Source organism: Schistocerca serialis, chromosome 7 (genome assembly GCF_023864345.2).
Source record: "Schistocerca serialis cubense isolate TAMUIC-IGC-003099 chromosome 7, iqSchSeri2.2, whole genome shotgun sequence".
Lineage (NCBI taxonomy): Eukaryota > Metazoa > Arthropoda > Insecta > Orthoptera > Acrididae > Schistocerca > Schistocerca serialis.
Window position 1 is genome coordinate 9,914,908 of NC_064644.1, and position 72,089 is coordinate 9,986,996.

The following is a 72,089-nucleotide window of genomic DNA, read 5'->3' on the forward strand; positions in this document are numbered from 1 at the left end:
TTGGTCCGAGGAACACAGTGGCGAGCCCCAATTGATGTGCTGCCCCCCCTCCCCCCCCCCCCAGCTCGCCAGATCTGAATCCGATATGACTGAACGCAGCGTCGTAGCTTATCGCCTTCCTGCCCGGAACTTACAGGAATTAGGTAAGTTGTGTGTACAGATGAGGTGCCATCTCGCTCCAGCAGCCTGCCAAGGACTCATTACTTCCATGTCGTGACGCGTCGCCGCTGTCACCCGTGCCAAAGTTCGACATACCGGCTATTGGGTAAACGGTCCTCATGTTCTGGCTGGTGAGCGTGCATTGATGTTCTGACTTGCCTCAGACGGATATTCTGTTACGTGGGGCAAGATGCCAGTCCGGTTTCCAGAGAGAATTTGTCTTTGGAGAGGGGATTGGAGGGGTGAAGAGCAGAGGCAGTTGCTGTCCCCTGCCCCTCACGGCTACGCCTTTGCATACTGCAACAGAACCTAGCTCAAAGTGCTACCTGCTTACCGTACTTCAGCAGCATAACAAATGTCGAATAACTTTACCTCAAGTTAAGAACACACTCGTATACATTGAGACAAGGCTTCAATGAATTTCCTTAATGTGTTACTAGACTCTTCTGTCGCTGCTTGGTTGAACTTTATGAAATGAGTTTCAAAATGATTTTCGTAACTTTGGTTGCGTATATTTCAGAAATGGGAATGCGTAGTGAGCCGCGCTCTCTCCCAACTATGCGTTTTCGTGAACCTCGCTGTCTGTCTGTGTTTGGTTTCCCGCTCTTGTCACGGTTACGTCGTGGTTCTTCTTCCTTCTACGTGTGGCACCAGTGACGTGTATCGATATTTGCGCCGTGTACCATCTTTGGTTTCGGGCATATAGTTTCCGGTTAGGGGGTCTGGAGTGAGTCGGTCGGTTGTTGCGGATGAGGGAAGTTACCTCCGCGCGGTGCGGTCGGCTGGGGCCGCTGGCAGCCTCTGCTCAGTGTCGGAGCGTGTGTGGAGCTGTCCGATCGCTACGAGCTTCGTGGTTCACCGACCCAGGACGTCAAAGTTGAGTAGTGGTTTCAACTACCCAAGCCACGTCTATTCATGTTGTGTGGTTCGTTTCGGTGGTTCGCTGTTGTGGAGGTTTCCTGGTGAGCAACACCGAGTGTTTCTACTGCTGAGATTTAGCCATCATGCGGTGCAATTAACTATTTTGGTCGACTATGATTTGAGTGCACCAGTAGAATTTTCTGTCTTGTGGCCGTTAGTGTTCTGCTTACCTGCCATGGCCACTAACACAATTTCAGGCAGCGTCCTTTCCTAACCTGATGTCGCTTTCCAACATGGTGTGTAATTTTGACAGCTAATACATACTCAAACCTTTCTGGTTTAAGTTCTCATGTAGGGTTCTGACAGATCAAGTATAGTTGGGCTCACCGCCTGTCTCGCCTAAGTGAACGAGGAGAGACCGACCTTCCTGGAGGCTATCTGAGTGCCACCGGTGTTTAATTATTTGTTGTCAGCTACATCAAATTCAAGGCTTATGGTTATTTTTTCATTTACTTAAAAATTTTGCAGAATCAATTTTTGAGTTTATCTTTCAAGCTTATACATTGCGGCCTTCCGCCTTCAAAAGTCTGTGGTAATATAAACTAAAATTTTGAAATTTAATTGTGGCCCTCAGCCATTGGTATTGCACTTTGCATATGTTGCTTTTTTTAATTACTTTATTGCTATCTTAATTGGATTTTTATCTCGTTGATATTTAAGATTTCTTGTTGTTAAACATTCTGGCGTTCTGCCTTCAAAGGTATATGGTAATATTTTCCAAAATTTTGAAATTTAATTGTGGCCTTCAGCCATTTGTATTGCACTTTGTGTATGTTGATTTTTTAAAATTATTTTATTGCTATCTTAATTGGATTTTTTATCTTGTTGATTTGTTAAGATTTCTTGTTTGGAGGCCTTCAGCAGTGAAATAGTTGCATTCGGTAAAGGTCCTGTGCCGCTGTTGTTGTAAAGGTTGTTGTTGTTGTTGTTGTTGTTGTTGTGGTCTTCAGTCCTGAGACTGGATTGATGCAGCTCTCCATGGCACTCTATCCTGTGCAAGCTTCTTCATCTCCCAGTACCTACTGCAACCTACATCCGTCTGAATCTGCTTAGTGTATTCATGTCTTGGTCTCCCTCTACGATTTTTACCCTCCACGCTGCCCTCCAATACTAAATCGGTGATGCCTTGATGCCTCAGAACATGTCCTACCCACCGATCCCTTCTTCTAGTCAAGTTGTGCCACAAACTTCTCTTCTCCCCAATCCAATTCAATACCTCCTCATTAGTTATATGGTCTCCCCATCTAATCTTCAGCATTCTCCTGTAGCATCACATTTCGAAAGCTTCTATTCTCTTCTTGTACAACTAGTTATCGTCCATTTTTCACTTCCATACATGGCTACACCCCATACAAATACTTTCAGAAACGACTTCCTGACACTTAAATCTATACTCGATGTTAACAAATTTCTCTTCTTCAGAAACGCTTTCCTTGCCATTGCCAGCCTACATTTGATATCCTCTCTACTTCGACCATCATCAGTTATTTTGCTCCCCAGATAGCAAAACTCATTTACTACTTTAAGTGTCTCGTTTCCTAACCTAATTCTCTCAGCATCACCCGGCTTAATTCGACTACATTCCATTATCCTCGTTTTGCTTTTGTTGATGTTCATCTTATATCCTCCCTTCAAGACACTGTCCATTCCGTTTAACTGCTCTTCCAGCTCCTTTGCTGTCTCTGACAAAATTACAATCTCATCACTGAACCTCAAAGTTTTAATTTCTTCTCCACGGATTTTAATACCTACTCCGAATTTTTCTTTTGTTTCCTTCACTGCTTGCTCAATATACAGATTGAATAACATCGGGGATAGGCTACAAACCTGCCTCACACCCTTCCTAACCACTGCTTCCCCTCCATGTCCCTCGACCGATAACTGCCATCTGGTTTCTGTACAAATTGTAAATAGCCTTTCGCTCCCTGTATTTTACCGCTGTAAAGGTTATTAAATTACAATAAATGACAATTAGAAGGAGAAACTGACCTCAACCTTTGGCCGTTCTGCCCTTCGGGTTTAGCGGGCGTATCACGTACAAGGCTGCAATTTGCGGAATAATTGGCGAAAATGGCCGCCTCTCCTCTCCCCCTCCGTCACCAGTCCCCCAGCAGATGGCGCAGGGTATGGACCGTCATCTCTGACCATCAGCCAGTGGCACTCGAGAGACTATGTAAGTTTCATCAAGAAGACGAGTTCTGGGCGTCCGAGCATGAGTGATGCAGATGCGCAAAAGGAATGTTACAGGCATTTATCTGGATGCCTACTACATCAATCAGTCACGCGTCTTGACAGTTGAAGCTGGTGCCGCACAAGAGACTGAAACTTGATGCCTACAAAGGGCAGTTGCTGCAAGCGCTACAACCTGATGTCAGGTCAATATGCAAAACATTCGCAATTGAGATTCTGAATCGCGTCGACGATGACCCAGATATTTTCAGAAGATGATGTTCACAGACGAAGTGTGTCCGAGAAGGTAAACCGACACAGCTTGAGGATCTTAGGCTCTGAGAAACGCCATTGCAGCATGCAAATTGTGAGTGACAGCCCAAAATTAAACGTGCGATGTATTCTGATTCATGGCCGTGTAGTGGAACCGTTTTTCTTCGCAGAGGCTTGAATAACGACTATTAATCTGGACATGTTTGAACAGTTTTCGTTTCCTCAGGTCGGGGAACTTCAATGTGACTTCATGTAACAGCAAGTTGGTGTCCCTGGTCACTGAGCCTTCATCGTTAGGAAAGCTTTGTATGGCAATTCTATTGTAACACCCCACCCGCCACTTATCTGGTTTTGGTGTGTGTTCACCCCAGGTAATTGACTAACAGATCAACAGAGAGTGCAAAACATCCGCAATGTCGGATAATGCAAAGAAAGTAATAAGGCCCTGTGACTCCTGATTGAACTGCGGTGGCAGTGTTGACATTAATTGATTCAGAATTGATCCCTTTTAATTAAAAGAGGTGCACACTGATGTTATATTCAGCTACTGAACACCAGATGCAAATGTTCAACATAAAATTAATTAAGAAAGTGACTTGGGATTTCAACTACTTGATTGAAAACAGATGCAGTCGAGTAGCACAGATTTATTTTAACTCACGACCTTCAATCATCACATTACATGACTCTCCTATCAGGCAGTGCTAATAAATTGCGTTTGCGTGGAGTAAAGCGCGATAAATCAAAAGTAATTCCTATCAACTGACCCAGGTGTAATGCGAAGTGTGAGAAGAATTCTACAATACACGGCCCAGGAAACCCTCGTAGAAACTTTGCTCACATGATCCAACAAATTAATCAGTGACCGGAGCGGGCGCAATATCACCGAATTCAGCGTGGCGGAGCGGCGTCGTTATGCGCGCGTCTATTCACTTCTAGCTGTCTTGCTCAGTACATAGCTGAAAGAAAACTTTCTCTCTCCAAGCTCAATCGTTCCATTTGCTAAGTCCTAAACTGCAGAGATGCTCACTCTCTCTCAGGCAAGCTGAGTAAAGAACGCCACGTCTGCACTCTAGGCAAGCTGGGAATGGAAGATCCCTATGGAGACTTCTGCCAGTCCGCTCTTCGCCTTGGTTTCCCCTCCAGCAAAATCACTTACGCCAATTGCAGCGCAAGTCGCGTTAATTATGCGTCACTTCCCAGCGCCGACCAATGGGAAGTGAACAAATTCCCACAAAATTTCCCTTTCTCCCAACTTCTGCTATTTAGCTCCTCCCAGGCCACCCATCAACACAAACACCAATTTTTTCAGAATTCTGATTCCCAGGAGAGTACTTCAAATTCCTTCGTCCTGTGTTCCCATCGGAGGCCGGCGTATTTCATTCTGTCGCTCTTCACCTGATTTACTTCAGACTCTGTGGACCGTGAATTCAGCGTGAAGTTGCTATGGTCACAAACACGTATATTTTGACCTTTGTTGACCGCCCCACCGTAGCTTTGCGCGGCTTTCTCCCCTGTTTCACTGAAAGCGGGAGGATGGACATTTATCAACAGGTGTACAAGTTCTCCATCTGCTTCCCGGTACACCAGCATGGGGTCAACCACCCCTTCTCACTGTCACTCATCTTAAGCCAGCTGGAGGCCGCAACCTGTTACCGCTTTCTGAAGAGTTTGAGTCGCCCTAAGCTGCCTATTGTCGCTTCCCTTCACTGTTCCCCAGCCGCGTGCCGTGGTCAACTTGAATACTTCCCTGGGATAAAGTAGCCTTCAGTAAATCGACGCGTTTCCACAAAGATTTCATGTCGTGTGAATTACTTTAAAACCATCACCTGACATTAATTACTCCAATACGTCCATACTATACCCTCTACAAGACACATTGTGCCGTGTCAGTCATTTTTGTTCAGCCCTACTGTTCGCTCAACGTGAGTTAGCTGATCTTTAATGACTTCATGTCAGGGGCATAGTTCTTGCCATCTTACACTATGTCACTGAATTGGCCGAGGGGGACTCATTTACTGGCACCCTAGGTTCCCAGACATAGACTCCTTAGATTTCCTTCTATGGAGCATTGTGAAGGACGCAGTCTACTAGCCCTGGTGCAAAGCCTGTAGCCTGTAGCAACTGTACACGTCAGCCAGGACAGGGTAGGTCTCACACAGTGTCTGTTCTTTCCATTCAATTTCCTGTATTCATATTTTTTTTATTATACTGCTTTTGCCTATGCGCTCCATTCGGTTGTTAGTAACTGCCAATTCTACCTTCTACTCCGTTTACATATCACTTTACATGTGTAAGATCTCTTCGTCCGGCCATTCTGATTTAGTTTTCCCAGAATTTACCTAAATCGCTTCAGCCAAATTTCAGGATGTTTCCCTTGAAAAAGCACGGCCAAATTCTTTCCCCATCCTTGACACAATCCGATGAGACCGAAGAACTCGCTATTTGGTCTGCTACCCCAAATCAATCAATCAGTCTTGTCAAGTACTGATTTATTTTATTGGATTTGTTAATTTAAATTAAAATGTTATACAGGTACTGTTTTTTCCAGTTTAGTATTGATGTTTTTACTGGTTTGCTCCGTTTATACTTATTCATTTCCGGCCGGAGTGGCTGTATGGTTCTAGGCGCTACAGTCTGGAGCCGAGCGACCGCTACGGTCACAGGTTCGAATCCTGCCTCGGGCATGGATGTGTGTGATGTCCTAAGGTTAGTTAGGTTTAATTAGTTCTAAGTTCTAGGTGACTGATGACCCCAGAAGTTAAGTCGCATAGTGCTCAGTGCCATTTGAACTTATTCATTGTTCAGCTTTTTACCTTTTTGATTACATCATCAACGCACAGTCAAATATACACTGAAGCGCCAAAGAAACTGGTATAGGCATGCACATCCAAGTACAAAGATAAGTAAACAGGCAGAATATGGCGCTGCTGTCGGCAACGCCTATAGGAGACAGGTGTTTGGACCAGTTGTTAGATCGATTACTGCTGCTACAATGACAGGCTATCAAGATTTAAGTGAGTTTGAACGTGGTGTTATAGTCGGCGCAGGAGGTATGGGACACAGCATCTCCGAGGTAGCGATGAAGTGGCGATTTTTCCGTACAACCATTTCACGAGTATACCGTGAATATCAGAAATCCAGTAAAAGATCAAATCTCCCACAAAACTGCGGCCGGGAAATGATGCTACAAGAACGGGACCAACGACTTCTGAAGAGAATCGTTCAACGTGACAGAAGTGCAACCCTTCCACAAATTGCTGCAAATTTCAGTGCTGGACCATCAACAAGTGTCAGCGTGCGAACCATTCAACAAAACATCGTCGATATGGGCTTTCTGACCCGCGGTGGCCGTGCGGCTCTAGGCGCTGCAGTCCTGAACCGCGGGACTGCTACGGTCGCAGGTTCGAATCCTGCCTCGGGCATGGATGTGTGTGATGTCCTTAGGTTAGTTAGGTTTAAGTATTTCTAAGTTCTAGGGGACTGATGACCTAAGATGTTAAGTCCCATAGTGCTCAGAGCCATTTGAACCATTTGAACGAACCTGAAGGCCCACTCGTGTACGCTTGATGACTGCACGACACAAAACTTTACGCCTCGCCTGGGCTCGTCAACACTGACATTGGACTTTCTGTTTTCTACTTTTTGCGAGATGGTCTCAAAGATGTGTTTGATTTTTGGACTTTCTTCCAGGACTGTCACGATCAATCGCAGTACAATTCCAGTTAGCATCAGACTATCAGTCTTCTGGTAATGGCGGTTACTTAAGCAGTGTATTCAAGGATCACTGCCCCCCCCCTCCCCGCCCTTCCTGTAGCTGGATAGTACCAGACAAGAAGAGTTGATTCTGGTAGACACTGATTTGGATCCCGAAATGGATAGATGAACCACACTGTACCTGGAAAGACGTACTAGGATCCCAGCTCTGGGAAGTTGAGACTGGACAGTGTTGATTTTCTGATGCATTCGAATGCATGTCGTTATTATGTTGTATATGGAAAGTTCAAAAAGAAACGAGCTGGGGGCATAATTTCAGAAACCGGTACCTGTATGTTAGAAGTACTGACCCTGGCTGTTGAGTCACTTGTCCCACTGTGACAAGGCGGTGAATGGCTGCCTCATAAAATTTGTGGGGCTGCGATATTAACCAGTTCAGCACGTGCAGCTCGGCGTCGTCGTCCGAAGTGAGTCGTTTGTGCCTTTTTTTAAGGGGACCAAAAATGGCGATATCACAGGAAGGGGGGCCGAGAATCTCCCATTTTAATTTCTGCAGGAGTGCCGCGACTGTGTTGGCCGTATGAGGCTTTGCATTGTCGTGGAGCAGAATCACCCCATGGATGAGATTGCCTGCTCGTTTTGATTTGATCGCTTGGCGAAGGGTCGTCAGGGTTTGCGAGTAACGCTGGGCATTCTTTATTGTCCCGTGCTGCAGGAAGTGAATCAGAAGGGGGCCATCTTGGTCAAAGAATAACGTCAGCATAACCTTTCCTGCACTCGTGTGGACGGCCTTGAATTGTTTTGGTGGTGGTGACCCTGGATGCTCCCACTGGAGACTTTGTCGTTATGATTCTGGTTCAAAGTGATGACAACATGACTCATCCCCAGCCACCACTCGTGCCAGGAACGCATTCCCTCCCCGAGCATAGCGCTGCATATGGGCAAGACAGTGGGCCACTCGGCGTGTTTCCTGGTGTGGTTGAAGACTGTGGGGCACCCATTGGGCACACACTTTGCGCATGTGCAGTCGTTCCTTTATGATGGTGTGAACACTTCCGACGCTCAGTCCGACCATTTCGGCTATGGCTTTCACTGTCATTCGGTGGTCGTGAGTAATGAGTGCATCCACCAGCTGGACGATGCCATCGGTAATGCAGTGTGGTACTCCAGACGGTGCATCATTGGCTAACGACACCTGTCCTCCCCTGAAACGCTTGTGCCCCGCCTTCACCCTTGCGAGGGACGTGCAGTATTCGCCGTACACTTGTGACATTCGTCGATGAATGTCCGATCCTCCTACTCCTTCCGCTGTCAGAAAACGAACAACACCTCTTTACTCATGTCACTGTTTGCAATGCGACTGGCAGCGTTGGATGATCTGTTAGATCTGTATAGTCACGTGACGGGTACGTGTGGCCTCTAGCGACGAGCTGTGAACTTCCATGCTCTGGTCGGAACCCCACCTCGTGACACACGCAACGGTATTAACCTCCTGCCACCGGTTTGCGCATTCCAGACTCCGGTTCGTTTTTTTTGAACGCCCCTTATATTACCGGGACGGTATCCTGAGTTTGGTTGTGTAAGTAGGCTGTTTATGTTTTCTTATTGGCAACGTTACGCAGCGCTCTGTATGAAAATCACTGGCTGTGCTGTGTGCAGTCTGTGGCCAGTTTGCATTGTTGTCTGCCATTGTAGTGTTGGGCAGTTGGATGTTAACAGCGCGTAGCGCTGTGCAGTTGGAGGTGAGCCGCCAGCAGTGGTGGATGTGGGGAGAGAGATGACGGAGTTTTGAAATTTGTAAGACTGGATGTCATGAACTGCTATATATATTATGACTATTAAGGTAAATACGTTGTTTGTTCTCTATCAAAATCTTTCATTTGCTAACTATGCCTATCAGCATTTAGTGCCTTCCGTAGTTTGAATCTTTTATTTAGCTGGCAGTAGTGGCGCTCGCTATATTGCAGTAGTTGGAGTAACCAAGATTTTTGTGAGGTAAGTGATTTGTGAAAGGTATAGGTTAATGTTAGTCAGGGCCATTCTTTTGTAGGGATTATTGAAAGTCAGATTGCATTGCGCTAAAAAAATATTGTGTGTCGGTTTAAGCACAGTCATGTACAATTTTTCAAAAGGGGACGTTTCATATGTCGACCCTTAGCCGAGGATGCCTCACTGGAATCTTCTGATTTTTTCTTGTAGTTTGTGTAATTAGCGTAGCTATTGTTTATTGCTAGCGCGTAATTGTAGAGAGAATCTCCTTTGTAGTTGCAGTCTTTCATTGTTGTACAGTAAAACAGTTGTGGCATGCATGTAGATTTGCACCAAGTATTTCGCATTTGCGGTTGCGATTAACTAGAAATTATTTTCAGTGCTATGTTAATGTGTTTTCTTATTTTTACTCTTCAAATTGTGCTTTTCTGTGTTATCATGTGAAATATTGTGACAATTATGGCGTGTGAAAAACGTAATACTAGGCTCCAAAGTAAACTGAGAAATGACAGTGAAGACGAAAGCAGTGTGTTATCGCCACCGTGTAATGAATTAACTAATTGTCAACATAGTAATTTGCTAATTGTGCATAGGGAAATGGAGCGGGCGGTAAAGAAAGGTGTAGGCAGTGAAACAATTAGTGAACAGGGAAGCATTATCGATCGATCGCTCGCCAACAGCTCGCCTCAGGAATCCGAAATGACAGGACACAATTTTGCAAATACTGTAGATTCAGGTTTTGCGTCCTCATCGTTTTCTCAAATAAGTCAAGACACATTTTCTGCTTGTCAAAATGTGAATGTTGCTGGTGCAAATACACTGCCGAAAAGCGTAGAGGAAGAGATTCCAGACACTAATGCATTGTTATTACAGCTAATGCAACAAATGGAACAAAATCAGAGACAAACACAGCAAAAGCTTCATAAGTTAGACACAATGGAACAACACCAGAGACAAACACAGCAACAGTTAGACACAATGGAACAAAATCAGAGACAAACACAGCAAAAGCTTCAAAAGTTAGACACCACACTTGAACAAACACGTGAAGATTTAACTACTGAGGTACATAACATTGAATCGAAATGTCAAAAAGTCTGTAATGAAGTAAAAACACAAATTTGTGAGCATTTTCAACCTATTTTTTCGCGGCATGAAAATGCATTACAGAATCACGAAGCAGCCATAAAAGAACTGCAAACCATTGTTCATGAAAATCACGACACCTTACAAGCTAAAATTGACTCAGTTGCATCTACCGATTCGGTTACGCAACTTGCAAAAACTCAGGAAAACTTAAAGGACACAATAGATACTCTGAAACTTGGTTCAGAAAAACACACTGAGGAAATAAGTACACTATCGGAGAAAGTAGCGGAACTTTCGGATCAGTTCACTAACTTATCTACAAAGGTAGATGATGATCTGAATGACACAAGACTTGTAGCCATCACTGACACAGGAGAGTATGAACAAATTAATAAATTCAAACAAAATCAGAATCAAATTAATACGCAACACAAAAGAGAAATCCAGGAAGTACAAGATCAGCTGACACAAGTAATACAAAAATTTCATATTTCAGAGGACACTCGCACTCCAACACGGGAAGAGGGACTTAGAAATACGGAACAACCACAAAATAATAACACAGGACACTTCGGAAATTATGAAAGAAATTGGCAAGGCACACCCAATTTTGAGATGGAACCGCCGAAACGACGTAACAATGACTGACATGTGACTCGCCGACACGATGATTTTGACTATAAGCTGTTCATTACTACACGTAAATTCAAAACATTTAAGAATTCTGGCAACGACATTCATCCACAAGCGTGGCTCCATCAATTCTCTCATTGTTTTCCTCCCAACTGGTCGTTAGAACACAGATTAGAATTTATGTGTGGTTACTTAGAGAATGAACCAGCTGTAAGAATGTGATCGGTCATTCACGATTGTCACAGTGAAGGAGAATTTTATCATTCCTTCCTCTCAGCATATTGGTCTCAAGCTACACAAGACCGAGTAAAACATAGCATCATAATGATGAAACATTTCGAACAGTCTGAATTTTCCAGTCTTGTGAAATATTTTGAAGACATGTTGCACATGAATCAATATCTTTCAAACCCATACAGCCCTTCAGGGCTCATCCACATTTGCTTAATGAAATTGCCTGAACATTTAAGAAATATTATTTTAGCAGGACGTTGCAAAGACGACATTGAAGCGTTTCAGGGACTCTTACAAGATTTAGAAATTGACACAGACAGTCGCGGGATGCGAAAACAGGAAAACAATCACTACAGGTCACATCCGTCACAATTCCGTGACGACAGAAACAAAAACTGGACACGACAAGTTTATTCTTACAACGCAAATCGTGAACAAAACAGACACCACCCATATGACAACCACTGGCAGAGTAATAGTTACAGAGAAGGATCACACTTCTGTAGTAATGAATATGACAGAGACAATCATAGAAACAGACAATATGGCAACCAGAACTATTATTATCACGGGAGACAGAATAACTTCAGACGCAACGGTCCACCGTGCAGTGATAATTCAGGGAGAAATTCTCCATCACTTAACCGACAAGAAAGGGACTACAGGAACTACCGACATGACGGCAGACGATATAATCATAACGACAGACCTGAATTTCATCAGAACTGGCGGGATTCAAACAAAGCAGGACACTCTCGACAAGGTGAATTTGTAGAAGTTAGGTCTCCTAATCCTAATAACGACGAGCGCCAACAAAGAAACAGACAATGACTCGCACAGCAGGCAGCCGCGTGCGCCAGCTGGCTCAGAGAAAAATTACATAGACGCTAACCCTGAGAAAAATTCCAGTATTCTTTACCAACGTATACCACACGATAATTACGTCGAAGTTGAAACACTGCGTACTAGGAAGAGTAAAGGTTTACAACATATTTCACATGTAAAACCGTTTATTGAGAGATAATCTGTTTTTTTTTTTAATTTAGTCTTTGCCATATAACTTTTCACGTTACATTACTAGTATGCTTGTCAGACTTAGAATCTGTTAACACGCAACAATGTTTGAAGTTAAATATCCAATCAAGAACCAAGAGAACTTATTGAAACAGAAATTACGAATGCATTGTTATAGTGAACAGACGTCACAGTGTTATTGTGTGTGTACATTCTTGCTTGTTAGTTGCACGATTACGTAACGACTATAAGGCTTACATACTTAGAACATGTACTGGTACTGCTAATGAGATTTTAATGCAACATTTTGGTTTACTTGAAAATACGTTCTGGATTTAAAGTACTTTCTGTGAGATACCAGACGACACAGTGGTTAGTTTATGTGACAACTACATGGTTTTATCACGATGCTACTAATGAGTGACAATTTACAATGTTGCTTTTGCGGTGTTTCTGTTTTATATCTGCACAGTTTTTCTTAATTATTCTGGAAAGTAAAACATGTTTTAGTAGTAACTTTTGTGGTATAGCAACAATGAAACAGCCTTATTCGTGGCACAACAATACGTTACTGTACAGTACTTTCTTCATCACGCCAATAAGCATAATAACTACGATATCTATACGCAAAGCATTTCACTTTTAATTATCATGAGGTAAGTACATTGACTTCAGCAGAACTTTGCTTACAGAGGACGATAACTACGACACTTCAACAGAATTATCTTACGGCAAGACGCACATTTAGCGCTACAGGACACGCATTTCAGTGATTAATTTTATACTTAAAACATTTATTTTTAAAGATTTTTGAATTACAAAGAAAGTTTTCCGTGATACATTTCATTCCATTGCTGTAATCTGTAACACCTGAGGGTATAATTACATTAATCCTCAGGGGGCTATACGCTTACTTTGTGTACCATGTGTGTGGCAAGCACAAGGAGCCCTAGCTAATATGGTATTTGCTTATACAACTTTACACATCGGTACCATATTTCTCCAACACAGAATTACGCAGCTACCTGATTATTTAACAGAGAAACAAACATTTTTTACTACATCAGTGAGACATGTTTATGCAATTACACAGTTGGGTAACTTCACACTTACGAAATTGTATTTTCTCTGTACTTTGTGAACTGATCATATTTTTTCGGACCCATTGCGATATTATGAGAGCTTTGCATGATATATTTGGTATGGGATCACGATTTTTGAAGTACGTTTGAGGTAGATGACACTTTTGACATGAGCAGAGAATTTTTTTTAGGTTTTGAAATTATTGGAGGAAGCTACGACGATTTTGAGAGTTGACTGAAGTGTTATGATGTTATTATTACGATGACTATGTGTATTATGCTGTTGCAGTATGTTTATGATCAATAAGCTGATGCTATATGAGTTATTTGAGTATGCTACGTATCTGTTATGATGAAATATTGAAGAAGTGTCGACGAATAAGGTAAGGAATAATGAGTAGTGGTTAAGGACTCTGGTTTGTGGAAAAGGTTGTTGGAAACCATGAATCGTACTTTAAGAGTTATGATATGTATGTAAATGCATGAGTGTATTACAACGCCGACGAAAATTTTTGGACACTGTTATATCAATAGGATTTTGTTTCTACACATTTGTAACACAAATTCTCAACCTGTGAATTTTTTAATATGAGACTGCCACTGTAGCGGAAACTGCTGTCGTAAATATTTCAGTAAGAAAGGTAAGTGACGTTGACGTAATGCGTTTTGGGCGCCCAGCTGAGAGGTAGTCGTCTGACAAAAGAAAGCCATTAGGTGCAAAAAAAAGAGGCCATTATCCTCGCTATTGACATTTCTTTGTCGAAAGTGTGGCAAATACGACACGCTCAAACTTGAAAACATATTATAACACTGTGGCGCTCTTAATTTATTATATTTACTGAAATGACTGAAATGACGAGAAATATTTTATGTCTATACACCTGATTATGACTACTGTCTTTCTAGTTGAGAGATTTTTTTACTACCTTATGAAATGCCATATGGCTAATGAATGATGTTTCATGCCTTCCTTTGTACATATTTGCTCATTTTCTTTAATATCTAGTTTCTAGCTGCACTGCAGCATTGGTTATTATAAAATTTAATAGGTGTACTAATATCACTATTTTCTGTCTACAGACCCAGTAAAGAATACGTTTCTCATATACTTTCTTAGAAAAGAGAGCACAAATAGACATTTCCCTTCACAGGAATTGCATAAATAATTTTTTTAATGACTTGGTAACTTTCTTGCAGAGTAAGTTTTTGTGATGCATCACTCTAGTGTTAAGATGTGACATAGGTATTAGACATGGCCATTTTTATTGTAATATTTTTTCTGCTTGAGCTGTCATGTTTAGATATAAGTTATTGCATTTGCTGCTGCTGTTTGCCAGGCATAGTGCTACTAAACTTCATTTTACATTACTCTGTTAAGCCAGTTTTACTACGAATTTATTTTCCTTGTTTGCTGCACGTGGCCTTATATTAGTTGTAATATTGCATTTGCTTTGCTAATTTATGCTGCTTGCTTTGCCATTTGTTTTTTTGGTCATTGCTGTTTGTGTTAATTGTTTTGTGCTGCTGCATTGCCTCGTCCCTTAGTTTAGCATCTGAGCTCAGTAGATTTAAGTTAACTTAAGATGGGGTAGGCCATATAAGAGAACAAGTTGTGATGAATGGAAAGAAATGAATTGAGAAGCTATAAGGAAATTGTTTGGCCAAAAAAGTATTTTGAAAGAGGATATGAACCAAAAAAATAGGGTTTAGGGACAACAGGTTTAGGTAGGATTTTCTTGGATATAAATGATGAGGTAAGATAATGGTAAATAAATAATGAAGTAAGAAATGTGTAAACATATAAATACAGAAAGCGTGTTTGGATAGAATTTTTTTGGTGGAAACAGATGTTGAAATAAGAGGAAAGATATATGGAATGAAGTTTTGGGGTGGACTGCAGTACCAAATGTCACACTGAAAACAAACACTGTCCTGTATTATTGTGTTACTACACTATGTGAATTTGTACTTTTCCTGTCTTAATGTGTTTAGCTAATAAGAGTTATGTTGTAGAATTTTTCTGATAATATGTTATTTACTTTGTAAAGATGTTTAAACATTATTTGTTCTGTTTTGTTTTAATGCTCATGTGTGGAGTTGATGTTTCGAAAGTTATTCTGATCTTTTATGTATGTACTCATGTCATAATTCCTGTAACACTGATGTATATGTTATTTCGATTCTTCTGTAAAGCCTGCATTACCACAAATGTTATCTGTATTGTTATGTTCTATAATGATGTATTTTGTATCTTTGTTATTGTATTCTCATGTTATAATATTGTAATTGACACCAGTTCATCAAATTAAGTAACTTGTAAGCATTCATTTCACTGCACACATTTCTGTTGGTCATAGTATATGCACAATATGTGAAAAAAAGAGGACTGTTAGTGTTTGGACGTATGTTGATAATTCAGCAAGGGACTGGTTAACAGCATTGCTGGTTCTAAGGACAATTCAAAAACTTTGTGAGTGCACAAGTGGTGGTTTATGGACTTGCTATATTCTCCGCAAGACTCTTCGATGGTGATTATGTACCAGCACAGTCGCAACAGATGGCTGTTGGCCGTCTCTACAAGGACTATAATGGGTCTGCATCTTAGATGGCCCACCAGTACCATTATCTCTACAAGGTCTACAGTGGGTCAACACCTTTGATGACTCACCAATACCATTATTTCTACAAGGACTACAGTGGCTCTGCATCTTTGATGGCCCACTAGTACCATTATTTCTACAAGGACTGCAGTGGGTCTGCACCTCTGGTGGCCCACCAATACCATACTCTCTACCAGAACTACAGTGGGTCTGCTCTGTGATGACCTACCTACCAATATTCTTCAAAACTTCTACTGACTCTGCTGTGGGTTTGCTCTGTTGTGGCCCATTACCTGTCTACATGTCAAGAGTCAGCACTGTCTTTCCATTTGAAGGACAACACTACTTCTTCAAGACTGCACGGAAATCCATTACTTCTGTGTGCATTTTATTTTACTGCTCAGACTTTGAGAAAAACACTGCAATTTTACTGTGATAAATGATCAGGACTGTCCTTATGGACTGTGAGAAAATTTTAGCTTTTGACCAACATTGTATCAATAAGTGTGTGCATTTGATATCTTTGTTATTGTAATTATGAAAAATTATATCAAATCATTACTGGCCACTGCCCAAAACAATTTGTAAAATTTTTTGTGGGGAGCTGTTCATGTTTTCTTATTGGCAACGTTACATAGCGCTCTGTATGAAAATCACTGGCTGTGCTGTGTGCATTCTGTGGCCATTTTGCATTGTTGTCTGCCATTGTAGTGTTCGGCAGTTGGATGTTAACAGCGCGTAGCGCTGCGCAGTTGGAGGTGAGCCGCCAGCAGCGGTGGATGTGGGGAGAGAGATGGCGGAGTTTTGAAATTTGTAAGACTGGATGTCATGAACTGCTATATATGTTATGACTTTTGAACACTAGTAAGGTAAATACATTGTTTGTTCTCTATCAAAATCTTTCATTTGCTAACTATGCCTATCAGTAGTTAGTGCCTTCCGTAGTTTGAATCTTTTATTTAGCTAGCAGTAGTGGCGCTCGCTATATTGCAGTAGTTGGAGTAACCAAGATTTTTGTGAGGTAAGTGATTTGTGAAAGGTATAGGTTAATGTTAGTCAGGGCCATTCTTTTGTAGGGATTATTGAAAGGCAGATTGCGTTGCGCTAAAAAAATATTGTGTGTCAGTTTAAGCACAGTCATGTACAATTTTTCAAAAGGGGACGTGTGGTGTCACCGCCAGACACCACACTTGCTAGGTGGTAGCCTTTAAATCGGCCGCGGTCCGGTAGTATACGTCGGACCCACGTGTCACCACTATCAGTGATTGCAGACCGAGCGCCGCCACACGGGAGGTCTAGAGAGACGTCCTAGCACTCGCCCCAGTTGTACAGCCGACTTTGCTAGCGATGGTTCACTGACAAATTACGCTTTCATTTGCCGAGACGATAGTTACCATAGCCTTCAGATACGTCATTTGCTACGACCTAGCAAGGCGCCATTATCATTTGCTATTTATCTTGTGATGCATGTACCGTCAGACCGATGTTCACCAATTATGAATTAAAGTTAAGTATTCCAGTAGTTACTTACGTTCTTTGCTACTATAAATTCCCTTAACTGTTCCTGACCTCACGCCAGCCTGCGTGAGCTTAAACGCATGCCTTTTGGCTACCCATCACTGTGGATTGGCTGTCTTGCCAGTCCACAACAGGAAGTTTCAGATCTTTTCTCTTTATATCGTTCACTAACAAAATATACCCCCCCCCCCCCCCCCCATGAACCATGGACCTTGCCGTTGGTGGGGAGGCTTGCGTGCCTCAGTGATACAGATGGCTGTACCGTAGGTGCAACCACAACGGAGGGGTATCTGTTGAGAGGCCAGACAAACATAAGGTTCCTGAAGAGGGGCAGCAGCCTTTTCAGTAGTAGCAGGGGCCACAGTCTGGATGACTGACTGATCTGGCCTTGTAACACTAACTCTTGGGTAAAATATTCCGGAGGTAAAATAGTCCCCCATTCAGATATCCAGGAGGGGACTACTCAAGAGGACGTCGTTATCAGGAGAAAGAAAACTGGCGTTCTACGGATCGGAGCGTGGAATGTCAGATCCCTTAATCGGGCAGGTAGGTTAGAAAATTTAAAAAGGGAAATGGAAAGTTTAAAGTTAGATATAGTGGGAATTAGTGAAGTTCGTTTGCAGGATGAACAAGACTTTTGGTCAGGTGATTACAGGGTTATAAATACAAAATCAAATAGAGGTAATGCAGGAGTAGGTTTAATAATGAATAAAAAAATATGAGTGCGCGTTACCTACTACAAACAGCATATTGAACGCATTATTGTGGCCAAGATAGACACAAAGCCCATGCCTACTACAGTAGTACAAGTTTATATGCCAACTAGCTCTGCAGATGATGAAGTAATTGATGAAATGTATGACGAGATAAAAGAAATTATTCAGGTAGTGAAGGGAGACGAAAATTTAATAGTCATGGGTGACTGGAATTCGTCAGTAGGAAAAGGGAGAAAAGGAAACATAGTAGGTGAACATGGATTGGGGGGAAGAAATGAAAGAGGAAGCCGCCTTGTAGAATTTTGCACAGAGCATAACTTAATCATAGCTAACACTTGGTTCAAGAATCATAAAAGAAGGTTGTATACCTGGAAGAATCCTGGAGATACTAAAAGGTATCAGATAGATTATATAATGGTAAGACAGAGATTTAGGAACCAGGTTTTACATTGTAAGACATTTCCAGGGGCAGATATGGATTCTGACCACAATCTCTTGGTTACGAACTGCAGATTGAAACTGCAAAAAGGTGCGAATTTAAGGAGATGGGACCTAGATAAACTGGAAGAACCAGAGGTAGTAGAGAGTTTCAGGGAGAGCATAAGGGAACAATTGACAGGAATGGGGGAAAGAAATACAGTAGAAGAAGAATGGGTAGCTCTGAGGGATGAAGTAGTGAAGGCAGCAGAGGATGAAGTAGGTAAAAAGACGAGGGCTAATAGAAATCCTTGGGTAACAGAAGAAATATTGAATTTAATTGATGAAAGGAGAAAATATAAAAATGCAGTAAATGAAGCAGGCAAAAAGGAATACAAACGTCTCAAAAATGAGATCGACAGGAAGTGCAAAATGGCTAAGCAGGGATGGCTAGAGGACAAATGTAAGGATGTAGAGGCTTGTCTCACTAGGGGTAAGATAGATACTGCCTACAGGAAAATTAAAGAGACCTTTGGAGAGAAGAGAACCACTTGTATGAATATCAAGAGCTCAGATGGAAACCCAGTTCTAAGCAAAGAAGGGAGGCAGAAAGGTGGAAGGAGTATATAGAGGGTTTATACAAGGGCGATGTACTTGAGGACAATATTATGGAAATGGAAGAGGATGTAGCTGAAGATGAAATGGCAGATACGATACTGCGTGAAGAGTTTGACAGAGCACTGAAAGACCTGAGTCGAAACAAGGCCCCGGGAGTAGACAACATTCCATTAGAACTACTGATGGCCTTGGGAGAGCCAGTCCTGACAAAACTCTACCATCTGGTGAGCAAGATGTATGAGACAGGTGAAATACCCTCAGACTTCAAGAAGAATATAATAATTCCAATCCCAAAGAAAGCAGGTGTTCACAGATGTGAAAATTACCGAACTATCTGTTTAATAAGTCACAGCTGCAAAATACTAACGCGAATTCTTTACAGACGAATGGAAAAACTGGTAGAAGCCGACCTCGGGGAAGATCAGTTTGGATTCCGTAGAAATGTTGGAACACGTGAGGCAATACTAACCTTACGACTTATCTTAGAAGAAAGATAAAGAAAAGGCAAACCTACGTTACTAGCAGTTGTAGACTTAGAGAAAGCTTTTGACAATGTTGACTGGAATACTCTCTTTCACATTCTGAAGGTGGCAGGGGTAAAATACAAGGAGCGAAAGGCTATTTACAATTTGTACAGAAACCAAATGGCAGTTATAAGAGTCGAGGGGCGTGAAAGGGAAGCAGTGGTTGGGAAGAGAGTGAGACAGGTTTGTAGCTTATCCCCGATGTTATTCAATTTGTATATTGAGCAAGCAGTAAAGGAAACAAAAGAAAAACTCGGAGTAGGTATTAAAATTCATGGAGAAGAAGTAAAAACTTTGAGGTTCGCCGATGACATTGTAATTCTGTCAGAGACAGCAAAGGACTTGGAAGAGCTGTTGAACGGAATGGACAGTGTCTTGAAAGGAGGATATAAGATGAACATCAACAAAAGCAAAACGAGGATAATGGAATGTAGTCAAATTAAATCGGGTGATGCTGGGGGAATCAGATTAGGAAACGAGACACTTAAAGTAGTAAAGGAGTTTTGCTATTTAGGGAGTAAAATAACCGATGATGGTCGAAGTAGAGAGGATATAAAATGTAGACTGGCAATGGCAAAGAAATCGTTTCTGAAGAAGAGAAATTTGTTAACATCGAGTATAGATTTAAGTGTCAGGAAGTCGTTTCTGAAAGTATTTGTATGGGGTGTAGCCATGTATGGAAGTGAAACATGGACAAGAAGAGAATAGAAGCTTTCGAAATGTGGTGCTACGGAAGAATGCTGAAGATAAGGTGGGTAGATCACGTAACTAATGAGGAGGTATTGAATAGGATTGGGGAGAAGAGAAGTTTGTGGCACAACTTGACTAGAAGAAGGGATCAGTTGGTAGGACATGTTTTGAGGCATCAAGGGATCACATATTTAGCATTGGAGGGCAGCGTGGAGGGTAAAAATCATAGAGGGAGACCAAGAGATGAATACACTAAGCAGATTCAGAAGTATGTAGGTTGCAGTAGATACTGGGAGATGAAGAAGCTTGCACAGGATAGAGTAGCATGGAGAGCTGCATCAAACCAGTCTCAGGACTGAAGACCACAACAACAACAAAATACAACGCTGTGCAGTAGGTGGGGTTCGTTGATTGGAGAGTGTAATGCATGGACCCACTTTTGGAAGTATGTGAGTTGCAGATTTATTACGAGGAGGAATGATGAGTCAGAACAATCGCTAGATTGCATTCGGACGTAAAAAAGGTTTTGAAATGAAGAACAAGGTATTATTTGGTGAGGTAAAAAGTTTATTTTTATTTTTGTAGTCTTCTATTTCTGGTCCACTTCATCCTCGTCACAGTACTGATTGATCTAATTTATTGTACAGTGGAAGTTGTTAGGTTAAGTGAATTTTTATATTAGAGTCTACTTTTTTATATATAAGTTCCTTCCTAACTGAAATTTCAGAACTTAAAGTTTGAGACATGTGTTTCATTGGCATTCTGTGTCAAGATTATGAACCCAGTTTCGCTGGATCAACTGTAGTTAGTTTTTAGCAATATTTTTAGGTGTTGCGGAGTCTTGTAGGGGATATTCGTAGTACATTAGGGGATATTCGTTTCCTTTGACCAATGCAGATTGTGTCCGTTTTTTTATTTTACCAGGGCCTATGTCAGTGCAGAAAGTTTCGTGTGTTTCAGGTTACATTCTTACACAGGTCGACATTAAAGTTTGGTTTGGTTTTTTTATACGCTTATGGTTTTTTCTTTTTTTCAAACAGTCCGCACTGACCAAGTCTGCTGAGCGTAAATTATTGGTTTGCTTATTTATTTGCATATGATTGAGATCCGTTTTCGCACTCACAGTATTCTTTTCAATTTCATGTAAGTGATGTGGCTTTGAGCACTGTAGCACATTTAGGTCGTCAGTTCACATTTCCAGGATAGTATTTACGACAACACACACGCATGTAAAAGGCACTCACAACTGTCACCCAGATTTCATTTTGTATTGTAATTTTATTACGTACACTGTTGTAGGGACCATGTGAGTCCACTAACTTGAAAGGCTGGAGCAAATTAAAAAATTAAAAAAAATATATTTGGGTTGCAAGTCCACCTTATCATTATCATGAATTATTATATTTGTGATGGACAAGAAAGTAAAAAAGAAAAAGAAAAAATGGTAACTCGAAAAAAAGAAGCAGTAGCGTTAGACGAATGGTAAGAGGATAATCACTGGATCACTGGTTCGAATTTCCCTATTGCTCTTTTTTTCGTTACATTCGAAAATGTGTATAATTTAAACATAAAATCTATAAAACATATGTTCACTAACAAAATGAGCAGTGAAGACAACTGCTCATGAGAAGCAGCAAATGCGGATTCGAGTCCCGGACAGGCATAAATTTTCAACTTAAGAAAAGGAAAAGTATCTGTCTGCGGAGCAGAGAACTGGTTTTCGTCGATTCCCGAATGCACTCCGCAGGATTTTTTATTTATTTTTGTTTTGAAATGGTAGGAATAGGATTAGTATACAGTCAAATAGGGGGATTAGCGTAGAAAACAAATTTAATCCTGGTCGCCTTATAACGGCTCTGTCACACGCTCTGATACACGTCCTCAATTTCCCTCGAACAACTAGACGGATAACACTTGTCGTACAAACATTCGAAGCACGTATATTTAAGGTGCCAAGAACATCTAATGAATGCAGTCTTAGAGCAACTATAGTGTTCCTTCCGAAGCTTCGGAGGACGACAGACTAGGTTAACATTTAAAAATATTTCTTTTTCGATAGCTTATCTTCATGCATAAGGCTCATGGTAACATTACTTGAAAATTCGGTGCCGAAAGTTGATCATTAGTATACTGTGAATCGTTACTGCTTCTGGGCGACTGTACAATTCCCTCTGGATTGCCAGAAGCAGATTCCAATTTGAAAGTTTCGACATAAAGTTTTTAACTTGGCTATAAAAGTGACCACCACGTGGGTGGTAGACAGGTGCTCACTTTGGTGGTATTACTTCTACCGTGCAAGTCAGTTGATGCTCCCCATCTACAGACACTCTTCATCCAATCTGGGAACACAATATCAGAAAAAATTTATTATGAACAATGTATGATTTGAAAATGTTCTCAATGTATATTTTTAAAATGAATTTGTAAAATTTCACGTTTCGGAACAAATGACCAACATTTTTAACGAGTTGTTTAAAAAAAAATGGTTCAAATGGTTCTGAGCACTATGGTACTTAACATCTGAGGTCATCAGTCCCCTAGAACTAAAACCTAACTAAGCTAAAGACATCACACACAGCCATGCCCGAGGCAGGATTCGAACCTGCGACCGTAGCGGTCGCGCGGTCCCAAACTGAAGCGCCTAGAACCGCTCGGCCACCACGGCTGGCGAGTCGTTTAAATGATTGACTTTTTCTATAAACCGAGGATCAAATTAATCGATATTTTCTCAAAAGAACAAGAAAATTTTAGGTAACAATTTTCAAGGCTCTGTGATGGAATATTGCACTTTATATGAATGCGTTGTTTTATGTGTACTGGCAACTGCGACAAGGGTTAGTTTTTCTGCCGTAAGCGATAATGCATGTTGAAAGCTTGCGTTCGCAGCAGCCCTACTCGGAACTATTTTGATACAAGGGAAATTGAAATTTTAATTCATTACTAATCCAAGTAGTTTTAAAAATTTATTTGCATTATTTCTTATTGATTTACTTACCTTATTAATCATCCGATTACTACCATTTTGGATGCGCAAAATATGCAAATGGAAAAAAAACTGCAGAATGAAACTCAGAATCGAATCTAGGTTCTTTGTTTCCGAGCCGGATGCCTTTGTTGCTACCCCAACGTCGCTTTCTTTTAACAGCGTAGGCCCTATACCTTATGGATACGCAAGAGGCAGTCGGAAAAGTTTCTTTCTAAGATTTCTAGGAAAAAATGTGTCCACGTGCCCCATGTAGTGCGACGAAAAACTTTCAGTTTTCAGTTATGTATCGGTCATGTTAATTTTGAGTCTATTGCGTGTCATGAACTGTAGTGGTGGTCTTCTCAAAAACGAGCTGTTGTTGCCCCAAAATACCTTGCAACAGTTCGTTTTAGGTTGTACACATGCGACCTGCCAAATATGAGCAGCATCGGTTGGCTGTCTCAGACTTTCCCCTTGCGCGTACATTTGATAGCAGGAGGCCTGAGTTTGATTATGGAGCACCAGCTTGTTGGAGGTGGTGTTTAATGGAACAGACGAACTTTGTGAGCTGACGGTGCATAAACTGCCACTGTTCTGAAGAACCGCGAACTACTCTGAGGTGTCTCTCGACGTACAGGAGATGAACGAAAATACTGTCTTAAACGGGGTGAACATAAATGAAACAGACAATTTGCAACGACGGATTCCTGACTGGAAATATAGGAAAACAGGTTCTGTGGTCGTGTGTCCGGAAATGCATCGTCGCCACGGTAGATGGCTCTGACGAATGACAGTTTCTCTCACGACATGCGTGTGTTCGTAGCATATTACGGGCTGTGTGAGTGAGACAGCGTACTGTTAACAGCAGAATGGTCAGGCACTCATGTCAGGAACAAGCCGAGATGGTGTTTGTGTGTGGCCAAAAAAAATGTTTCAAAAGGCTCTTAGCACTATAGGACTTAACGTCTGAGTTCATCAGTCCCCTAGAACTTAGAATTACTTAAACCTAACTAACCTAAGGACATCACACACATCCATGCCCGAGGCAGGATTCGAACCTGGACCGTAGCAGTCGCGCAGTTCCAGACTGAAGCGCCTAGAACCGCTCGGACACACCGGCCGGCATATGTGTGGCCAAGCAGATGGAAATGGCCGAGAGGCAGCGCGGCTACACCGAATCAAGTACCCTCAGGGACACCAACCACATCACAGAATCTTTGAAGCCCTTTTTGGGCGTTTATGTGACCATGGTTCCTTTCAGACATACAAACGTTCAGGGAGGCGGCGGACTGTGCTTACGCCACATTTGGAGCTTGTACTAGGGTTCGTCTCAGTATCCTGTAGAACCCGGTCCTCCATATTTGGTGTACGCACTGTCCCCCGCCTCCCTGCACGTTCGTCTGTCTAAAAGGAGTCATGAGCACACAAACGCCCAAAAAGGGCTAGAAATGTTGTATGATGTGGCTGGTGTGTGTGAGGGTACTCGATTTGGTGTAGTCGTGCTGCCTGTCGACCGTTTGCATCTGCTTGGCCGTACAGAAACACCACCTCGGCTTGTTCCCTAACACACGGGGAATACGTGGGACGTTGTTAGAGGAAGGAACTGTCATTCGTCAGGGCGATCTACCGTCGCAGTGCTGCATTTCCGGACACGTGTTCGTAGGAGCTTTTTCCCTCCGTTTCCAATCAGGAATCCGTTCCTGTTGTTTGCCGGTTTTATTAATGCTCACCCAGTATCTGTGATGATCAAATGAGGAAGTTGCAGAAAACCAGTGGGAAAAAGGTGCATTGCTTGTTGCCGTTGTGTGTTTCGTCACTCAAGTGGCCAAAGGTTCGAGTCTTCCTGTAACCGATAGGATTGCTACTGGGCGTTTATCGTTTGAACTGGAGTTGTGATTTTTCACCCATTCACGGCCAGTTGCAACGAGAACATGTGATTACTATTTTCGGCCATTGTGAGTTATATTCACATACGTTTAGCCTGCGACAATGTATCAGTTAACTTCGTCGCTTTGTGTTGCTGCCTCAACATTAAAATAATACAGTGGTCAAAATAAATGTTCCATATTGCCGAAGCTTCAATACTGAACGCTCTGATCCATAAATACGTTATTCAACATTGGTTTGTTTGTAATGTAATTTTATCGGTGAAAGTACATGTTTCTACCGTGAGGCGGTAGTATGTGCAGTCTATGGCAACCGTGACACCTGCAAACATTACAGTAGCTGTGTTGTGTGTCGTCACGAGAGTTTTAGTGCCTCGGGATGGTTCGCTCAACAGCAGCGCGTCCGCAGCTCGTGGTCTCGCGGTCGCGTTCTCGTTTCCCGAGCGCAGAGTGGCGGGTTCGATCCCCAGCGGGGTAAGGAATTTTCACCTGCCTCAAGATGATTGGGTGTTTGTGTTGTCCTCATCATTTCATCATCATTCATGACAGTGGCGAGATTGGACTGAGCAGAGATTGGGAATTTGTACGGGCGCTGATAATCACGCAGCTGGGCGCCCCACTAACCAAATCATCATCACCATCAACAACATGATCAACAACAACACAACAGTAACGCGTCAACAGAGGCTCTATGTAGTCATTCGAATGGTGCAGGGAACGAGATAGTGAGCGTCGCTTTCAGTCAAAGTGATGTCTCTAGGACCTGCAACAAGTTGCTAGTGACAGGATCAGTTGAGGATCGTTACAGAAGTGCCTGCAGAAGGTAAACAACAGGTATGCAGGACCGATATCTGTATACAACAGCAAGCACAAACCGTTAACACAGTGGTACATGTGCGTGGCGGCAGTTCCGAACAGCTACGGGAGGGCAGATGTCAACAGAACCGACACGAAACAGGCTCTATGAGCAGGGATTACGCCACAGAAGACCTCTCAAAGCTCTTCTTCTGAACCTGGATTGGGGAGGGGCTCATGTCGCATGCACACGAAACGAAGCTTTTTGGAGTTAGCAACAGTGGCAAACAACGTTCGTTTCGGATGGAACACGGGTGAGTTTCCACCCTGACAATACTACATTTGTGTGTGGAGGGAAAGAGGACAACAGTTACAGCTTAACTGTATCGCAGCCCGCCACCGTTATCGAGGCGGGTCAGTCATGTTTTGGGGTTGAATCATAAGTGGCAGCAGGTCGCCTCTTGTGCCACTACATGGGAGGATGACAAGTGTGAAGTGTCGGGACTACATACTTGCTCGTATGAAAGCTCCATTTGGTGAAAATATTGGAGTGGGGTTCACGCTGACGGACGACAACGCAATGCCTCAATCGTCACAATCTTGTGGACACTTACCTAGTGGATCGTAGAATTAGCGGATGGAATAGACCCCATAGTCTTCAGGTCTCAATTACATTGAGAGTGCGTGGTCCACGCTAAAACGTGTGGTCCGCTGTCGTCCTGTTCCGACAGAGACCTTACAGAACATCATAGAGGCCACTGTGGAGAACTGCGACAATGTCCCACAGGCTTATCTGCACAATATGGTAAGGCGAGCACCTAGCCACGTTGAGAAGTAGCTCCAATCATGAGGAGAATCAATTGGTTCACAAACAGTGTGTTATGCCAGATGGCAGTGACAAGAAACTGTAGTGTTTGCTGTGGTCTCTTTTGCAAGGTTTTGTTTTTGCTTCTCGTTCGTGTTTATCAAGTGGAAATGTGTTTATCATCTTTATTTTTGTTTTCTTAGCACTGTACCTGACAGAACAAAGGCAATTTTGTTTCTTATTGTATCCAGTATTGGGGATGAAGCAAAATGCAATGCATTTTAACTCAAGAAAGAATAAGCTCTCTCGGTTGCAAAATGGATTTTTCTTTAATTTGTGAAGCGTTTCACTCTCACAGGAGCGTCATCAGACATCGGGTAAAAACACTCGGGGACCAGTGGGAAGCGTACACAAAGACCTGCAATCAACAAAAACGGCACAGCATACAATATTTTTAACTAACTTTCACACAGCTCCCACTATTAAGCAATCAACAGCGGCACTTTGAGGTTTTTTGTACTAGTAGAAGAAACTGTCGTAAAATGTTAACTCCGTCCACACGTCTCAGTGGGCCTATCCGCACTGACCGACCGCCGCCTCATCCTCTGCCAATGGCGTTATTGGATGCATTGTGGAAGGGCGTAGGATCAGCAGGCCACTCTCTCGGCCGTTGTCGGTTTTCGTGACCAGCAGCCACCACTGCTTTATCACACAGATCCTCAGCTGGCATCGGGAGAGTCACTGCACCCCTTTCCAGTCCTCTCACCAAGGATAAATCTCTGGCAGTACCGGCAATCGAACCCAATTCGTCTGCATTGCAGTCTTAACTCTGTCCACTCAACTACGGAGGCAGATGAGCCGTCGTACTGGAGATTAACTCTAAATGTGGCGCCAGAAGCCTAATCAGGCAGGATCTTACATTTCTGCAATTTTAAATTACAGTTTAGTTAGCTTCAGGTGATCAGTTTCAGGAATGTATCACTCCTTCACAGTCGACGAGCCATAGCGAATTATAGTGATAACATTTCTCCACCGACCTCTTGGACAGTAGTCACACAGTTGGCTTTATTACTGTGAATAATACCGGGTGTTTATATTAAAGTGACGGAGTTCCGAATGCTGCAGTGTCAGCTATATACAGGGTGGTCCATTGATCGTGACCGGGCCAAATGTCTCACGAAATAAGCGTCAAACGAAAATACTACAAAGAACGAAACTCGCCTAGCTTGAACGGGGAAACCAGATGGCGCTATGGTTGGCTCGCTAGATGGCGATGCCATAGGTCAAAGATATAAACTGCGTTTTTTTAAAATAGGAACCCCCACTTTTTATTTCATATTCGTGTAGTACGTAGAGAAATATGAATGTTTTAGTTGGACCACTTTTTTTTCTTTTGTGATAGATGGCGCTGTAATAGTCACAAACATATGGCTCACAATTTTAGACGAACAGTTGGTAACAGGTAGGTTTTTTAAATTACAATACAGAACATAGGTACGTTTGAACATTTTATTTCGGTTGTTCCAATGTGATACATGTAATTTTGTGAATTTATCATTTCTGAGAACGCATGCTGTTACAGCGTGATTATCTGTAAAAACCACATTAATGCAATAAATGCTCAAAATGATGTCCGTCAGCCTCAATGCATTTGGCAATACGTGTAACGACATTCCTCTCAACAGCGAGTAGTTCGCCTTCCGTAATGTTCGCACATGCATTGACAATCCGCTGACGCATGTTGTCAGGCGTTGTCGGTGGATCACGATAGCAAATATCCTTCAACTTTCACGTTGTTGTTGTTGTTGTGGTCTTCAGTCCTGAGACTGGATTGATGCAGCTCTCCACGCCACTCTATCCTGTACAAGCTTCTTCATCTCCCAGTACGTACTGCAACCTACATCCTTCTGAATCTGTTTAGTGTACTCATCTCTTGGTCTCCCTCTACGATTTTTACCCTCCACGCTGCCCTCCAATACTAAATTGGTGATCCCTTGATGCCTCAGAACATGTCCTACCAACCGATCCCTTCTTCTAGTCAAGTTCTGCCACAAACTCCTCTTCTCCCCAATCCTATTCAGTACCTCCTCATTAGTTATGTGATCTACCCATCTAATCTTCAGCATTCTTCTGTAGCACCACATTTCGAAAGCTTCTATTGTCTTCTCGTCCAAACTAGTTATCGTCCATGTTCAAATGGTTCAAATGGCTCTGAGCACTATGGGACTCAACTGCTGAGGTCATTAGTCCCCTAGAACTTAGAACTAGTTAAACCTAACTAACCTAAGGACATCACAAACATCCATGCCCGAGGCAGGATTCGAACCTGCGACCGTAGCGGTCCTGCGGTTCCAGACTGCAGCGCCTTTAACCGCACGGCCACTTCGGCCGGCCTATCGTCCATGTTTCACTTCCATACATGGCTACACTCCATACAAATACTTTCAGAAACGACTTGCTGACACTAAAACCTTTACTCGATGTTAACAAATTTCTCTTCTTCAGAAACGCTTTCCTTGCCATTGCCAGTCTACATTTTATATCCTCTCTGCTTCGACCATCATCAGTTATTTTGCTCCCCAAATAGCAAAACTCCTTTACTACTTTAAGTGTCTCATTTCCTAATCTAATACCCTCAGCATCAGCCGACTCAACTCGACTGCATTCCATTATGCTCGTTTTGCTTTTGTTAAAGTTCATCTTATATCCTCCTTTCAAGAAACTGTCCACTCCGTTCAACTGCTCTTCCAAGTCCTTTGCTGTCTCTGACAGGATTACAACGTCATCGGCGAACCTCAAAGTTTTTATTTCTTCTCCATTGATTTTAATACCTACTCCGAATTTTTCTTTTGTTTCCTTTACTTCTTGCTCAATATACAGATTGAATAACATCGGGGAGAGGCTACAATCCTGTCTCTCTCCCTTCCCAACCACTGCTTCCCTTTCATGTCCCTCGACTCTCATAACTGCCATCTGGTTTCTGTACAAATTGTAAATAGCCTTTCGCTCCCTGTATTTTACCCCTGCCACCTTTAGAATTTGAAAGAGTGTGTTCCAGTCAACATTGTCAAAAGCTTTCTCTAAGTCTAGCTTCTAAAATAAATCGTAGGGTCAGTATTGCCTCACGTGTTCCCATATTTCTACGGAATCCAAACTGATTTTCCCCCAGGTCGGCTTCTACCAGTTTTTCCATTCGTCTGTAAAGAATTCGCGTTAGTATTTTGCAGCCGTGACTTATTAAACTGATAGTTCGGTAATTTTCACATGTGTCAACACCTGCTTTCATTGGTATTGGAATTCTTATATTCTTATTGAAGTCTGAGGGTATTTCGCCTGTCTCATACATTTTGCTCACCAGATGGTAGAGTTTTGTCAGGACTGGCTCTCCCGGGGCTGTTAGTAGTTCTAATGGAATGTTGTCTACTCCCGGGGCCTTGTTTCGACTTAGGTCTTTCAGTGCTATATCAAACTCTTCACGCGGTATCACATCTCCCATTTCGTCTTCATCTACATCCTCTTCCATTTCTATAACATTGCCCTCAAGTACATCGCCCTTGTATAGACCCTCTACATACTCCTTCCACCTTTCTGCTTTCCCTTCTTTGTTTAGAACTGGGTTTCCATCTGAGCTCTTGATATTCATACAAGTGGTTCTCTTTTCTCCAAAGGTCTCTTTAATTTTCCTGAAGGCAGTATCTATCTTACCCCTAGTGAGATAATCCTCTACATCCTTACATTTATCCTCTAGCCATCCCTGCTTAGCCATTTTGCGCTTCCTGTCGATCTCATTTTTGAGACGTTTGTATTCCTTTTTGCCTGCTTCATTTACTGCATTTTTATATTTTCTCCTTTCGTCAATTAAATTCAATATTTCTTCTGTCACCCAAGGATTTCTACTAGCCCTCGTCTTTTTACCTACTTGATCCTCTGCTGCCTTCACTACTTCATCCCTCAGGGCTACCCATTCTCCTTCTACTGTATTTCTTTCCTCCATTCTTGTCAATTGTTTCCTTATGCTCTCCCTGAAACTCTGTACAACCTGTGGTGCTTTCAGTTTATCCAGGTCCCATCTCCTTAAATTCCCACCTTTTTGCACTTTCTTCAGTTTTAATCTACAGGTCATAACCAATAGATTGTGGTCAGAGTCCACATCTGCCCCTGGAAATGTCTTACAATTTAAAACCTGGTTCCTAAATCTCTGTCTTACCATTATATAATCTATCTGATACCCTTTAGTATCTCCAGGCTTCTTCCATGTATACAATCTTCTTTTACGATTCTTGAACCAAGTGTTAGCTATGATTAAGTCGTGCTCTGTGCAAAATTCCACCAGGCGGCTTCCTCTTTCATTTCTTACCCCCAATCCATGTTCACCTACTACGTTTACTTCTCTCCATTTTCCTACTACCGAATTCCAGTCACCCATGACTATTAAATTTTCGTCTTCCTTCACTATCTGAATAATTTCTTTTATTTTATCATACATTTCTTCAATTTCTTCGTCATCTGAAGAGTTAGTTGGCATATAGACTTGTATTACTGTCGTAGGCGTGGGCTTCGTATCTATCTTGGCCACAACAATGCGTTCGCTGTGTTATTTGTAGTAGCTTATCCGCACTGCTATTTTTTTTTATTCATTATTAAAGCTACTCCTGCATTACCCCTATTTGATTTTGTATTTATAGCCCTGTATTCACCTGATCAAAAGTCTTGTTCCTCCTGCCACCGAACTTCACTAATTCCTACTATATCCAACTTTAACCTATCCATTTCCCTGTTTAAATTTTCTAACCTACCTGCCCGATTAAGGGATCTGACATTCCATGCTCCGATCCGTAGAATGGCAGTTTTCTTTCTCCTGATAACGACGTCCTCTTGAGTAGTCCCCGCCCGGAGATCCGAATGGGGGACTGTTTTACCTCCGGAATATTTTACCCAAGAGGACGCCATCATCATTTATCCATACAGTAAAGCTGCATGCCCTCGGGAAAAATTACGGCCGTAGTTTCCCCTTGCTTTCAGCCGTTCGCAGTACCAGCACAGCAAGGCCGTTTTGGTTAGTGTTACAAGGCCAGATCAGTCAATCATCCAGATTGTTGTCCTTGCAACTACTGAAAAGGCTGCTGCCCCTCTTCAGGAACCATACGTTTGTCTGACCTCTCAACAGATACCCCTCCGTTGTGGTTGCACCTACGGTACGGCTATCTGTATCGCTGAGGCACGCAAGCCTCCCCACCAACGGCAAGGTCCATGGTTCATTGGGGGGGGGGGGGGGGGGCACCTACTGCACGGCTATCTGTATCGCTGAGGCAACTTTCCCCACAGAAATAAATTCGTGGATGTCAGATCGCCGGCCAATGTGGCCGTGCGGTTCTGGGGCTGCAGTCTGGAACCGCGAGACCGCTACGTTCGCAGGTTTGAATCCTGCCTCGGGCATGGATGTGTGTGATGTCCTTAGGTTTAAGTAGTTCTAAGTTCTAGGGGACTAATGACCTCAGAAGTTGAGTCCCATAGTGCTCAGAGCCATTTGATGTCAGATCCGGTGAACGTGCGGGCCATGGTAACATGCTTCGACGACCAATCCACCTGTCATGAAATATGCTGCTCAATACCACTTCAACCGCACACGAGCTATGTGCCGGCATCCAACATGTTGGAAGTACATCGCCATTCTGTCATGCAGTGAAACATCTCGTAGTAACATCGGTAGAACATTACGTAGGAGATCAGCATACATTGCACCATTTAGATTGCCATCGATAAAATGGGGGCCAATTATCCTTCCTCCCATAATGCCGCACCATACATTAACCCGTCAAGGTCGCTGATGTTCCACTTGTCGCAGACATCGTGGATTTTCCGTTGCCCAATAGTGCATATTATGCCGGTTTGCGTTACCGCTGTTGGTGAATGACGCTTCGTCGCTAAAGAGAACGCGTCCCGTAATTTCTCTTGTGCCCAGTGGCAGAATTGTACACGACGTTCAAAGTCGTCGCCATGCAATTCCTGGTGCATAGAAATATAGTACGCGTGCAGTCGATGCTAATGCAGCATTCTCAACACCGACGTTTTTGAGATTCCCGATTCTCGCGCAATTTGTCTACTACTGATGAGCGGATTATCCGCGACAGCAGCTAAAACACTTACTTGGGCATCATCATTTGTTGCAGGTCGTGGTGGACGTTTCACATGTGGCTGAACATTTACTGTTTTCTTAAATAACGTAACTATCCGGCGAACGGTCCGGACACTTAGATGATGTCCAGGATTTCGAGCAGCATACATAGCACACGCCCGTTGGGCATTTTGATCACAACAGCCATACATCAACACGATATCGACCTTTTCCGCAATTGGTAAACGGTCCATTTTAACACGGGTAATGTATCACGAAGCAAATACCGTCCGCACTGCCGGACTGTTACGTGATACCATGTACTTATACGTTTTTTGTGTACTACAGTGCCATCTATCACATAGCGAAAAAAGTGGTCCAACTAAAACATTCATATTGCTTTATGTACTACACAAATATGTAATAAAAAATCGGGGTTCCCATTTTAAAAAAGACGCAGTTGACATCCGTTTGACATATGGCAGCGCCATCTAGCCCGCCAACCATAGCGCCATCTGGTTTCCCCCTTCGAGCTAGACGAGTTTCGTTCTTCGTAATTTTTTCGTTTGATGCTTATTTCGTGAGATAGTTCAAAGTCACTATCAGTGGACCACCCTGTATATCATAGGACGCTGCAAAATCGTATGTATGCTCATTAATCAGTGCGCTGGCGGAATGTGCTGAAAAAACGATAGTGTCACTGTTTGCCACCAGGTGAAAATATGACGCTTAAGCAGCCATAACGTGAAATATTTCCTATTTCGCAGTCAGTATGCTTTTTGTCGCTCATTTCTTTTGTGTTGTGACTGTTGGTGTAAAGAATTCAAAAAATGTTCAGATGTGTGTGAAATCTTATGGGACTTAACTGCTACGGTCATCAGTCCCTAAGCTTACACACTACTTAACCTAAACTACCTTAAGGATAAACACACACACCTATGCCCGAGGGAGGACTCGAACCTCCGCCGGGACCAGTCGCATAGTCCATGATCGCAGCGCCCAAGACCGCTCGGCTAATCCCGCGCGGCTGTAAAGAATTAAGAAGGTTGAATTTTTCTGTGTGAAATGCAAAGGCTATTGAGAAGAGAGACCTTGCAGAGCTGGTAAAGCTGTTTTATCAGGACGGCGGCAATAGCAGCGCCACATTGTGTGAATACTGCCAACAGAAACAGATGGAAAGAGGCCCCACGTCAATAAATGAGCTAAAGAATACGATCAAGAAATTGGAAGAAGTAAGTTGTCAACAGTTCAAAAAATTATGCGCCGCATCTTCCACTGATAGCCCTACAAGACTCAGAATGTGCTCCAAATGAAGCCCCGAGATAGGCTACAGCGTCATGACTTTGCACTTCGCTTTTTGGCACGCTTGAAAATGGATGCCATGTGCCAGGGGAATATTCTTTGGGTGGACGAGGTACATTTCATTCTGCACGGTGACGTGAATGCGTAGAGCTGTCGCATGTAGGGTATACTCTGCCACATGTTATGCACGATTGTCAAGTGGCATATGTGACTGTGTGGTGTGGTTTCACAATCTCCTTCATTCCCGGTTCGTTTTTCTTCGTTAGGTGTACTGTGATATCTGCACCTTATGAGAACCTCCTTGTGCAGCATGTGATTCCAGATTTTCACGAACGAAACTGCTTTCGCACCACTATTTTCATGCAAGATTTGGCGGCAGAACATGTCGCTTGCCAGATGGAAGAACTGCTTCGAGAAACCTTCGCTAACCATTGCACGGTATCTGGGCAGTTTCAAGATGTGTGGCTTTCCAGATCCCCCAACCTAAATCCATGTAATTTCTCGTTATGGAGATATCTGAACGAGCGTATCTATGAAGGATGTATCACGACTCTATTGATGTGAACAATAGTATATGAAGACATACCGCTCTGATTTCGCCGAATATGCAAGCAACTGTCGAACAAGCTGTGTTCTGGACGCAGCATGTTGCTGAGACTATACAGAACAAATCTTGTGTTTTGTGACCTGTGACCTTATCCTAATTAACGTTCCAGGACCAATGTTGTCTAATGTTTGATTGTTCCTGCCCTCCTGCAGCCACGCCAAGTTCTGACTGCTCAGAGTGCCATATTTCCACCTACTGACAGAAACTTAAACTATCAGTTTTCCAGCATACCCCGGGAATGCACCGGTTAATGAACATATAGGGTGACAATTATTGAACTATGTGAAAAAAGGTAAAGCAGTTCCAAACTACGGCGTGCGCACACATTACCTAGGATTTAGGTTATGACATGTTCGATATGTCTGCGATCATTGGCGATGAAGTGGCACAGACGAATAGCGAAATTCAGCATGAACCGCTAAAGTGTGCCGGCCAAAGTAGCCGTGCGGTTCTAGGCGCTACAGTCTGGAACAGCGAGACCGCTACGGTCGCAGGTTCGAATCCTGCCTCGGGCATGGATGTGTGTGATGTCCTTAGGTTAGTTAGGCTTAAGTAGTTCTAGCGGACTGACGACCTCAGCAGTTAAGTCCCATAGTGCTCAGAGCCAAACCGCTGAAGTGTGGGAAATGCTTCAAATGGCTCTGAGCACTAATTGACTACTTCTGAGGTCATCAGTCCCCTAGAACTTAGAACTACGCTACTGGCCATTAAAATTACTGCACCACGAAGATGACCTGCTACAGACGCGAAATTTAACCGACAGGAAGCTTTACAGACCATTCAAACAAGGTTGGCGCCGGTGGCGACACCTACAACGTGCTGACAAGAGGAAAGTTTCGAACCGATTTCTCATACACAAACAACAGTTGACCGGCGTTGTCTGGTGAAACGTTGTTGTGATGCCTCGTGTAAGGAGTAGAAATGCGTACCATCACGTTTCCGAGTTTGATAAAGGTCGGATTGTAGCCTATCGCGCTTGCGGTTTATCGTATTGCGACATTGCTGCTCGCGTTGGTCAGGATCCAATGACTGTTGGCAGAATATGGAATTAGTGGGTTCAGGAGGGTAATACGGAATGCCGTGCTGGATCCCAACGGCCTCGCATCACTAGCAGTCGAAGTGACAGGCATCTTATCCGCATGGCTGTAACGGATCGTGCAGCCACGTCTCGATCCCTGAGTCAACAGATGGGGACGTTTGCAAGACAACAAACATCTGCACGAACAGTTCGACGACGTTTGCAGCAGCATGGACTATCGGCTTGGAGACCATGGCTGCGGTTACCCTTAACGCTGCATCACAGACAGGAGCACCTGCGATGGTGTACTCAACGACGAACCTGAGTGCACGAATGGCAAAACGTCATTTTTTCGGACGAATCCAGGTTCTGTTTACAGCATCGTGATGGTATCATTAGTGTTTGGCGACCATGCGGTGAATGCACATTGGAAGCGTGTATTCGTCATCGCCATAGTGGCGTATAAGCCGGCGTGATGGTATGGGGTGCCATTGGTTACACGTCTCGGTCACCTCTTATTCGCATTGACGGCACTTTGAACAGTGGACGCTACATTTCAGATGTGTGACGACCCGTGGCTCTACCCTTCATTCTATCCCAGCGAAACCCTACATTTCAGCAGGATAATACACGACTGCATGTTGCAGGTCCTGTACGGGCCTTTCTGGATACAGAAAATGTTCGAGTGTTGGCCTGGTCAACACATTCTCCAGATCTCTCACCAACTGAAAACGTCTGGTCAATGGTGGCCTAGCAACTGGCTCGTCACAATACGCCAGTCACTATTCTTGATGAACTGTGGTATCGTGTTGAAGCTTCATGGGCAGCTGTACCTGTACACGCCATCCAAGCTCTGTTTGACTCAATACCCAGGCGTACCAAGGTCGTTATTACGGCCAGAGGTGGTTGTTCTGGTTACTGATTTTTCGGTATCTATGCACCCAAATTACGTGACAGTGTAATCACATGTCAGTTCTAGTATAATATATTTGTCCCATGAATACCCGTTTATCATCTGCATTTCTTCTTGGTGTAGCAATTTTAATGGCCAGTAGTGTACTTAAACTTAACTAACCTAAGGACATCATACACATCCATGCCCGAGGCAGGATTCGAACCTGCGACCGTAGCGGTCGCGCGGTTTCAGACTATAGGGCCTAGAACCGCTCGGCTACCCCGGCCGGCAAAATGTGGGAACATCGACCCTGTCGATGACCTCCTGAATGGCTTTTTTCAGCTCAGCAGTGGTTTCGGGTTTATTGCTATACACCATCTTTAATGTAGCCCCACAAATAGGCTTCTCATATGGCCAGATCCGGAAAATATGGCGGCCAGTCGAGTCCCATGCCAGTGGCCTCTGGGTACACCAGAGCCAGAATGCGGTTCCCAGAGTGCTCCTCCAGGACGCCCGACACACTCGTGCTTCGATGGGGTCGAGCTCCGTCTTTCATGAACCACATCTTGTCGAAATCAGGGTCACTTTGGATAATGGGGATGAAATCATGTTTGCAAAACCTTCACGTACCGTACCATCAAGGAATATCGCACCGATTATTCGGTGACTGGAAACTGGACGCCACACAGTCACCTGTTGAGGATGAAGACACTTCTCGATCGCGAAATGGAGATTCTCAGTCCCCCAAAATGCGCGAATTTTGCTTATTGACAAATCCATCCAAATGAAGGTGGGCTTCGTCGCTAAACCAAACCATCCATGCGTATACTAATTTCCATCTTCCCCGCTGCCAACTGCACATTTTCAACGTCCTAACGCAAACCTTTGAGAAGTTATGACGATTTTATTTCACAGAATTCAATAATTGTCACTTGTACCTACGATGTTTCAGCATCCTATCCGTATTGCAGCACTCTTAACACCGACAGTTTAATTATAACCACCGGGTACTTACTTTCACACGTCGACACTTTGTATTCTCTATGCGAGAGATACAATGGATGCTGCAGAATTCTCACTTTTCCATCAATATTGAAACGTCCCCCTTAGAAAAATTATTGAATTACTGCGCTCATAAACCTCTTACATTATTTGATTTTCAAACAGCTGAGCAAAACTGAACGTACTCAGACATTTCGCTCTTTACCTATTCTGATCGACACTAAACTGACACACAATATTTTTAGCGCAACGCAATCTGACTTTCAATAACCCCTACAAAAGAATGGTCCTGACTAACATTAACCTATACCTTTCACAAATCACTTACCTCACAATATCAACTCCATATATTTGCCTAATAGGAATTCTTCGAAACCAGAAATCCTTGACCATATCATGCGTAATTCTTTCAGCAGCAGTTAGTGTAGGTTGGAGTTATGTGCGGCTTCAAGGTGCATGAGTGCCACGTTGATACGACTTCAGCGTACAACAATAACTGCGGCACTAGTAAAAAAAATCCATGTCGTGATAGGACCGCAGTTTGCTGCCCAACACACTTTGGGGTGTTGTAGGCACGCAAACGAGAGTCTGTTTCTAAGCTTGTTTACCTAGTAAACAGTGGTGACAGTACTAGCGTATTGCGTCTAATGACACGAAACCAACACGGATACAGAGAAATCGATCTTGTGAAACGCAACTGGCTCTTTATTCACGCGAAGTAACAGGTGCATAACTCGCTATACCAGAAAACGTCTATTTTGTACACCTATAAATTCGTTTTATATCTGACACTATCATGATTGTCAATATTATTCTTATTATTATTAGCATTATTAGTAGCAGCAACAGCAATCTAAGTGCTACCAGTATTAACCTTGTTAGTTAACAGTATTATGTAGTCATATTGCAACGTAACCTTCTGCTACCGGTGGTACAGTTAATGTCAAAACTCGACCTGGTAGGAAAATTACCGTCGCTTATCATGTCCTACAGCTCCTGCAAGCTACCCTCTGTAGTAATGGTTTAACAAATTCGTCTGGTCCACGAAATTACAGGCCCCTGAGAGTTACTGCGGAGTAACAATTTCTAGCAGCAGGGTTTAACCAACCGGTAGAAATTTGAGCGCAACGGAAAACGCAATATTTTTTTAGAACCACTACAGAAGGCACCTATGCAGGGCTTAATAGGCAGCATAGAGCTATTATTTACTTTCATTTGTAAACTCAGCAATCGACTGTGGTGGTAACTAACTTCAGTCGAGGGTATAGATTAATTGATATTTATGCAGTATCGATGTCATTTCAGCAACTTGCCATGTGTCTTTTGGAATATACATCACAACTGTTCCCTCTAGTTAACATGATTCATTTTCGCCACGTGATTATGGAAAGGGAGTGGGGAGCGCGGACCTGGCTTCAATGGAATTTCAAGCAGGTACACAGTTATACTTAAACCCATGCTCATTATATTCAGTTACTATAGGTCACGCAGAACAAGTTCAGCGAAGACACTACAAGCGAACTCTGTAAGGGCGAAAGAGTATCTGCCTAAATATTTCAATTTTCATTGAAACGTAAGCTGAAGAAGGGGTAGCCAGCGGTGCACTTGACTATGTCTGCCAATTTTGGTTCAATCTTGCGTTCAGATACAACACTACGTTACTGAGCTGGGGGGAAGAACATTTACTTTCATATGGGCGGAAAATTTTGTAAGTCTTTATTCCATCAATGGGCATTAAAATCTGGACTTCCCCAGATACAAGAGTTTAACGAGTATATTTTATGTAACGCGCAGAATTGTCAGCAAATCAAATAGTTATGGAGGGGGGGGGGGGCACAAGAAACATTGACTAATTACCACATTAATACTATTCCACAAACGTGGCCAAGTTGCGGTAGCCAACAGAAATGCAAAAATACGAACACACAAGGTTATTCCTTCCCTATCTTACGCTCACCCACTACCATATGGTTATCCACTCGTCTACTATACATTTTCAGATCGAAACTGCACTTTACCAATGTGGCGGTTGCTCCAAATGACCACTCGGCTTGAAAGCAAGTACACAAAGAAAATACGAAAAATAAAAAAAAAATCCCCAAAATATTACTGTGAAGGACAGACCACAGGCCGATGGTCCATGGCCTGACGAAGGCACAAACGCGAAGTTCTTACTGAAATTCGACTAAATTATGAAAATAAAATGCCTTGTGGGGGTTTGGTGGTAATCTCACACCTGATTTCAACATTTGTACCTTATTAACGAACAGATTTGAAACTTTCTAATACCATTGTTAACATCACCAAAACCGAGAGCTTCGTCTCCACATCCGTCCAGCGCCGCTACCCAGGAACAAGCGGACCTGCGGTCACATCGCCTAACCGTTGTTCGTTCAAAAGGTAGTGGAGGGGATGGTTCGTCAACCTAACACAGGCAATACTCGTGCCTTCGCAACCTCTCTGACCTGACTTGCACACTATCTTTGCCAAACTTGTTCGCGTTTAGGGGTTGGTACTATTCTACCACAGAACCACTCTACTCATGCAATGCTGCAACCTCTGACTAAAGGTTTCACCTACTTCACATAATTTCTCATTTATACTGTCAAAATCGCATAAGGGAAAGGATGCAGGGAAACGTGGCACACGCGAAATAAAAATAATGAATAAATTAATAAAATACCGCTTGGTCCATTCTCTCCTGCTTGTTACCCACAGATTTATTTCTACAGAGTAAAAAACACTCTCGCTATAATTCTCCGGTACCGTAACTTATTGAAAAAAATATGGAATGGTACAACAAATTCCGTTTCAACACTCAAATCATTTTAATTGTATTTGTCAAACTAAAATGTTATTTCTTAGGAAACTGTGATGTAAAATAGGTACTGTGTGTGTGAAGCCCTGGTCCAATGTAATCCTGATGCCTCCTCTAATCACGTGAAATTAAATAATTTATACAAACAATTTAAGATATCATTTGAACAGCCCTCTTATATTCTCTGCAGATGATGCTGACGTTTACCGTCTAGCTAACTCATCATAGTATCAAAATGAATTAAAAAATTATTTGTAGAAGATATCTGGATGGTAGGAAACGTGGCAATAGAGCTTGAACAATAAAATGTTTAAGGTCCTCCATACGACTGCTAAAAAATTTCGTTAAATTTCGGTTGTATGATGAATCACACAAATTTAAAAGTTGCTATTTCAACTAAATACCTAGAGTTTACTATTACTAACAGCCTACATCGGAAACATCACACGGAAAATATCGTGATGAAGGCCAAGAAAACATAACATTTTATTGGCAGAGCACTTAGGTGAACCAAATCTGCTAAATAGATTGTCCACACTACACTTGTCAGTGTTCTTCTGGAGTATTGCTGCACTGTGTGGGATCTTTAGCAGATAGAATTGACGAAGGACACCGAGAAACGTCGGAGAACGACATATTATTTTGTATTATGTATGTGTATAGAGGGTCACGGATATCATAAGTGAGTTGGGGTGGAAATCTTGGAAAGAAAGACTTTTTTATTGTAGCCAGATCTTTTCACCAAACTTTAATCACCAAGGAAATCGTATTTAGGTGTTCTTTTTGCTATTCGAGAGAGGAACGAAAGAGAAATAATCCGAAAGTAACTGATAAACTCTCTGCCAAACGCTTCAGTTTGAATCGCAGAGTAATCGTGTAGATGCAGAAGTTGATCTCGGTGAAAAAATTTTATTCGGTACGTTTTTATTTGTCTTCCGTATTTTCGGCGAGCTGTTTAACAATAAAAGAGTTCGCAAAGCATCGTATAAAGTTGTTGCCACCGATACGTGGTACTCCTAAAACCGAACTTGAGTCTCGATCGGAAGCACACATTTTTTTCCTTACTTTATTTGCTGTTCGCAGCGTAAAGTAATTTATTAGCATAAGCGGAATGTTATCATTTCATATTCTCTACCCATCCGCTGTGGCCACTGTAAACATTTCGCAAACGCAGCACGGCGTTTGCTCGTCGTTTCATTAAAACCGCCGCAATAAAACCACAGCGCGGGCTCTTCCACCGGAGCTGTTGCGGAGGTAGAAAAACAGCGAGCAGGAAATCTGCACCTCCTGTCACAGCCAGTGATGTTGCACTTGTTCCCTACTTCTTCGATATCCACTTCACATTCACACAGTAATACCGCTCTTCGAAAGTGAAACATTAACATCAGACGTTATTCTAACAAACTTTATCTGTCCCAGGCCACGTTTCCACTGATCTTGTCTCGACTTGCCTATACAGCCTGAATTAGATACTCGCTTTGTGGCTCCAACCAATTTTTGAATCTCTTGATTGTATTCTTCGTGACATGAGCCTTGACATAACACTGCACATTAGTTCACGGAAAATGATTTCTGACACACGTCCTCTCCCTCACAATGAGTGACTGCAGATGCACTGTCATGGGAAAGGGGGGGAGGGGAGGGGTGTTATGTGGAGAAGACACAGTGAAAGTAAAATTTTGCCAACAGATGCTAAGAAGTTTGGACCTTATAAAAAGTCAGTATGCATATCGAATTGATCTACCCAGTCTCTCTGTGGCTATACTGACACCAAAACAGAATGTGACAGGGAGAACGACAAAATACTTGATCTGCTCTTCTGAAACTGTTTGACCGCTAAATATAATAAAACAGTTCTTCCCTTCAATCATCGCACGGATGTCGAAACGGCAGATAAAGAGTATACATGAGCAAAACCATTCTTTTCATAGATCGGATCAGAACTGTTCATTCATTGGCGTGAACTGCATCATTTTCATGACTCAACACTCACCATTCACTCATAAAAGTAAATAAAGGAAAGTCACTTTGCCTTTTTAATTCATGTCACTCTACTTGCACTTTTATATGATTTACTCCTATCTTGAAATATCACAGATAGAGAAGTAATAAGTTTGCGTTACATCCCTAGTAGTTTTGAGATTTATATATTCTACCTTTCATCTGCAGAAAAATTTAAAAATACCACAACCAAATCCTAAATATCTTTCATTGAGAAGGAAAACTCTAAAAGTGAGATTGATTCTTGTGAAGCTTTCATATTTCTACAAAATTGTTGAGGCTTTCGTGGCCACTTGTTGACAAACTGCCTATTGGCTTCTGTCTCGGGTTTTTCGGCCGACGTTCATCTAATGATTTTACCGACGTTTCGCCAGCTCGAGTGGCTGGCATAGTCAAAGCTTCACCCTCCATTTCCGGTGGTAAACTGGAGCGCGCCATCGTCCGAGAGCTTCTCCGCGGTCATTTCCGGAGCGGTTCTCCTCTTGCTACCTGCGACGGTCGTTCGCTGCAGTACGGGAAGCCAGGATCCGTTTACCTCAAGGCTTTCCTCTTTCTTGTTGGAACTGTTGGCGTGTTTTTGTATTTCTACAGCTTCTCTGAACAAGCGCATGTGATAGTGCTTCTCTACAGGCAGAACTTCCGTGTCGGCGAATTTTATTACGTGGTCGGTCTCATTCAGTGCGTGCACTGCCACGGCCGATTTCTCCACCTGCCCCAACCTGCAATGTCGCTTATGCTCTTTGATCCTGGTGTTAATGGATCGTCCAGTCATTCCGACATAAACTTTTCCGCATGTGCATGGTATACGGTATATTCCCGACATTGCAAGTGGGTCCCTTTCCCCCTTTGCCGGCTTAAGCACCCTTTGATCTTCCTTGTCGGTTTGAAAATCGTCTTTACGCCATGTCTGCGCAATATACGGCCGATTCTGTCCGTCACTCCGGGAATATATGAAAGAAAGGCCGTACCCGACATTTCTTTTTCAGATTCCTTACACCACCGAGTGTTTGGCGATGTTACACTTCTAATATAATTTGTGGAGTACCCATTGCTCCTCAGAACACTTTCCAGATATTGCATTTAGCGTCTGAGGTGTTGCGGCTCACATATTCGTCCTGCTCGCGTCACGATCGAACTAGTCATGCCATGGTGAAGAAGAGCTCTGTGACTTCCTTAGACACTTGAACAGCCTCCACGCCAACATAACATTTACCATGGAAGTAGAAAAGGACAAAAAAACTACCATTCCTAGATATGCTGATCACAAGGGATGGCGGAAACCTGGGACACAGCGTGTATCGAAAACCGACACACACGGACCGATACCCACACAAACTATCAAACCATCACCCGAGCCAGAAAAGAGACATGATTAATAGTTAACTGATTTGATTGGCCACAAGAGTCCTACATCAAATTGTTTCTGCTCTTCTTCTACACCACTATTGTACCTACATTGTAAACAGTTATCCTTTAAACTCAGTATAAGGTGGCAAAGTGTTTTCTGCACTAATACTGTGTTCTGAAGAATTTATCTTTCTTCATTTTCTGTTCTTTTTATGGCTGAGAAAACCTGAACACTTTGGTATGATACGCGAATCTTCACATGTGTGTAGTCTATTGTGCATTATTTTGCAGCTTGGGAAACGTTCCTGTTGCAGCAGCCTACTGCAGAGTCCTCATTCTGCCCACTAATGTCACCACAGAGACGTATCGCATCAGAGCAGCTAACGTTCTTTCTTTCCAATTGACCAATCGCCCACTCCTAAATCAGTTCAGGAGCGGATCGCCCGTCTCTAATACTGAGATAAATGTTTGCAAAGTAGAAAATCAACTACAACCACTCAGTAATGGAAACGGATTTTGACTGTATGAGATGCAGTATTGGCCACAGCTGACTAGAAACAGTTGATCATCATAAAATACCTTGGACTAACCATTTGGAGTGACCTAACGTGGAATGACAACATAAAACAAACTGTAGGACAGGTAAATGGCAGGCTGAGATTCATTCAATGAATCTTACAGAAATGTAATTCATCCACGAAAGAAATGACTTACAGTTACAAAACACTTGTTCGTCGATTTCTTGCCTTGCTGGAAGGCCAGCGGTGGAGAGACGAAGTCTTCCGTTGTGAGCGCCCGTGTGTGACGGTCGCTCAGTATCAGCTTTGACATATACGATTGTGGACTTCACATCCGGGTTGGAAGTCGTCGTTGAGTACGCAGCGTTCAGTAATTGGGAGCACTCTCTCTGCCTATACCTACGTTGAGACGTTATCTCAACTCCGTCCTTGTGGCTGGGAGTTCGCGTTTCTCGTCTGCAGAACACAGAGAGGAGAAGACAGTATTAATGTATCCGGAATGAGATTTTCACTCTGCAGCGGAGTGTGCGCTGATATGAAACTTCCTGGCAGATTAAAACTGTGTGCCCGACCGAGACTCGAACTCGGGACCTTTGCCTTTCGCGGGCAAGTGCTCTACCAACTGAGCTACCCAAGCACGACGCACTCATTCTGGAAACATTCCCCTGTTTTTAAGCAGGACCAACACCTGTACAGGCCTTCCACCCAGAGCTTGAGTTCTGCCTGGTGTTTCATCTCCACTGGCGTTCCAACCTCTACTAGTATAGGCAATCATCCATTACACCATTTTTATGATAAAGACACTCCGTCACCTTTCATGCAATGCATTATCAATTATTTACAAGATGTACGTGACAATGTCAGTCTCCTTTAAATATTCATATGTACGATGTACAACCTATCAGATGATACCTAATTGTGGTGGTAGCTCACGGCAAAGTATGTGGGTGAGTGCTTGTAAGGCGCGAAATTATAGCCACCTTACACACTATTTGATTTATTCCCCTCTTAACCTGCCCCCTGCCCTAGGGGCTCAGTTGTTTCTGAGTGTTTTGATTGCAATCTTCACATCTTCTTCAGTCACTTCCAATTCTTCTTCATCTTCGTTCCCTCCGTGGTGTTTCTGAGTAACATCTCATCTGAGTCTGGGCGATTCTGAAAGGTATTAAAACTTTCCTTGGCATTCAAGTTGAAGTCCTTGTCTCTCATAAAAAAGATTTGACTCTGAAATCCACGTTTCCGATTTGATGCTTTGGAAAAGTTATCTTGAATTTTTGTTGTGCATCGCCGTCTCAACTTGATCTAACACAATGGTTACATTTATTCTCTTCTCTGTTGTCGGGATTCGCTTCTCTTCGTTTTGATGCTGAAAATCCTTTTCTGCTCATGTTCCCTGTCAGCCAGCCATTTCTACCTTGTCTTTCTTCTCTTTTCTGTAGCCTTCGGCCATGTCTCATTGAACCTTTCTCTTCTTTCTTCCCAACGTATCGTCCGCTAAAGTCAGTACAGTTGAGTTTGTTTCTTTCCGCTTTTATTGCAAGTTCTGTCCCGCTTTCAGCATTTCTAGGGCTTAGAAACGGTTTTTGATTTTTATAGCATATTGTTCTATCATTGCACTTTGTCGCAGTTTACCAACGTTCAAGGCAGTTTCTGTGTCTCCCTCTTGGTCATATACATGTAGTTGCACATCGGAATAAGTCTATACGCCCACTTTGGCGATGTCTTCCTTGGGAAACAGCCACAAACTTATTCGAATTTGCCGCGTTAGGTTTAATGTTTTCTGTTGGCCATTCTTTGTGGATGCACATATTGCAACACATGTGTAGTATTGGTTTTTACAATATACAAGGCCCTGATATACAAAACTCATAGATTTTACGAAAGACAATAGCATCAACGGCAGCTATGACATACGTATAATATCTTGGAGAGGTGTTGGCAAATACCTTTAGCTTATAACTGCACCTTGTGGGAGTATAACAAGCAACATGAGACGTCCTAGGAGCAGTTCTAAGTTTGCCAGTGCCAGTTTGGTTGCTGGCTTTTACTTTTGAAGGTGCCTAGTGGGATAGAAACTTTAAAGTTTGTTGAACTACAGGACGATATAAATGTTTACAAAGTTGTGTAGTATTGCGATGTATTGATTTGTTTGCCTGTTTTATAGCACTTGATAAAGGAATAATGCAGTGCCGAAAGATATTGTGATAAAAGTATCACCCATTCGATAACTACTGCGTAACATTCTTAGTACCGATTCACGAGACAGTTGTTCGAAGTCTTCACGACAGATAACCAAGTCTTGAACGTTGTTGGACACAGCAGCCGTAGAACCCAATCTTCGGGGAGGAAAAGGCGGAAAACGCCCAAACCAGTTGCTATAGGAAAAAGGTTCATTAAGACCCCTTCACCTAGGTTTCAAAGTCTTTAAAAACGTTTTCCTCAGAAGGATAAATAATATTTTTTACGTAACTGCACAGCATTATGTAATCAGTGTCAATGATTGAGCCTTCTGAACAAGGTGTTTCTAACGATGTCGACACCTAGTTCAAAGGGTTTTAATATACCTTTTCACTATTGCAACTGATGTGAGGTGGTTTTCACCTAGTCCTCATGAAGATAGCGCAAGTATCTACACCGAAGGAAAAAAAATCGCGACTCCAAGAAGAAGTTGTACGACGTAAACGAAAGTTGGTAGGCGTGTTTCTACAACTGAAAGATGATGTCTACTCTAGGATATTGAACAAAAGACAAGAAAAACGACTACAGAGAATAGAAACGAGATTTCTTAGACCAGTAAAGGCATGTAAGAGAAATGTATAGGTAAAATACGAAATGAAGATATTCGAAAGGAAGTGAAAATTTGGAGTGTGGAAGAAGAGTTACATTAAAACGGAAGAACTGGAAGGAACATATATTGTGTTCGAACATTATGAACAACCTCGGAGAGAATGGTCTATTAACGCACATTCAACACGGATTTAGAAAACAACGTTCTTGTGAAACACAATTAGCTCTTTACTCACACGAAGTGTTGAGTGCTATTGACAAGGGATTTCAAATTGATTCCGTACTTCTAGATTTCCAGAGGGTTTGGACACTGTGCGACAAAAGCAGCTTGTAGGGAAACGGCGTGTTTTTGGACTATCATATCCGTTATGCGACTGGTTTCATGATTTCATGTCAGTAAGGTCACAGTTCGTGGTAACTGACGGAAAATCACACAGTAAAACAGAAGTGATTTCTGGCGTTCTCCAAGGAAGTGTTGTTCCTTATCTGCATGAACGATTTAGAAGACAATGTGAGCTGCAGCCTTAGGTTGTTCACAGATGATGCTGTCGCTTACCGTCTAGTAAAGTCATCAGAAGATGAAAACAAATTGCAAAACGATTTAGAAAAAATATCTGTATGGTGCGAAAATTGGCAGTTGACCCTAAATAATGAAATCCACACGAGTGCTAAAAGGAATCCGTTAAACTTCGACTACACGATAAACCAGTCAAATCTAAATGCTGTAAATTCAGCTACGCTGAAGAGCCAAAGAAACTGGTACACCTGCCTAATATCGTGTAGGGCCCCCGCGAGCACGCAGGAGTGCCGCAACACGACGTGGCACGGACTCGACTAATGTCTGACGTAGCTATGGAGGGAACTGACACCATGAACCCTGCTGGGCTGTCCATAAATCCGTAAGCGTACGAGGGGTGGAGATCTCTTCTGAACGGCACGTTGCAAGGCGTCACAGATATACTCAGTAATGTTCGTGTCTGGAGAGTTTGGCGGCCAGCGGAAGTCTTTAAACTCAGAAGAGTGTTTCTGGAGCCACTGTATAGCAATTCTGAACGTGTGGGGTGTCGCATTGTCTTGCTAGAATTGCCCAAGTCCCTCGGAGTTCACAATGGACATGAATGGATGCAGGTGATCAGACAGGATGCTTACGTACGTGTCACCTGTTAGAGTCGTATCTAAACGTATCAGGAGTTCCATATCACTCCAACTGCACACGCCCCACACCATTACAGAGCCTCCACCAGCTTGAACAGTCCCCTGCTGACATGCAGCATCCATGGATTCATAATATTGCTCCAGACCCGTACACGTTCATCCTGTCGATACGATTTGAAACGAGACTTGTCGGACCAGGCAACATGTTTCCTGTCATAAACAGTCCAATGCCGGTGTCGACGGGCCCAGGCGAGGCGTAAAGTTTTGTGTCGTGCAGTCATCAAGGATACACGACTCGGCCTTCGGCTGCCAAAGCCCATATCGATGATGTTTTGTTGAGTGGTTCGCACGCTGACACTTATGGATTGCCGGGCCTGCAAAGCTCCAGCAATTTGCGGAAGGGTTGCACTTCTGTCACGCTGAACGATTCACTTCAGTCGTTCTTGTAGGATCTTTTTCCGACCGCAGCGATGTCGGAGTTTTGATATTTTACAGGATTCCTGATATTCACGGTACACTCGTGAAATGGTCGTACGTGGAAATCGCCACTTCATCGTTACCTCGGAGATTCTGTGGCCCATCGCTCATGCGCCGACTATAACACCACGTTCAAACTCACTTAGATCTTGGTAACCTGCCATTGTAGCAGCAGTAACCGATCTAACAACTGCGCCAGACACTTGTTGGCTTAAACAGGCGTTGCCGATCGCGGCGCCGTATTCTGCCTATTTGCATATCTCTATATTTGAATATGCATGCCTATGCAGTTTCTCTGACGCTTTAGTATAGAGATTACAATTACGAACAACTTAAATTGGGAAGAAAGAAAATGCTGTTGGGGAGGCAAACAAAAGACTGCGTTTTATTAACGGAACGCTTAGAAGATGTAACAGATCTACTAAGGAGACAGCCTACGCTACGCTTGTCCGTCCTCTTTTGGAATACTGCTGCGCGGTCTGGTATCCTTACCAGCTATCGAAAAAGTTCTAAGAAGGGCAGCACGTTTTGTATTATCGCGAAATAGGGGCGTGAGTGTCACTGAGATGATACAGGATTTTGGGTGGACACCATTAAAAGAAAGGCGTTTTTCGTTGCTGCAAAATCTTCACACAATATTTGAGTCAACAACTTTCTCCTCCGAATGCGAAAATATTTTGCTGACGACAACCTACGCAGGGAGAAGCGATCGCCATAATAAAATAAGGGATATCAGATATCGCACGGAAGGATATAGGCGTTCGTTTTTTCCGTGCGCTGTTCGAGAATGGAATAATAGAGAATCATCGTGAAGATGGTTGGATGAACCCCCTGCCAGGCACTTCAGTGTGATTTGTAGAGTATCCATGTGCATGTAGATGCAGATGTAAATGTAGAACATGTGTAAAAAATCGATTCAGAGACTACCGCTTCAAATGAAGAACTTTAAACCAAAAGCGAAAACAGATCCTGACAGATCGAAGCAAAAATAGGAAACGTAACATGCCACAACTGGCAGAAGAAGAACAACAACATCAACCCTGAAATGTACTGGGCTACCCAGAGTCCCGATTGGAAGCCAATTTAACACTTTTGAGATGTGTTAGAATGTCGACTTCTCTCCAGACTGCAGCATCCAACGTCACAACCTTCTCTGCTTTCGGCTCTTGAGAAAGACTGGGCTGCTATTCCTCCATAGACACTCAGACACCTCACTTAAAGTCTGCCCAGAGGGGCTGAAGCTCACACAAAGGCGAACGGCGGACACTTCATACCGACCCCTACGAGTAGTTGTCCGGGTACATTTGACCAGGTAGTGTAGGGTAAACCCGACATAGACGGCCATACGTTAGAGATGACCAAATGCTGTAGTTCTTCCACGATTCGCTGTACAGCACTCCCGGTCAATTGGCACTTAGTAAGGTGGGTTATTGTTACCGCTCCGGATGACTCTTTATTTCAGCTAATTTCCATGGTTTTAGTTTTCAGTATACCATGAAACTAGGGGAGCTTGATGAGCAAGCCTCTGTTCCAGTCATTTGGTACTTGTTCATTCATCCATATGATTGTTACGAGTGGATGTAAAATTTCTGCTGTTGTAGATGGATCTGCTTTGAGTAACTCTGGGTTGATGTTGTCTAGGCCTGGAGCTTTTCCGTTTTTTATTTGTTGGACAGCTTTGGCGATTTCTTCTCTGAATGGCGCCTGTACGTTGATTGGCATACCTTGTAGGAGTCCTTCTCCATCCACATTCAGCTGAGTGCATAGGTCATTTTCACTGCATCCCATTGCCCCTCGATGTTATTCTCTCAGATTCCTCTGCTTAGCACTTCAAAACGATTCCTCAATTGGGTCAAGAACTCTTTTCGGACATTTGTCCAGCTTTCTACAGTTAAACTTAATCCTCTTTTGCCCACAATGTCTTTTGTGTGCAGCTATTTTTAGTCGGACTGTTGCTAGCATAAGGTGGTGGTCGCTTCCGACGCGCACGGAAAAAACGAACGCCTATATCCTTCCGTGCGAGCTCTGATATCCCTTATTTTATTATGGTGATCATTGGAGAGGCATCACGCTGCTGTCAATGCCAAGTAAGATCCTTTCACGAATAATCCTAAATAGGATAAAAGCACATGAAGACAAGAAAATAAGAAGGGAATAAGCAGGATTCAGGGAAGGTCGCTCTTGCATTGACCAGATAAACAACTTGAGAAAAATAGCACAACATTCATATGAATACCAGTCACCACTTTACATGCTGTTTGTAGACTTTGAAAACGCATTTGACAGTACAAATAGAACAAAAATTTGGAGTTCACTGCGGACTTTTGGAATCCCTAAGAAAATAATAGCTCTCGTCAAGTGCATGTATGAAAACTACACATGCCAGATTCAACATCAATGTCTGCTTTCAGATCCAATAGCAGTGAAAACAGGAGTTAAGCAAGGCTGCATGCTCTCACCGATAATTTTTAACATAGTACTTAATCTTGTAATGGCGCAAGCAATAAATAAATTGAGAGGAATAAGATGGAGCAATGGATCTCATATAGAGGACCTAGATTTTTCAGATGACCTCTGCCTTCTATCCCACAGCCTCAAAGACATGAAAGAGAAGCTAGAAGATCTGATATCTGCAACGAAGGAAGTTGGCTTGAAAATTAACGCCCATAAAACGGAAGACATGCGGGCAAGTGATAACAGCACTGCAGAGCTTTAGCTTGGGAGCTAGATAATTGAAAAGGTGGATACGTTTTGCTACCTTGGAAGCACGAATACACCAGATGGCGATGCAACAGAGGACATTAACAGCTGCATCAACAAAGCAAGAGGAGCTTTTACAACTCCACGCTCTATCTGGAGATCGAAGGAAATATGACTGGGAACCAAATTGCGGATATTTCAAAGTAATATAAAACCTGTGCTCCTTTATGGATGTGAAACATGGAAAGTGACAAAACAGTTAATCCACAAGCTGCAGACATTCAACAACAGATGCCTGAGGAACATCCTGGGGATACGGTGGGCAAATGTCATCCCTAACGAAGCTCTCTGGGAAATAACAAACCAGAAGCCAACTGAGCTGCAAATCAGAAACAAGAAGGGGAGATGGTTAGGACATACTCTTAGAAGACCAAATGAACGTATTGCGAGAGAAGCACTTGACTGGATCCCACAAGGACGACGGAGACGAGGCAGGCCCAAAATGGCATGGAGACGGTCAGTAGAAGCAGAAGGCCATCAGCAAGGAATAGGATGGGAAGAAATGAAGATACTAGCTGAAGACAGAACAAGATGGTGATCCTTTGTTGCAGCCCCATGCTCCACACAAGGAGTTAAAAGAATTAATAAATAAAATAAAAATAATACCATGAAACTATGTAGTACTTCATAACCTTTCAATTTAAACATAGCTTAGGCTGTGAGTAGCGACGGAAACTTTACTTCTAGAATTGTTTAGGTCTAACTGCATACCGGTACGCAGCTTTTGTTTGAGCTTGCGTCCACCATGTTTGATGACGCACTATGGCCGTCTCTCCTGACTGATGGGGAGAGATGGCCATACGATAATCGGGGTGGATGGCCATCCCATAAACGTGTTATGTTCTAAATCTTGATGGCATCGTTATTTTTTTTTTTTTTACTGATGCCAAGCAAGTACATTCAAAAGGCCGACTGTTCTAGGGGACCGTGGAAAGAAGAAGACGTTCAGAATCCTATTAATAAATGATGATGATTCACTGAAAAAAGCTTCCACGGAGTTTAATATTCCAAAAAAAAAACTCTTGAGAGAAAATTAAAGACCGGCATTGATTCCAAAATTTCAGTGGGCCCTAGTCCTTGTTTGGGTTCAGCTAATGAGTTGCGACTTGTGCACCACATAAAAAGGAATAAAAGCCCATGGTTTTCCTTTAACAAGGGCCTGTGTACGAAGCCTACGTTATGATTCAACTGTGCAACTTGCCCTAAATTTAATAATGAAAAGAAAATATTGCCAAAAATCGCCTGAAAGAAGAGCAACGTCCCCTCTATAAGGACCTTCTACAAGTCCAGACGATAGACCTATCTGATGTGTGCTTACAAGTGAAACGAACCTAGTCACCTAGACTCGAATGTCAAACTATCACACGCAGGCCTAGAAAAATTAAAGCTAAAAACCTGACGTCAAAAGAAAATATTAAGAAATTAAAATTGAAACTTCATGCAAAAGAGAACAAAACTGGGCCTATTGGGAAAAAAGGCTCGGAGCAGTAAGGTTAATGGTACTTCAGACAGTTCAGACTCGTCGTGTGACGTTCATTACAAGGAAGAATCAAGTGGCGAACTTCTTGAAGAAGAGGATGCGTGTGGTGAATGCGGAGAAGATTACTCAAAAACAGATAAAACCCTGATTGAATCGAGTGTGTCGGGTGTAAGCGTTGGCTACGTGAAACATGCACATCATATGTTGATGTGTGGCATCGCAGTGGTAACGCAATTTGAAAAAAGTTAATCTAAGCCTAGAAAGTAAACACTGCTCTTCATAAATTTGGCTTAGTTCTAGATTCAACTAACTGCAAAATTGAGACGATGTCTCATTATTTTCTATATACAACTAGTATATTCCTACGAGTTAATAAAAATGTTTAAAATATCCTTTCATTCAGGAGTGCTAGTTCTGCATGGTTCGCAGGAGAGCTTCTGTAAAGTTTGGAAGGTAGGAGACGAGATACTGGCAGAAGAAAAGCTGTGAGGCCGGGGCGTGAGTCGAGTTCGAGTCTCGGTCTGCCACACAGTTTTAATCTGCCAGGAAGTTTCATGTTTAAAAAATTGAGGAATTGTAAACTGCTGTTTACAAATGACATTCTGTTTAAGTTATGATTTACCTACAATTAATATCTTTATGAAATACTTTTTACGTTGAGAGATTCAATAAAACACTTTTAAAAGGCTAAAAGCTTTTTTGTAATTGTTTCTTTGATTTTAAAGCGTTTTGTCCGATGGCCAATTATCGCTTAGGTGCCTAGCCATCTAATCCTGACACTCGGGTGAGATGGTCAAGTGTTACATGTTTTTAAGAATTTATAAAAATGGCTCAAATGGCTCTGAGGATTATGGGACTTAACAGCTGAGGCCATCAGTCCCCTAGAACTTAGAACTACTTAAACCTAACCAACCTAAGGACATCACACACATCCATGCCCGAGGCAGGATTCGAACCTGCGACCGTAGCGGTCGCGCGGTTGCAGACTGATTAAGAATTTATAGCTTGTATGAAATTTGGTATATCTTTGTAAACGAAGTCGACTTTTGTTCTTTATAAATTGAAAAAGTAGTTTATGGAAATTTTCAGGTTGTTCTTGCGTATTAGGTGGTGAAACTGGCTTTGGAAAAAACCATTGCGGAGTACGTAGAACCGCCAGCAACAACCCACGTATAATCGTAATCGCTCTGTTGCTGGAGGAAATTCGCCGTATTCGATGATGTCTCAGGAGGGGTGGGCTACCGCGCCGATTGGCGTGTGGGGGCGAGTGAAGGGTGTCTTCCAGAACGATCGGCCTGCGTGAGGTCCTACGTGGAGCTCAGGTGGCCATTCTCTAGGCTGCAGAGGCGTATGGGGTATCAGCGCGTAAAAAAGCAGCCAGCACGTGTGACTAAAAAAATAAAAAAGTTTACGGGCTAAAAGAGCGGGGGCGGCGGTCCGTAGGGGTGGCGACGTGGCGGACGGTCGGCAGCAGCTATCAGTGATGCATGAAGAGCGGCCGGCGCGCGGCCCATTTTTATTTCATTTGATTTACGATTCGAGAGCGGAATTACAGGGGGAAAAACGGCCGTAGAGAATCACGCCGAACAGTATATAACCTATTTACATCCAGCCTCCAGTTTGGAAAATTAATTCCGCCGCGCCCGGTCGCTGCCGCCTCTTCCCCTTGCCGTTGGCCGGCCGTATTGATCTTTCATTAGCACTCACAACAGGTGCTTTTTTTTTCTTTTCCTTTTTTTATTTTTCTTTTTTTTTACGTCCGCGTAGCCACCCTCTCACGCCCCACCCTCTCCCGCTCTCTCTCTCTCTCTCTCTCTCTCTCTCTCTCTCTCTCCCTCCCTCCGCCTCCTCCTCCTCCACCGTGCTGTTCTCTTTTATTTTGTTTCTGTTTGCGTGTTACTCAAATTCTGCTTATGGGCGGCAGCGAGGCGGGCGCAAGTGCGCGACCGACCGGCCACGCCGCGCCGCGCCGCGCCGCGCCACGGTCGCAGAGCCGACGTCACGGCCCGTGGCTCGCCTCTCGACGCGGCCGGCCGCTGTTTTTCACAGCCGGCGCGTAATTTCGTTTCACGCGCAAGGTGACTCTGGCTGGCTGGCTGGCTGGCTGGCTGCACTCCGCTGCTCCCCACCCCGTGGCATTTTTCGCGCCCCCTTCCTTTTGTGCCTTTTCTCTTCTCCTACCGATACGTCAGCGGCAGGCTGTCGGCCGTGCCGCGACATCGCTCATTAGCACCGCCGGCTCTGCACAGTACAATACAATACAATACAGCCCAACACAATACGGCGCCCCTGTTGCGCTCCTACGAGATACGTTTTTATGTCGTTCTTTTTTTTTTTTATTACCTGGCCCCTTGTTCGCTTCAGACGAGCAGCGGGCGTTGCGGTGTTTTTGTCACGAATGTATTGGTTGCCAGTCTGCACTTGATGAATCTAGATTTGTCTGGAGTCTGATAGACCGTACGCGAAGACAATAGATATTCTCGAATCAGTTAGGCGGCTGCACGAAGGGCGAAAGGGAATGAAACACAGTTGGGTCAGGGAATCGATCTACTGTACGACGAGATGTCAAAGTCTCCGTACTCCCATATTTAAACTGGATGAAGGTGGGACACAGCTGGTATAACTTTTATTAAAAATCAAATTCCTCCAGCTGTACTTAAGATTTTTTTATTTACTTCGCTACTAGTTTCGACGCTGCGTCAAAGCCATCTTCAGGCCCGTACGCTTTGATGAAATCAGTTGTGTGTGGATCAGTCTAGAAGTCCGCGGTGAGACCAACACGTCTTCCTCATGGATGGCGGGCAGTAAACTGCCTTTACTTTATTACCCTCCTGAACCCACCGCTTCTGTATTCTGCTAACAGTCATTGGATCTCGACCAACGCGAGCAGCAATGTCGCGATACGATAAACCGCAATCGCGATAGGCTACAATCCGACCTTTATCAAAGTCGGAAACGTGATCATACGCATTTCTCCTCCTTACATGAGGCATCACAACAACGTTTCACCAGGCAACGCCGGTCAACAGCTGTTTGTGTATGAGAAATCGGTTGGAAACTTTCCTCATGGCAGCACGTTATAGGTGTCGCCATTGGCGCCAACCTTGTGTGAAATGGTTCAAATGGCTCTGAGCACTATGGGACTCAACCTCTCAGGTCATTAGTCCCCTAGAACTTAGAACTAGTTAAACCTAACTAACCTAAGGACATCACAAACATCCATGCCCGAGGCAGGATTCGAACCTTCGACCGTAGCAGTCTCGCGGTTCCAGACTGCAGCGCTTAGAACCGCACGGCAACCTTGTGTGAATGCTCTGAAAAGCTAATCATTTGCATATCACAGCATCTTCTTCCTGTCGGTCAACATTCGCGTCTGTAGTACGTCATATTCGTGATGTAGCAATTTTAATGGCCAAGAGTGTATGATTATATTGTTATGAACCAGTCTTGTAACAAGTCTCCTCTTCTCTTCTCATGTATGAATCGTGTATACCATTTGTGCGCCAGGCCACATTTGCTAGATTGTATTTGAACTGTAATGCTAATGACAACCAGGAAGCCACAGGCGCAATATCTCTCTGAAAATAAAAGAAATAGGTCGCCACTGGTTTACAGCGTCTCCTGATTTGTGATTATCAGTTTGACTTTAATGGACTGGATTATTAGTGTTACTCCTTGATTTGAAGTTAATATTGATCGATTAGTTTCGTTATCGTGTGAGAAAATATATACATAAAAGTGACAGTTTATGCAGTTTTAGGAAGAACTACATATTCTCCGGAAGTTGCAATTTTTAGCAGTCTCAGTAATCACGATGTCTCTCAACACTGACAGTATGATGTCAAGTAATTAGAAGGATATTTCAGGGCTTGTTGCAGTTAGCGAGTATCAGGGAATCTAGTTTAGACTCCTGTTGTGTAGTACATGACCTGGATTGATGTCGAGGACTTAGTACATCCGGGTTCGTGTAACCCGTTGGTGGATCGTATGGCATTGATGGCCGGCAGTTCACATTTGGGAAGTTCGGCGGCAGAGTTACAAGTCTTTTTAAGTGCTGCCATTTGTGCGACTTGCATTTCGATGATGATGCAGTTCTGATGGGAACAACACAACGCCCAGCCCTGTGCAGAGAAAATTGCCGATCCGGCGGGGAGAATCGATTTCCTCCCTCCCCCGTCGCATGGCAGCTTTCCTTTTTTAAGATTCATAAAACTTTATTTATTTTATCGTATATTTTCAAGGAATACATATTATTAAGAAATGTTACTTTATATTTCATTTCAGTTTTTCCTTTTAAAACTTCCCTCTTTTATTACATTTTTATTGAACATCTTTTCGGTGTTGTAAGTGCGTTCTGTTTTTGCACTTAGGATATGTTTCTTTGTGTCTGTTTTTGGAATGTTTTTAGTCTTTTTGTGAACTTTTCGAGTTAGGTTTCTTGACATCTTTCCTCATTTGACCATTCCAGTCAGCAAATAAGTAGTTCTATGTTACTAGCGTACAAATTTTTATAGTATACAAACGTATGAGATTAGGTCTATCGTCTGCACTGTTGCTAGTATGCAGTGAAGTTTAGTACATTTTGATCTTCCAAGGACTTCACTTCGTAGTTTGGAGGTCAATATTTTATGTGGAGAGGTGACACAGACATTTGTCACTGCGACAGTGCAAATAAAATACTTTATATTATCGCTTACAATTTTAACATAATTTAGAAGTTGATAGGAAGAATATGACGGACAGTGAGACCGAAATAAAGGGATACGAGGAAACACATATTGAGGGGAAATTTAAATCAGTCACATCATTTTTGGACCGATTAGGCAAGAGAGTTCAGAGTAGAATTTAGTTTTTCGACTGGATGTGCTTTAGTACAGTAAAACTCTTAGCAGAGGTCTAATGTAAGTATGAGGCAATTAATAAAGCAAAAAATGTTTCTGTGAGAACTGACACTTTTGGCAGTGAGAGAATATTAATTTTTCCTTTTACTTTCTCCTTTATTTGCTACTTACTATTCACTGGCACTAACGGCGACATTCGTTGGCAACAACACAGAAACAAATCTGACACTACACAGTCATTGGATTCAAGATGATTTGTGGGAGAGACTGCTGTGCAGGTGGGGCGCAGCTACGGGCTGCGACATTCCTCTCCTCAGCTAGACTCCCGTATGCAAGGGGTATGGGAGCGGCGACGTCGTGTGGGCTGAGTGGCTTTGTTGAAGGTCCCCCACAGGGCTATTTGCAGAAAGTTCATGAATCCTGCTCTGTGTCTGTCGGAAACCATGGCCTTTTTATTTTCCCCCCATTAGTATGACAGGCACTCTATGTTGTCTTTGCCCTTTAATTCGATTATTCTATACACAGTCTGGCCTAAAATCCATATAGTGCTTATCCTTTTTCGTTTTGGGACAGGTTTTGTATTCGGTGCGGTCAGCAACTCTCAGTTTACATTTCCCGGAGTGATTCTGCTGATGAGCGCTGGAATTTATTTGCATGCTTGCCATATTCTTGCTGTGTTCCCACATTAGAAGCTGTATATTTAGGTGTAACTGGAATCGAAATTGAGGAATTTGTCAGTTGGTCTCAGGCTAACTGCTGCAAGTTTTACATTTGTGGGCGCTATGTCGTTTATTACCTGATACCAGTTAGTTTATACCTTGGAACTTCAGGCAGCTTTGTCCAAGATTTGCCACACTTGTTTCTATTTAAAGATCGGTTTTTCATTTCAGTTTTGTTATGCCACTCTTCTCCTCTCAGTTCTGTGTATAGATTTTTTGTTGTTGTTATGCATGCATGTCCGCAGCTCGTGGTCGTGCGGTAGCGTTCTCGCTTCCCGCGCCTGGGTTCCCGGGTTCGATTCCCGGCGGGGTCAGGGATTTTCTCTGCCTCGTGATGACTGGGTGTTGTGTGCTGTCCTTAGGTTAGTTAGGTTTAAGTAGTTCTAAGTTCTAGGGGACTGATGACCATAGATGTTAAGTCCCATAGTGCTCAGAGCCATTTGAACCATTTTTGTTATGCATGGGTTATCAGTTGCTTTAGTACTTATCCTTTTTGGGAGTCAGATGTGCTAACCACTGAGCTAAGGATACAGACACCTACAAAAAGGTAGACCCACATGATAGGAGATTCTCCACAATGGTGACCCTGCCAGGATCTTGGCTACTACTATTAGAAAAGAGACAGATATGGAGAAACAGAGGTTGGCAGTGGCACAGCAGATCCAGTCAGCTATGGATAGTATTCTGCGCCCTGCTCCACTCGTCTTGACAGCAGGGTGCAATCAGTTGCATCCCTAATGACGTCTGCAGTAATGGGGACGAGCCTGGGAAAGCTGGCTCTGAGTTAGTGAGCTGTGTGCACGTTCGACCCTGGCAGTGGGGAGTGAACTAGTTACAATGGTGCGACCTGTTTTGCTCCAGAGTGGACTTAAGCAAGTTTGTTCACTTACTTGTTTCCAGCGACATGTGAGTAAATAGAAGAGGTCTTTTCACTGGCGAAAGCAGACGTCGGTGAGTGGACGTGACACAACTGAGCTGTCAACACAACTAGCACATGGGCAACCAGTTCATGGATCACTGGTTGCTGGCCACACGTAGCAATGATTGGAATCACAGCAGCAGTCAGTACATTACAGATCCAATGGTACACCAACAAAAGTGGCAGATGGTTCACCATCCAGCATCACTGATCATCTTGTTGCTAGATAGATTCCTTAGATAAAGATATCTTCTTATGAGGAAACTTCAACTGCACAAGTCCATTTTGAAAAAATGAAGAAAACCTCTGGACAGTTGCTTAATACAGCTGTTTTCCTGTTTGTCTAGATCGACATCTATATCGTTAGTCTGCAATTCACACTTAAGTGCCTGGCAGAGCGTTCATCTAACCAATTTCATACTACTTCTCTACCATTCCACTCTCGAATGGCGCGTGGGAAGAAGGAACACCTAAATCTTTCCGTTCGAGCTCTGATTTCTCTTATTTTATTATGATGATCATTTCTCTCTGTGTAGGTGGGTGTCAACAAAATATTTGTGCATTCGGAAGAGAAAGTTGGTGATTGAAATTTCGTAAATAGATATCTCCGCAAAGGAAACCGCCTTTGTTTCAGTGACTGCCACCCCAACTCGCGTATCATATCAGTGACACTCTCACCACTATTGAGCGATAACACGAAACGAGCTGCCCCTCTTTGCACTTTTTCGATGTCCTCCGTCAATCCTACCTGGTAAGGATCCCACACTGCGCAGCAATATTCCAGCAGAGGACGGAAAAGTGTAATGTAGGCTGTCCCTTTAGTGGGTTTGACGCATCTTCTAAGTGTTCTTCCAACAAAGCGCAGTCTTTGTTTCACCTTCCCCACAATATTATCTATGTGGTCTTTTCAATTTAAGTTGCTCGTAATTGTAATTCCTAGGTATTTAGTCGAATTGAAAGCCCTTAGATTTGTGCGATTTATCGTATACCGAAAATTCATCGGGTTTCTTTCATTACCCATGTGGATGACCTCGCACTGTTCTTTATTTCGCACCATACAGAAATTCACTCTAGATCATTTTGTAATTGGAATTGATCGTTTGATGATTTTACTAGACGGTAAATTACAGCATTGTCTGCAAACAATCTAAGGGGGCTGCTCAAATTATCACCTAGATCATTTATGTAAATCAGGAACAGCAGAGGGCCTATGACACTATCTTGCGGAACACCAGATATCTCTTCTGTTCTACTCGATGATTTACCGTCTATCACTACGAACTGTTACCTCTCTGAGAGGAAATCACGAATCCAGTCACACAAATGAGACGATACTCCATATGCACGCAATTTAATTAATAGTCGCTTGTGAGGAACGGTATCAAAAGCCTTCTGGAAATCTAGGAATATGGAATCGATCTGAGATCCCTTGTCGACAGCACACATTACTTCATGGGAATAGAGCTCTAGCTGTGTTGCACAACAACGATATTTTCTGAATCAGTGTTGGTTATGTATCAATAAGTAATTTTCTTCAAGCTGATTCATAATGTTCGAGTATAGTATATGCTCCAAAATCCTACTTATAATTGAGGTCAGTGATATGGGTCTGTAATTCAATGGGTTACTTCTATTTCCTTTCTTGAATATTGGTGTGATCTGTGCTACTTTCCAGTCTTTAGGAACAGACCTTTCGTCATGTGTGCGGTTGTATATGATTGCTAAGACAGGCGCTATTGCGTCTGTGTACTCTAAAAGGAACCTGACTGGTATACCATCTGGACCGAAAGACTTGCCTTTCTGAAGTGATTTAAGTTGTTTCGCAACACCTAAGACATCTACTTTTACGTCACTCATGCTAAAAGCTGTTCTGGTTTCGAATTATGGAATATTTACTTCGCCTTCTTTCGTGAAGGAATCACGGAAAACTGTATTTAGTAACTCCGCTTTAGTGGCACCACCATCGGTAACATTTCCATCGCTATCGCGCAGTGACGGTATTGACTGTTTTTTGCCACTGGTGTACTTTACATACAACCAGAATCTCTTTAGGTTTTCTACCATATTTTGAGACTATATTTCATTGTGGAAACTATTAACAGCATCTCGCATTGACGTCCACACTAAATTTCATGCTACCGTGAAATTTAGCCAGTCTTGGGGATTTTGCCTTCTTCTGAATTTGGCATGCTTTTTTCGTTGCTACTACGACAGCGGTCTGACGTGTTTTGTGTACCGTGGTGGATCAGTCCTGTCTCTTATTAACTTATGTGGTATGAATTTATCTACTGCTGTCGATACTGTATCTGGTCTACACTTACATAATTAGCTTGGAAAGAGTGGAGGCCCTCTCTTAGGAAGGCATGTAGCGAATTTTTATCTGCTGTTTTAAATAAATATACTTTGCGTTTATTTTTAGTGATTTGGTTGATATGGTTTTGAGCCTCGCTATAATGACCTTGTGTTCGCTAATCCCTGTATTCATCTGACGCTCTCTATTAGATCAGGATTATTTGTGGCTAAGAGGTTTCCACAACGAAACTTTGTCTCGAAACCTGGCAGAAAATCCAAAACGGTTCTGGTCGTATGTAAAGTACGTTAGCGGCAAGAAACAATCAATGCCTTCTCTGTGCGATACCAATTGTGGTACTATCGAAGAGAGTGCTGCTAAAGCAGACTTATTAAACACAGCCTTCCGAAATGCCTTCACAAAAGAAGACGAAGTAAATATTCCAGAATTCGAATCGAGGACAGCTACCAACATGAGTAACGTAGAAGTAAATATCCTCGGAGTACTGAAGCAACTTAAATCACTTAATAAATGCAAGTCTTCTGGTCCGGGCTGTATACCAATTAGGTTTTTTTCGGAGTATGCTGATGCATTAGCTTCATACTTAACAATCATATACAACCGTTCGCTCGAAGAAAGATCCGTACCCAAGGACTGGAAAGTTGCACAGGTCACACCTATATTCAAGAAAGGTAGTAGGAGTAATCCACAAAATTACAGGCCCACATAACGTCGATATGCAACAGAATTTTGGAACATATATTGTGTTCGAACATTATAAATTACCTCGACGTAAACGGTCTATTGACACAAAGTCAACATGGGTTAAGAAAACATCGTTCCTGTGAGACTCAACTAGCTCTTTATTCAGATGAAGTGCTGAGTGCTATTGACAAGGGATTTCAGATCGATTCCGTATTTCTGGATTTCCGGAAGGCTTTTAACACTACCACACAAGCGGCTCGTATTGAAATTGCGTGCTTATGGAATATCGTCTCAGTTACGTGACTGGATTTGTGATTTCCTGTCAGAGAGGTCACAGTTCGTAGTAATTGAAAACAGAAGTGATTCCTGGCGTTCCTCAAGGTAGTGTTATAGGCCCTTTGCTGTTCCTTATCTATATAAACGATCTGCGAGACAATCTGAGCAGCCGCCTTCGGTTGTTTGCAGATGACGCTGTCGTTTATCGACTAATAAAGTCATCAGAAGATCAAAACAAACTACAAAATGATTTAGAAAAAACATCTGAATGGTGCGAAAAGTGTCAGTTGACCCTAAATAACGAAAAGTATGAGGTCATCCACATGAGTGCTAAAAGGAACTCGTTAAACTAATCTAAAAGCCGTAAATTCAGCAAAATACATGTTGTTGTTGTTGTGGTCTTCAGTCCTGAGACTCGTTTGATGCAGCTCTCCATGCTACTCTATCCTGTGCAAGCTTCTTCATCTCCCAGAGAACCTACGTCCTTCTGAATCTGCTTAGTGTATTCATCTCTTGGTCTGCCTCTATGATTTTTACCCTCCACACTGCCCTCCAATGCTAAATTTGTGATACCTTGATGCCTCAAAACATGTCCTACCAACCGGTCCCTTCCTCTTGTCAAGTTGTGCCACAAACTCCTCTTCTCCCCAATTCCATTCAATACCTCCTCACTAGTTATGTGATCTACCCATCTAATCTTCAACATTCTTCTGTAGCACCACATTTCGAAATCTTCTATTCTCTTCTTGTCTAAACTACTTATCGTCCATGTTTCACTTCCATACATGGGTACACTCCATACAAATACTTTCAGAAACGACTTCCTGACACTTAAATCTATACTCGTTGTTAACAAATTTATCTTCTTCAGAAACGATTTCCTTGCCATTGCCAGTCTACCTTTCATATCCTCTCTACTTCGACCATCATCAGTTATTTTGCTCCCCAAATAGCAACACTCCTTTACTACTTTAAGTGTCTCATTTCCTAATCTAATTCCCTCAGCATCACCAGACTTAATTCGACTACGTTCCATTACCCTCGTCTTGCTTTTGTTGATGTTCATCTTATATCCTCCTTTCAAGACACTGTCCATTCCATTCAACTGCTCTTCCAAGTCCTTTGCTGTCTCTGACAGAATTACAATGTCATCGGCGAACCTCAAAGTTTTTATTTCTTCATGGGTTTTAATATCTACTCCGAATTTTTCTTTTGTTTCCTTTATTGCTTGCTCCATATACAGATTGAATAACATCTGAGCTCTTGATATTCGTACAGGTGGCACTCTTTTCACCAAAGGTCTCTTTAATTTTCCTGTAGGCAGTATCTATCTTACCCCTAGTGAGATAAGCCTCTACATCCTTACATTTGTCCTCTAGCCATCCCTGCTAAGCCATTTTGCACTTCCTGTCGATCTCATTAAACATCGATCTCATTACGAACAACTTAGGAACACATAGAAAATGTTGTGGGGAAGCCTAACCAAAGACTACGTTTTATTGGCAGGACACTTAGAAAATGTAACAGACCTACTAAGGAGACTGCCTACACTACGCTTGTCCTTCCTCTTTTAGAATACTGCTGCGCGGTGTGGGATCCTTACTAGATAAGATTGATGGAGTACACCGAAAAAGTTGAAAGAAAGGCAGCACGTTTTGTATTATTGCGAAATATGGGAGGATTTGGGCTGGAAATCATTAAAAGAAAAGCGTTTTTCGTTGCGACGGAATCTTCTCACAAAAATCCAATCACTAACTTTCTCCTCCGAATGCGAAAATATTTTGTTGACACCGACCTACATAGGGAAGAACGATCACCACGATAAAATAAGGGAAATCAGTGCTCGTACGGAAAGATATAGGTGTTCATTCTTTCCGTGCGCTGTACGAGATTGGAATAATAGAGAATTGTGAAGGTGGTTCGATGAACCCTCTGCCAGGCACTTAAATGTGATTTGATTAGTATCCATGCAGATGTAGATGTAGAAGGGTGTTTTTACAACCATTTTTAATTCCTGTGTTCAAAGTAATTCTCAGAGAAAGCATTCAGTACAATTTCGAAAGATGTTTTCTGTCTACCACCGGCTCTGAACATGTGTTCCCAGTCGCGCAGTATGGGGAACGGCTGTTATGGACTTTTTGTCCCTTTTACTCTTTTGACATGGATTTTTTGGTTCTATGACAAGACTGGGGTGAGGATGACCTCAGATGATTAAGTGAGTTTGTTTTTTGCACCAGATAATTGAGCTGTAACTGTTCCAAAACCAGCCATCCACCCAATGAAAGATTGTGGGTAAAGCAGCTAGTCTGCTGTTTTCTTCATTTTTCAAAATACTTTAGACAAGTTGAAGACATTTGTTAATAATTAATCTATATTCATGTGGAAGGAGACCATGTTGATAAGGAGCACTTGTCTGAGGAACAGAGTGAAACTGTCAGTCATAGATTGCGTAATTAAAGGGAGTGGAATTTATGTAGCCTTTTGTTGAGTCTATATAAGGGGTTGAAATCAGATAAACAAAGGTTGTAGCCCAGATTGGAGGCTAAAATATAATCTAGTTTAAGAGCTTCAATATGGAATTATATGTCTTTGGTAAATTATGTGACTTGGTGAATAACTTTGATAAATTATGTGAAAAGGTGGACTGCTTACAAGAAGAATTAATAGATGATGTTATAACTGAAATTAGTAAATATAAAGGAGCATTAAGATCTGAGAGTAGTCACTTGAAGTTTTTAAGGGCGAAAACAACTCTCCTGATAAAGAATATTCAAGAGTCTACACAGCAAGTAGTAAAAGAGTATAAGGTTGTCTACACACAGAAGGTCAATCAGCAGTACCTAAGCATGCAGATAAGTAACAACAGTGATAAACAGTTAAGTCGACATTGGCACCTAAGCCGATTAATAATATAAGTAATAAAAGTGGAATATGTGATTTTAATAATAGTAGAGCCGTTGGGGTTATCAGTATATCACCAGTGACACATGCTTTTGAATTGAGTAAAATATTCGCTAAGGTCAAAAGGGTAAGCTTCATAAAGGTTCTTACAGCTAATATGAAACCTGAAGCAAGGTATTATGTTTATGCTAGAATGACAACTACTGACACTTCCATAAGATTGGCATGGAACTAAATTACATGGCAACACGTTATTAATAGACCAAGTAAAGGTATTCGATTTTAAGAGATTTGTGATGAGTAAATACAGCAGTTGATAACGAATAGCGAATAACAATGAACTGGAATTACTTATGATCCAGTGGTTTCTGTGCACTCATTTACATCTATGAAGCAGTTTAAGGAAGTGTTCCCCAAGGCTTGGGTAGAGACTATGCAAATTGACTTTACCATTAAACATTTAAGTGGGGAAGCAGCAGAAAGGAGTTCCAATTGCAGAAATAATTTTAAGACTTTGTGTCAGTTCAAAGTAACTTTTAAAAGACAATTCACATGTCCTAATGAATATATTTGAGTCTACAATAACAGAAAACCTACATAAGGAAAATATTTAAGTTATAAGCTGTACATTGAGGAAGATTTCAGCTTTGAAAGGAGTGGATATAGGAGTATTCATGTTTTAAGTTCTATGGCAAAGAGTATGTCCACCTTGTGAGTTACTGGAAGAAAGCCTTAAATTATGACTACATAGTATGTAAGCTAATATATCAACTGATGTCCGTGGGAAGATATCTTCTTGTTATCGATTAAATCCAAAGTTTGGTTATAGCAAACAGTATACTGTGTCACACTCGCAATGGTTTTCAGAGAAGATGGAATCACTTATAAAGAAAGCATTATATCATAGAGACATAGGTGGAAGAAATTTACGATGCATCTCAGCTCGGTTTCCAGGACGGGAGTATAGCATTTAATGTACTGTAGAGGACGTCATGAAGAAGTAGTGATGCACTGCCTCTCATGTGATCTGGTACAAGACAGTATGAAGCTTGTTTATTTACCAAGAATATTGTAAAACTATACTCTGTTACTTTATTACCTTTTTGCTTTATGTTATTACTTACCTGAGGTGATATAGCCAATTAATTATTGATTTATTTAATTTTGAGTGAAGGATAAGGTCAGAAGGAAGGGGTAGCAGTTACGTTATTTGTAAATATTATTGAGGATTCAACTTCTTGGCTGCTGAAGCAGTATAACTCAGTGTTAAGTCAAAACGGACAACAAATATGTTTAACAATGTTTAATCTTTGACAGATCCTGGATTAGTAAGTTATGTAGTTATGTAAGGGAAATGTCATAGTGTAGATGGAATGTTAAAAGAATATTTTATACAGAGTTAGGCACATATGGATATGAACTTACATTGAGGTTGATTAGATGTTTTAAAACGTATTTTAATTCAAGTTAAACAATGCTAACAGTGGTATTCTTATAAAGGTTGAAGCTGATTGATTACAGGTGCACAAAACGTCCTAGCACTTATTAGTTACTTGTACTATCAAAACATGATTTTATGTCATTTAAGTATTCAGATAAAATGGAGAATAGTATCGTAATTCAACTTTGTATTAGCTACAGGTGAGGTTTTGAGATAATGATACATTTGACTTGAAATTAGCGCTCTTCAGCATCATATAACCGTATACTCATAGACATATGTATGCGACTAAGTGATAAATTGAGAAGCTGTGTTAATAATTTGGATTGTTAACTGAATTTTCAATTGCTTAAGTAATGTCGAAAAAGAATAGAAATGCAAGAAAAATTATTTAATCAAGAGTCATTTAATAAAGAGTAAATATATTTGTATGTGTCAGAGACAATAATTAATGGTGAGCAACGGTTTCTGTAGCATACATATTTTGAGGCAGCTTGATTCAAGGTATTATATAGTATAGTACCAACAGAACTCAGTTTGATTTTAAAGGAAGTTCTGGATTAACAGCTGTGTTGAAAGAAATGACTGCTGTACAAAGAACTGAAAGATATTTTACATATCATGGGCTTATGTAATGAATCTGAAGAAACTGATGAAGAGGTGACTCTTTTATTCAAAACATATTCAGATTTGTTAAGATGATAGTGTAACAATGGAAGTAGGAGAGTAATGTAACAATAAGTTGGAGAGTACTGATTACAAAAAAATATTTAATTGAAAAAGAGATGTGCTTGATGGTAATTGGAATTAGTAATGGAAATGAATTCATGGATAATAGAAATGTATACAAATAGATTTATATGGTATAATAATGTTTAAGAATATTCGTTGAGATTTGGTTTGAGGTGAAAGGAATTAAAGGAGGGACATTGTAAGTGGATATTTGTGATCCCAAATGCCTGATGAGATGAAAACGTTGTTAATGAAACTAAAGGGAAGTAAATACTGTATAATGATTAAGCACTAGTGGATACAATGTGAGAGTCAGCTTATGTAGGAAGAGTACCTACGAAATGCCTAAGACCAGATCAGTGTCAGTGGCGCGGTACATGCCTGCCAATGGCATCATTCGTCCTGCTTTTCTAGTTTGGTCAGCTCTCTTGCTAGCTTCAAGATTTCACAGCTTCACCTTTCAGATACTATTTCTTCTGTGCCAGTGTGCTGAAGAGTTTCTCTCGCATCTGGCTTTAGCTTGCATTACACGATTTGCACAGCCACCTATAATGAAAACATCCTTCAGTTGTCATATTACACATTTATGTGCTTGATGTGTCGCTCAGCTAATTCAGTGTGTTGCAGCAGCTTCTATGTTCATTGCTGTTCCACCAGTGATACTTTCTTGGTTGAACTCCACCTGGATATTGACCCATTTTGATCTGCCTCTGGTGTTGGCAGGGAAGATCTTTGAACTGTTTCTAGCTGCACCAGTATACTACTCTGCTGTGCAACATTCCCCCAATGTCTAAAAATTCTCAGCTTTCTCTGGTGTGTTTCTGAAACAGTCTTGACAAACATGCACAGAATGCAATTTATGCCATGATTCTGTTTCCCCACTCAGTCTGTCTAGTTCGAACCTCAGAGTTCCTGAGTTATGGTCCTAATTAAATAACCTTAATTTGTTAAACTCAACCCAGAAGACTTCTATTTGTACAAGGACACATTTCAACTAAAAATACTTATACACCAAAACAATCGATTTCCATATACTACTCAGAAACATGCTGTAATTCACATATGCTCTTCCATACCTTACCAATAATTCATTTCTCTAAATCTTTCTTATCTATTCTTACTTTTATTAATAAACCATACTACTGGTATCTGGAGCACTTCTGGTTCAGAAGAGGATACAGTTTTATTCTTACACTAGATTTAGGCTAGACAAAGAATAACAAGACCCAATAAGCCGCCAGAAACACTGACACTTGTGGTCAATACAAGTGTTGCGATACTGTTCTATGTGTTGAAACATATGCTCCACAGTCATTCGACCCTTTTGCGATCACGTGAATTCGTCCACGTAATGTAGGAGGTTTCGTTTTAATGTCTTATTTAGAAAGGTTACGTTTTGGACTTCCAACTGCGACTTTACGTACTGTTACTTACACTGGGCATTGCAAGGCTCTGTTTAAAAAGAATGGCTCGCTGAAGTTGTAGGGTCGAACTGTACACATCTGCTTCGATGCCCAGCAACAAATTCACTGGAAATAATCACCTGCAATCAAATAATTATGCGTTGAGTAGAGTTGCAAATTGATAAAATAATCAAAAATATTACATAAAAGATAAATTAAAAATTACTAAATGGGATCTGTTCTAATGTCTGAAATCGATGTAGACAACACTAGACAGTTCTGTTGAATAATATTTATTCGGAAATTGGGTCTGCAATTACCACTTATACAACAGTCAAAAAGATAACTTTATTAACATGCAACGAAGCTGCATCAAGTGGATAGTAAGAATAGTAGAAGAATCCTCAGGCTAAGCAGTCATCCAAGATCACGAAAAACTGAGTCTATTTCGAGACCACAATACACAAAATATTAGCCAGCTCAAAATAACTCAGAATCTAGCATGATTGTTTACTCATTAACACACGAGACATAAAGGGTATTGCAAGTGGGAAAGTTAAACTTCTGCACTGGAGCTATTCAGACATCACGAAAGTTAAATTCTCTTCAGAAGTTAAAGTATTTTAGCGGCCATTCACCACTCAGAATCTACCATTGATGTGTCTGAATATATACACTACCTCAGGGTGGTCTGCCATCTTCCAGACCTAACGTCCAAGTGTCTTGAACCACTCCCATAAGCACACTACCCAAAAAGTCCTTGTCTAGACTTGACTCCAGTAGCATTTCGTCACTGCCTGTTTCTTCATTGGCCGAAGGACATCCTATCAGAACTATATCGCTCTTATATCGTACAGACATGATTTGACTTAACTGGACAGCTTTCCACTCTAAGCTAATATACTAGAACAATATTTAAAGAAAAGAATGTCACAAACATTTGGTCACATCTAGAGTATTTACAATAAATATTAATCGTAATTTTTTTCATAAATGAAGAAACCAGCGTTCTTGTATGCATGCTCGTATGTTCAATGACAGCAAAATGTTATTAAATATTGTTCAAACTATTACTTATGTTTGTTTGGTAGAAGAATCTTTTGGGGTGGTGTCAGCAAACACATGCAACTGACCACTTTCAGATCACATTGGTTTTTTAAATATTGATTGCAATCATATTTAAATAAAGTTCTTGGCTAAAATAGTAACATATTCCTTAAATAACTACACAAGTATGTCAAGATGTGAGGTTCTAATGCTGTAGTCAGTTGTTTTGTTATTGTGGAGGATATAATGTTCTGACAAATGTTTGCATACTGAAAAATATATCAACTGTAATAAATCAATAAATACAAAATATACATACATGAAGCTTTGATAGATGATAGCTATAGTGTAATGGTATCATCAGAGATTTCGTTTGATGAAGTATTGAAAAGTTGTTAATTCTAAGGCTCATTGTGAAAATATTTAATTACTGAAAAATATTAACTTCTGCAGCTTCTAAGATATTGAAAATACTGTTGTTTCATTGGATGTGCCTCAATTTTCTTTGCTTTGTTATGTAGGTGTGGCTAACTATTGAATTTCTACAACCATATTTCAGACTGCTTTATACTGTATCTTCTTTCCCCAGCTAAGTGGGCAACTGTCATCCACATACTTTGGGATTTACCTACATCCTGCTAAGTGCTCCTTGCCTTTGTATCTGGGCTGACCAGTAGCACTGGCTTTGGCTCGGCCAGCCATGCTGCACCCTCTGACCTGGGCCAATCAGCTAGTGCTCAACTGTGTAAACAAATTTTCTTTACCTCCTACCAATCATAGGTGGCCGAATAATTCGACTACATACATGTAACGTTACACACCTCCATTTAAAGCGGCGGTTTAACTCCATAACTTGCCACAATAAATTCCACCAAATTTGACATACTTCCATAGCATAATCAATAAAATATGTAACATAATAAATAGAATACGCTACTTCCGTGGGTCAGAAGAATAGTGTGAGTATCTTTGTGATGGTATATGAATCTGCACGTGCTTCCTAGGTTATGTCATAACACCTACTATAAAAAAATTATTGTAAATCTAACACAAAGTATAAAATTATATCATATTGAATAAATGCCCAAGTAATCACGTAAAATATAATTCTAAAATTTTGAAAAGGAAAGCTTCAGAGTAGTTGCAATAAGTTTAATATTCATTTTCACCACAGCTGCAGTGGGTTTATTGCCACTCCCACGCAACATCTAGTTTGATTTGACGTCCATATTGCATCTATAGTAAACTGTTATTGTCCAACTAGCGGACATAACATGCGATGTAGTAATTTTAAACATACAGAATACGTTTTATCACTTCTTTGATAGTTCCAATATTATACAGTACGATTTGACATTCATTTAACTGTTCGTTTCCTCTGGACAGCGCCAAAAGAAGCGCGAGGAACGCGTGACAGGATGTGGGGAATCCCAGAGCATGTGGACGGCGGCTGCCTGCTTAATCGGAGGACACAAGACACTCCAGAAATGCATCAGAGGAAACGAATTATCAAATAATATAAATGGACTATCAAGTAAGTGATAAAACGTCTCCTGTACGTTTATAATTACTATATTTCACGTAATATCTACGAATTAGACAATGACAGTTTACTATAGGCGCAGTATAGACGGAATATGGACATGAAATCATACTAGACATTACTTGAGAATGGCGATAAAGATGAAACAGCTGTCATAATAAAGAGTATTAAACTTA